This window comes from Citrus clementina, unplaced genomic scaffold (assembly GCF_000493195.1).
Source record: "Citrus clementina cultivar Clemenules unplaced genomic scaffold, Citrus_clementina_v1.0 scaffold_1, whole genome shotgun sequence".
NCBI lineage: Eukaryota > Viridiplantae > Streptophyta > Magnoliopsida > Sapindales > Rutaceae > Citrus > Citrus x clementina.
Genome location: NW_006263303.1, coordinates 10,481,453 through 10,553,096, shown reverse-complemented (window position 1 = coordinate 10,553,096; position 71,644 = coordinate 10,481,453). Strand labels below are relative to the sequence as shown.

Sequence of the window (71,644 nt, the reverse complement as noted above, 5' to 3'; positions counted from 1 at the left end):
TGAAAAAATTTCTAATTTTTGGAAAATACAATATGTTTATAGTATTTTTTTTACCTTAATTTAATACTTATTATGCTTTACTTTTATATTAGTTAGTTTTCTTACATTGATATAATTAGATTATCTTAGATATTTTAATTTTCTATATTAAGTATCACGTATGCAGCCCGTTTCGTGTTTATTGCAAAATGACAATGTAAATTGAAATTTCACATTACAAAAAGAACTAGAGATGAGATTAGATATCAAGAGTTGGACTATTGGCACCCCTATGATCTCCTTATAAAATCTCATTTTCAGTTATATTTATTTTATTTCCAAAAATGCCCCTTTTTTAGATACACTTTTCTAAATTCTCAATTTTCATTTGATTTGTTTTATTGTTAAAACTTAAAGTATTATTGTGCTATTTTTAATTATTTTCAATTTTATTATTACTCTACACACAAATTAAAAAGTTATATGGGTGATAAGTTTTTTTAGTTTTAATCATTGGGTGAAATAACACATATTTCAAATTATAATTTCAAAGCAATTTTAAGTATAAAAATATTTAATCAATAAGAAATCAAAAGAGAACAATAGATTATTCTAAATTTGTACAATTTATTTTAGTTAGATAGAAATAATATATAGAATTTTTTTTAAAAGGATTGATTATGAATTAAGTAATTTGCTGGAAAAAAATCTATATGTGTTTAATTTCAATTGTCCTTAATTGTAATTTTATTTAAAATGGGGTTTTATAAGAATAATGTAGGGATGCCAATAGCTCCACTCAGATATCAAATTAGTTTCAAGAAGTATCAAACAATATGAGAACATATTTTACAAAAACCACATGACATATCATGTTGATTTAGTTTTAGATTTGGTAGTTACTAATTTATATAGTAGGTAGGTCCAACAGGCAAATAGGATTTTTTTTAAAAAAATTATAATCGTATAAATCTATTGAATTATTAATTTACCACATTAACCGCAAGTTTGTGACCACCAAAAATCATTATTTAATTGAGGTTATCAACTATCAAATTTTTACTTATTAAGGTTCTATGGTATATTCAAAATATATTGAGAAATATTAGACCAACTAAACTAAGTTTTTTAGACTTGAAATTTATTTTATACGTGGCTAAGTTATAAACGATCTTTAAATAAATTGATTAATATTTTAGTAAAAGGCCAAATAAAAATAATGCACATTATAAGAGTAAATAATGATATAACGAGACTTGCCATTCATAATGTAAATCTAGACAAACATAAGGGGGCTTACACCAAAATCACGTCCCTTTCAATACTTCTATTAGTAAAAGTTAATTAACTACCAATCTAAATTGGTAGCAAAAAGTTTATATTTTTACACTTTCCATATTTAAATTAATTATGTCAAGAAGTTTTTGATAGATACATATATTAATTTAATAGTTCAATTCCATTGAAATAAAAAAATTTCCATCTATTGGACTAGATTACAAAAGGCTTAAAAACCCACAAAAAGCCTAAATCCATTATTTGTAAAGAACACCTAATTATTTAGAAAATATTATTTTTTCTAAATAAAATGTCCAAATTTATACGATTATAATTTTTTTTTAAACAATTTTGTTCATAAAAACAATCCTATGATAAATCATATGATAAAATTTTTTGAAGCCCATATATAAATTGTTTATTTTATCTAGATCTAGAACAAAAGTTTCCAAGGGTAATGACGATTATAATTTATAATTTTTGCAAGAGACGTGAGTAATGAGACACAAGTTGCAGCTGATTGGTGGTTTGCGGCTATGAACATATCAATAACAGCTGGGCATGATCGGGATGGGACAAGGAGGAGTGTAGCAGTGATTAGGCGGCATCACTAACGGTGGAAAACCTAATAGCGATGGAGATGAGTGGTTTTTTGGGCTGTTTAGTGCAGACTTGGCTGTTGTAGAGGTGGTTGCCAGTTAGATGGGAAGTCGCTGGTGCGGAGCTGAACTTTAGTTATGGCAAAGCAACACCACCGACCGTCAATGGAGCCATCGGGTTAGTCAAAGTTCGGTCAACAATGGGCAAGTTAATATACTTAACGGTTATTTTACTTCTTCCTAGTAGTAAACAAAAAGAATTGTAAAGTGGCTAAAATCTTCATCCAAATATGGTACTTAAAAAAGTTTTGCTTAATAATCTTTTAGGAATATTTAAAACACTATAGAAAAAGACAATAGATGACAGATTGTGACAGATTCTTCGAAAAATAACTTATATCATAAAATTATGACAAACTCATGATTAATAATGGTTTTGTGATATAATTATTGTCCATACAATAAACTCGTGATAGAAGTTTGTTCTATCAAAAAATAATGAAAGAACTATGATTTTGACCATGTTTAGCTGAAACATTAATATATTATTATTTTATTTAAAAACCAAAATAGTAGCATTTAGAATTTACTCAAACGGTATGTTTTAAAAATTAAAATAATACAAAAAATAAAGGATAATTTTTAAAAACCTCCCCTGAGATTTGGGCTTGTTGCAAGTAGATGGCGAGAATTTGTTTATTTGTAAAAAACCTCATACCGTCAGTTAACTTTAACATTGACCGTTAGTTGACTGTGCAAAGACAATATTACCCTTAACAACAGTTTGTAAACGAAAATAACTAAAAAAAAATTAAAATTGTTGGCTATTTTACACTCTTTAAATTATTGATATTTTCTTAAAGTTCCTACAAAAAAGATAAAATTAAAAACTTGAAAATGAAATAGTTATAATCTTTGCCTATGATATTGTAAATCTTTGGAATTGACAAAAATAAAATTGTCAAAAAATAGGGTTTGTGCTTTTTGCGCCAACAATTTTAATTTTTTTTTAGTTATTTCTGTCTATAAACTGTTGTTAAGGGTAATATTATCTTTGCACAGTCAACTAACGGTCAATGTTAAAGTTAACTGACGGTAGGAGATTTTTTACAAATAAATAAATTCTCGCCATCTACTTGCAACAAGCCCAAACCTCAGGGAAAGTTTTTAAAAATTATCCAAAAATAAAAATGTATTAAAAATTAAAAAAAAAAAACAAAACAAAACAAAACTCTACACTTTCTAAACATGGCTCCCCCTCATTCGCTTAGAAAATTTTCCGATTTGCCTCTCTTTTCTCTCCATGGCAAAAAACTTTCCCTTTGATTTACTTCAATCCTTAAGCCACAATAATAAAAAAAATACACCAATTAGATCAATTCTCTTCGTGTTCAATATGTTACAAAACCCAATTACTTCATTCTATTTGTTTTCAGTTTCTCTGATTAATCTTATCTTACTGCCTATTCATTAAAACCCTAAATTGCCAATTCCATTCACTGTTTGCTTTAGTTTGCTACAGTAAGTTCAATTCTCGCTTTCACTAGCTTTAATTTGTTATATGTTTCATTTGAGATTGTGGAATTTTTGTTTGGGTTTTTATCTATGATTTGGTTTGGGATTTTGGTTTTCCTAGTAGATAAGAGCTGAGAGGACCGATGTAAACAATTGCCATGATTTAATTTGATCGGTTAACCTCAAATCGCTACCTATCATTGAGACCCTAAATACCGTTTCAGTTCACCGTTAAAATTGAGTTCACAACTATAAGTTCAGTTGTCCCTCTCTCTCTCACTCACTCTTGTTCATGTGTTATATGAGTTGGTTTTTCTGATTTGGTTTTTCTTTTTCTATTAGTGTGGTATTTTTTGTGCTTACTCCATTTAGTCCAAATGTTTTCCTAACATAAATCCTCTTTCCACAAATAGTGTTCACGTTGAATAAACTCAATTTCTAGAATGAAACATTTGATAACTGATATCTCATACTTGATAATAATGTATATTTTTTGGGAATACATTGGGAAGTAAGTAAGGAAGTAAATATAGTAACACTTTTTTGTTTTGCTTATTTGATTTGCTGGATTTAATAGTGCCACTGGATTTTTTGTTGTAGCACTCTATGGACAATCAATTTGATGTCAACTACCCACGACATCTATTGCTATGCTTATCAATAAACCAATGGGAAATTATCATTCGTATACCCTATAGTTGCTCTATTATCAAAAATACTATAACACTTTGAGGGTGTATCAATCGTCAACTAAAATGTATTTGCCGTCCATCAAACTGTTACTTGTTGTTTAAATAGGATGACGCCAGAGGGGTAATTTGGTCTTTTCATATGATACAAGTGATAATTTAAGGGTATACAAGTGATAATTTTCCTTTACTTTAATTTAAGTTTCAAGGGTAAAATCTTCAATTCACTATAATTCTGTTAACTTTGAAACGGCAGCTAACTGTTTGGTGGTTGGCAAATAGCTTTTGTCAATTTAGAATGGATGATTGATATACCCTCAAAGTATTGTAGTATTTTTAATAATAGAACAATTATAGGGTATACGATTGATAATTTCCCTAAACCAATTAACTATACTTGGGAGTGGATGGTTCGGTTATCTTGTTAATTTACTTGTTCTCTCCTTCTATACATGACTAGCAACTTGTTTGTAAAATAAAATAAAAAATTAGATTTGATTGTTTGTATTTGCATCTGAGTGACTTGAAAGAAAAAGAAAATAGTAGATTACGAATGAGAGGAATTTGTGGAAGTGTTTGTGAAAATGTTAAATTTAAGTGATAAGTTCTTGCTTTAGCTTTATTAATAATTAACTTTTAGGCAATTATATATCGAAGAAAGAAAACTCATATGATGTTTAACATTTATTTGTTGGTGATTGTTGCAGCATTTTGCTTAGGAAAAACACAAATGTTGATTTGATGGCCAAGGAGCCTGGTAAGTTCATTACTCTGTTTAATTTTCTTTTATTTTTTAAATATTTTACATCTTTTTGTTCCTTGAAAGATTAATTAAATTTCGAAGCCTGTTAAGTTCATTGCTATGTATTAAATTTCTTTTCTTTTAAAAAAAATTTTTTTACATGTTTCCTTTCTTGAAAGCTTAATTATAGATCAGTGTTGAGAGTTTGATCTCCCTTGGATATGCTAAATCAGTGATTATGCCTTTGACATCAGATGAGAAGATGACACCTATATGCAGTTATCTGTAAAAATCTTGTTAGTACACTGAATTAGCTTGTCATTTGAATTATTACTTCTAATTGATAAATTTCTGGTTGAAGGAGCTAAGAGTTTTCTAATTGTTAGGTTCAATGTTAGAATATGTAGGTTGTTGAGTAATCATTAATCACGCACGCTTTGTGCCTTTTATTCCTTTTTACTATTATTATTTCAATATTTCAAGTTCCAATCACTTTTTGATGCTTAATGAAATATATTTATCCAAGAGCATGAAAACTTTTTCGCTTGGAATTTTTTATACTTGGCCACTAATATTTTACAATCCGTCACTCATGGACTGATAGCACAACATCAAATTCTCCGACGTTCTAATAGTTGCTACTTTTATTTTCCTTAATAATTACATTCTTAAAAAGTAGTAAATGTAATCAAAATAAATGAAAACAACTTGCTGCTTGTGCAAGCTTATTGGAATCTAATACTTATTGCTCTCATTATGTGCATCTATGGTTTTTCCCCCATTACTTTGTCCATAATTTGATTTCAAATTATAATGTATTCTCTTTTATAAATGACACATTAATTGAGCTTTTATTGTTTAAGTCCCTTTTAAGTAGCATAATGTTGGGTTTAGATAATTTGCTTTATCGTATTTCTAGGTTTCTTATTTAGTTTAGGATTAGAAGTTAAGTTGCATATGATAATTAATATTGGTGTTGGAATTAAAGTACAGCTTTGCAGGAAAATTAACTGCTGGATGGTTTTGCATGGATTCAAGTGTTATTGGAATTGGAGTGCATTTTTGTTGAAAAATTAGCTGCGGGATTGAAAGAAAGTGATTCTGCTTACTGTTAGGCCGGAATTTGAACACAGAATGCCTAGACTTGGATTGTTTATTGTATTGTGAATGGATGCATAATTTTTTTAATTGATATATTTTAAAGGTATAGTGACACTGGTGGTTCGTAACTTTTAATTTGTTAGATATTTGGTTGTACTTTGGATTTTATTTAATATTAAAAATTTTACTTCTAAAAATAAAATTGCAAAATTTGGGATTTTATAAAATAAATAATAAAAAAACTGCAGTTCAAATAATAATAATAAAATATTAATTCAATTCAAAATAATAATAATAAAATTTAAAATAATAGCAATAATATAATTTTAAAAAAATTATATCAATTTTCCTGTTAGAAAATTTAAAAAAATGTTAAAAATTTCGAATAATTTTCAATTTCTCACTAAAATATGGTGTGACATACATATGATTATTGAAAACTGTTATAAATTCATGACAGAAAAAAAATTATTATAAATGAGTAAAAGTGACATAGACAATGGATAAATTATCTATTATATAATCTCTTTTATGATAACTATTTCCTATTATTTATTGCTTGTTTTCTTATGCTGAAATGATTTTATAAATGCTTTCATCAAATTTTTTTCAAAATTTTTATATAATTAATTTCAAACAAGTAACAAGAATGATGATCGGGAATGGGACAACTAATTAATCATTATCAAAATCCTATTAATAATTCTTTGTCACGTGAAGGGCAAGTTAACAAGTGGCGACCCGAAGATTTTACGTTTGAAGGTTGGACTTTCATATTTCAACTTTCTAGCACACCTCAATAGTGTGGCCGTGTGATCAACGCAGCGGTAAGCTGGCATTGTGTTAATTAATTAACCTTTTGTTTGACAAGCAGACTAAATTACTAATTATAAATTTATAATTCATGCAAGTAGATAAGTCAAAGATCAAATAAAATAGTTTCTCAAAAGTCAAATCAAACGGATGAGGTTTCGACGTACGTTTAGTCGAGCTTAGGTAATCTAAGATTTAGGGCTTTTGGAATTCTTACGACTGTGAATAAATGAAAGAACACGTCAATCTAAATCCGTATGTAACTCAGCTATAGTTGTAAATGCGCATTATGCACACAATCACTTAATTTCAAGTAACAATAGGAGGACTAAGATTGGTTTTTACTTTTTAATTAGTGAAATTTCTCGTTATAGATATATATTTTCATCGCGAAAGACATCCCACTCGTATTTTGGAGTATAATCGTTGCTATATATAAGTAATACAATACTTTGTTTTTGTGAATGGATTATAAGCGTAGGATTGAACAATCCAATTTAACTTTCGTGACTTTAGCCCCGTTTGGAGAAAATTTCTCCTGTTTCATACGTGGATAAACGAGCTATTTATCTTTCATTTTAGAGTAATAATTAGTAACATTATTACAGTGATAGAAAATAAATAATATTTTAGAGAATGGACCTAGTAATATTGTTACACTTCATAAATAATATTTCTTTTTGAATAAAATAACCTCATGAATAATATTAAACTACTTACAAATTAGTATGTGTGAGTCTCTGATAGTATAATCTTACAGTTATACAAAATAAATAAATCATAAGATTATTGACAATTCCAAATTTGAGCGTGGCGGAGGGTTATACATATATTTGAATAATCTTGTAGTAATAGATAAGAAATAAATCATAAGACTATTGACAATTTCAAAATTTTACCTAACGTCATTACCCTTGGAAACTTTTGTTCTAGATCTAGATAAAATAAACAATTTATATATGGTCTTCAAAAAATTTCTTCTAACTCCTGATAAAAGAAATAACGTTCATATTGATTTTTAAAAACAATGTCTTATAACCTCTGATAACATCAACAATCTCTAGATGGACCTAAGGCTTTTTTATCAAGAGTTTCCCGTAGGCGTATTTGCAAAATTTCACCATAGGCATTTTCCTTAGAATGTTTGCCTGTAGGTGCTTTATTTGGCATGTGCCTACGAGTAAATTTTCGTGGAATATATGATAGCTTGTTGGCTCATTCCATGTAATATATATTTGCCAATAGGCATGTCACATAGAATACGGCTCATAGCCTTATTCCTTAGAATATGTATTTGTCAGTAGGATATTCTGTAAAGTATTTTCTGTGTACCTAGGTCATTTTTGTAGAGAATAGACCTAGATCATTTTTGTTGAATTATTCCCTTAGACATTTATCGGTTCTTTCTTTTAGGTAGTTTACTTAGAATTTCCTAAGTACCTAAGTCACTTTTGTAGAGAATGTGCATAAATCATTTGTGTAGAATTAGCCCTTGGATGTTTTGTTGATATTTACCCTCAAGTAATTTACTTTGAACTTTCTAATTACCTAGGTTACTCTTGTAGAGAATGGACCTAAATCATCTTTGTATAATTATGCCCTTGGACATTTTGTCAATACTTGCCTGTAGGCAAGTACCTAGGTCATTCTTGTAGAGAATAAATTTAGCTCATTTTTGTAGAACCACACCTTTGGATATTTTGTCACCCTTTGGACTTTTTTTTGAAAATATTTTCCAAGTACTTATCTTACTTTTTGTAAAAAATGGATTTAGGTCATTTCTAGTAAAATCATATCTTTGGTGTTTTGTCAAAATATCGTCCTTTAAGGTTAGAGATAGGACCTCGAGTTGGGCAAATAGATTGCTCTCCTTGGTAGGAAACTAGTGCTCATATGCCATGTGCTATCTCTATGCCTCTACATCTGTTTTATATTTCTTGACCGCCTGCAGCCATTGTTCAGCAATGAGAGTTACTTTCCACTATATTCTTATGGGGTGATTATGAGACTAAGAGGCGAATTCATTGGTGTAAATAGTCGTCGGTTTGTTATCCAGTTGAGGAGGGTGACCTAAGCATCCAATCTTTTGATAATTTGGCTGAGGTTCTTAAGCTTAACCTTTGGTGGCATTTTTGTGAGCAACGTTCCTTACGTGCTTCTTATATGAAGTCTAAGTACTACAAATTTACGTTCAATTTGGATATCCTGCCTCTCCTCTTTAGTGACGCATTTGCTCGATTGCATGTGTTGCTGGGCCTTATATGCATTGGTTATTTGGTTGTAAGGCTTATAGTTTTTGGTACGATTACTAGTTAAACTTTTGCCCTTTAGTCTTATATAACCCTAGAACGGCTTCTATGGTATTGATTTTTTTATTAACGGGGTACTGTCCGGGATAGGGGTAAGCTCCAATATACATTGCCCTCGTCAATTGTTAAGCAGATTCTATTGATTTCTGTCTCTAGTAGGGAACTAAATTTGATTCAATAGGACCTCATCCCTGATGGTCTTTTCATTTGTGGATAGCTTAGAAGCTTTTGTGTTGCTCTAGGCCAAGGGATGAGGTTTTCTCTATTATCAAGCAGCGACATATCCCTTTTCAAATTTCTTTTTTCTCCAATGGTTGTTACATGGGTTCCTATCCACAAATTTTGTATAGTTTCTTGGTGATTTTACATAGTTTCTTGGTGTTTCTGTGGTCAGGCTTTTGAGACTTCTCGACATATATTTCTTGATTGCCCGTGGGTTATATGAGTTTGGGATCACTTTTTGCATCTCTTGGTTTGAGGCATGTCAGTTTCGGTCCCCCATACTTTACTTCTTCATTGGCTGCGATGTGCCTCTTCTCGGAGCCATATTCGAATCTTTCTTCTTTGCTTCATCTTGTGGCAAGTTTTAAAAGCTTGTAACACTTTCAAGTTTGACTTGATGGCTTTTTATATTGATGTTGTCGGTGTCGGATCAGAAGCTTGCTAGTTATGTCTTTTGTTTTAAACCATCCCAAATGTAGGGAGTTCTGGGTTCTCATCTTGTTAAGGGCTTATGAGTTATAGTTCCACCCAAGAGGTTGATTTGATTAGTTTCTTGGTTGTGCCCGCTGCCTGGGGTAGTCAAACTAAAGGTGGACGATTGCTCTAAGGGCTATCTTGGGATGTCTACTTTAGATGGCATTCTCTAATATTATCAGGGTGTGGTCTAAGCTACTTTTGGTTCCTTAGACGTCATCTGATTCTTTATCCTAAGCTTATGGCTGTTTGTGAGGGGTTGAAGCTTATTATTTAGCTTGGTTACTCTATGCTTGAGGTAGAGTCTGACTCGCCTACTGTGGTTTCTTGTATACATTCCCAAGGCCTTGTTAGTTCGAATTATGCTTATTCCTTGTGTCAAATTTATGTTTTGTCATTTTCTTATACTATATTGTTTAGGTATGTGCTTCAAGAGGCTACTTCTGCTACTAATTTTTTAGCTAATTAGGCTTGCACTCATTGGGTTTGCTGGCATTTTTTGGGTTCTTGAGAAATTTCTATTGGCTTATTTAGTAATCTTTATTTGGATCCGCAAGCAGTTTCTCATATCAATCGTTAGGATTGTTCACTATTACTGCTTCTTATCAAATTTTTTGTTGTTCATCTATGCTTTATTATGTATTTCTTTAGGAGATTTTGATTCATGTACCCCTCTTTATGTCCTTCCTTCTTTTTCTCATCTATATTATAGGTAGGGTCCCACCTAATCCCCACCTTCTTGGTGGTTTCAAAAAGAAAAAAAATTTTTACTAAAAGAGCACTTTAAAACCGTTACTAAAAATTTATTTTGAAATTTTTTTCTCAAAAATAAGAAATTAAAGTTGTTGTGAATTTAAGGATAAATTTGTAATACAATTAAAATAAATAAGGAAGTCTACAAATAATATAAAGAGGAGGGCTTGATGATATTATATGAGAACTGGATTGAAGAATTTGATGGATCATTGTTGTGCATTGAACGATGGGTAGTGGTAGAATTAGGATTTTAGTTTGAAAGAGGTCGTAATGAAAAAAAAATTATAAATTAAAGTAAGCAACAACATAAAATTTGTAAAATTGAATAGCCAAAAATGGGATATATAATAGTAAAATTATAAACATTTATAAGCCATAACAAAATTATGTAAAAATACGAAGTGACCAAATGTAAAAATTCACATATACGGTTATTTTTTGAATTCAATTTTAATTGGGACTTTTTTGGGACTTGGCTACAGATTCAACTAGTTTTACCCCTGTTATGGCCCTATTAATTGAGGCCAATCAGATGTCAAGGATGTTTTGTTGAGATCAAGTGTGATTTGAAACATCACACACCTGAATTAATCATCTAAGCTAATTATGTTATCATATACATAGCCTCATCATTTAATCAGTCTTATCTTATTTTATTTTATTTTTGGTAATTAGATGTGCTTCAAAATCGGCTCGTTGAAAACTTTTATGAAAAAAATAACGGAAAAGCCTAGACAAAAGGAAAGGTTGGATAGTGCACGGTTGTCCAATTTGTTTAAACATTATGCTCTTATGCTGAAATTCAAAAAAGAGAATAGCGCGCACCAAAACAAATAATGTGCAACAACCTCCCTTCCCAACCACATTGCAATGTTGATGGAGAACAAATCTTGAACAATAACTAACTCAGAGTGATCAATGGAAGCTTTTTCACAGTAAAAAAAAATTGAAGGTATTTGCGCTATAAACAAAAATGATTTTTTTGCATATGAACATGTTAATTTCTTTTTTCTTTTTTCAAGCACAATACTCCAATAGTCTGATTTCTTTTTTTTTTTCTTTTCTTTTTTCTTGAGAATATTTGCACTAAAAAAGTGATAGGTTTTTTTATGCATATCTTAACTTTTGTTTGGGCCATTTTATTTTAATTTTTTAATTATTATTATTTTTAACTTAATTGTGTTGAATTATTTGGATTAAAATAAAATTTAATTTTCAATATGTTTAAAAGTATTGTTCAGATAGTATTCATTCCTGAGATTCGACAAAATCTTCTATTTACATTCGCTATGCTAAAGACTACTGGGCTCGTCAAAGTAATCTATCTGCTTCGTTAGTTAACATCGATACACCTTGCTACAACTATGGTACTTGAATCATACGCTCGACATTTTATTAAATCTATTTGAACATAATTTAAAATACTAGGTACCTTAATGATAATTTTCCTCTCTTAACATTAACTTGAGGGAAAAAGACAAATACACCCCCAAAGTTTAGGTAAAGGGATAAAAATTTTCCTAACGTTTCAAAAAAGACATTTACACCATAATTTATTATAATTTTATCATTATACCCTTCTAGCATATAAAAAAAAATTTAATTATCCAATTTGTCTATATATTGTTAATAAAATTATAAATAGATAAATTAGATATTATAAAAAAATTATAAATATACCCTCATTGCCCAATTCCTATATTTAAATTTTTATCAATAACCAATTTTCAAAAAATACATCTATACACCTAAAAAATTGTAAATAAATTATAATTTTAAAAATAAAATTAGTTATTAATAACCAATTTTATTTAAACTTTAAACTTGTATATTTAACAATTCTTCACATATCAATCATTTAAACTTGTACATTTATAACCAAATTTCTATGTTATTTATTATGGTATTAATAACAAATTTTATTTTTAAAATTATAATTTATTTACAATTTTTTTAAGTGTGTAGATATCTTTTTTTAAAATTAGTTATTGACAAAAATTTAAATAGAGGAATGAGGTAATGAGAGTATATTTATAATTTTATTAGCAATATATAAATAAATTGGATAATCTAATAATTTTTTTTATATGCTAAAAAAGTATAATGATAAAATTATAATAAATTGAGGCCTAAATTACTTTTTTAAAACGTTAGAGATTTTTATCTTTTGTCTAAATATTGGAGGTGTGTTTGTCCTTTTACCTTAACTTTATTGGGTAATTTTAAAAAAACTCCCCTGAGGTTTTGGCTTGTTGCAAGTAGATGGGGGAGAATCTATTTATTTGTAAAAAAACTCCCCACCGTCAGTTAAGTTTAACATTGACCGTTAGTTGACTGTGCAAAGATAATATTATCCTTAATAACAGTTTGTAGAAGGACATAAGTAAAAAAAAACTAAAATTGTTGGTTATTTTACCCTCTTTAAATTATTGATATTTTCTTAAAGTTCCTACAAGAAAGATAAAATTAAAAACTTGAAAATACTCTTTAAATTATTGATATTTTTTTAAAGTTCCTACAAGAAAGATAAAATTAAAAACTTGAAAATGAAATAGTCATAATCTTTACCTATGATATTGTAAATTTTTGGAATTGACAAGGATAAAATTATCAAAAAATAAGATTTGTGCTTTTCGCGCCAATAATTTTAGTTTTTTTTAATTATGTCAGTTTACAAACTATTGTTAAGGGCAATATTATCTTTGTACAATCAACTAACGGTCAATATTAAAATGGGTAATTTTTAAAAACCTCCCCTGAGGTTTGAGGCTGTTGCAAATAGATGGCAAAAATCATTTTATTTGTAAAAGACCCCCTACCATCAGTTAAAATTTTTCTTGACTAACTGTTGACTTTGAAAAGACAATATTACCCCTAATCCTCACTTTCTGCTTTTCTCTTCAAATTATTTATTACACTTACTTTCCCAGAATCAGAAAAGCTATAGTTTTTAAGTTGGCGTCTTGCATGAAGTCCCCGTACAATGACAAGTTTGTTAGTTTAAATACATCGCTAATCTCCCCGTCTTAATGTCTCGTTACTCATACACAAAGTAGGAAGCATATATACTTACATAGTCCTAACCTAAATATTAAGGGACGTTATAAATCGTTTCAAGGCTTCGTTACTCATACTACCCCACCAGTATTACCACCACAACAAGCACCGGTTGCGGATCAGCAAAACCTAGATTGGGAAATGATAATGATAGGCTTTTTTTTTTTTTTTAGCAACCCATGCATCAAATTTATTTCATCAAAAGAAAGAGAAAATATTGCTCAGAATTTTGACAATAGTTCTCAATCCATCAACAAAACCCACAAATCAAAACTACTGTAGTCTCAACTACATAGCAATTTCAATTATGTTTCACAACTTCAACAAGAGTTGTAGCTAATTCACAAGTACCTTAAGCTTCTGAAAAAATAGAGGCACATCAGCTTGCTTCAATACCTGTGTGCCAACTTCTCCTTCTCCTGGTAATTTTGGACATACGCGTAAGTGCCGACGAGAGGACCGAGCAAAAGGATAGTGCTGATCCAATTATCGGTGACCTTGTGATGGATCTTACCCGTCAAATCCTTCCAAAGCCCCGGCATAATCTTTTGTTGAAATGGCGACAGTGCGTACACCACCGCCTTCATTCTCACCGGCTGCTTTCCCATCCCTTTTACTTTCTCTCTCCCTCGTTTCTTAATTTCTCGCAATTTCTCCAAAAAATGTGGACCATTTCTCGATTTGTGCGTGTCATCCTTGCGCAGGGGCCATGCTAATCTTCTCTGTATCGTTCCAATTTTATCGGATGTTCCAATCTTCTCTGGACCATCTCTTTTGCTTACCATCGGCCATTGAAATCGCTCTTCAATCTTTGCAGGTTCAATCCCAGCTGCCTCTCATGTTCCATTTCCTTTCTCTTGCTGTCATATTTTCCTTCACTTTCCTTTTCCTCGGCAAACTCATGCGTACAAGATTTCCTGTAGCAGCCCAGCAGAAAAATTTATCAAAAAATTTGAGCCTGAAACAGCAGCAAATCAACCCAAATACTTCGTTGTCCGAAAAAGCCAAATCCCTCTCTTTAACAGAAGCTAATTATCGTCCTCCTCTTCTTCTTTTTTTTTCTTTTTTGCTTCACGGTTTCTGCCAAAAAATTAGGGATTTAGAATAACAGTAAGGGATACATGTTACCTTTACAAACGATTCCCTTCTTTTTCTGATTTTTACTTCATAATTTCTTTATTTTAATAATTATTAAACTCTAAACCGTTAGATTCATTTAAATTAATCCAACGGTTAGATTTAACCTTCTGCAGCACAAGTCATCTTAGGCAACAAAATTATAAAGTATTTGGTAATATTTTGAAATGTCAATAATACCCCCACCAACCCAAACGGTAAGTAAACGGAGCAAAAGTGTAAGGGGTTTTTTACAAATAAAATGATTTTCGCCATCTATTTGCAACAGCCTCAAATCTCAGGGGAGGTTTTTAAAAATTACCCATATTAAAATTAATTAACTATAAAAAATTTTTTACAAATAAATAAATTCTCCACATCAACAAGTTCAAAACTCATGGCAGGATTTTAAAAATTACCGTAACTTTATTTGATGGCAGCTGACAATTGACGACTCATACCGATTGGGACCGCAGAGGATACAACTGTCGAGCGTAGTACGCAGTTTTTTAGTGGGGCCCGAATTCGAACAAAACGTACCTCGACCAATCTGGCAGAGGACAGAGAGACACGCCATAACTTTGGGTGGTTCCACTTTCGTCTTCTGTTCCTCCGGCTTACAAAACTGCCAACGGAAACTGAACTCGCATGACCAATCACGTATAAAAATCTCAACACCCTTCTGCTTTTCTCATTATCTCTCAGCAGTCATCAATGGCGAAATCAGAACAATCTTTGCCCGGTACGTTTACAATTGTTTCGTTTTGTTTATTTCAATTTTCAGAACCCCCAAAATCTTTGCTTCGATGTCGGTGCCTGTTTTAAATGTTCACCACATTTTAAATATATATATATTTTTTATCTTGAATTCGCCAATTTAATTAAATTATTTTATATAACCGTGTAAGGAGTGAAACCGAGTGTTACTTTTGAAATCGTTATAATTTGGCAGATAAAGAAGAGAAATCACCAAATGCACTTGAAAGAGCAATGGGAAAGATCGAGGCAGCATTACACAGTGAAAAAGCACATCATCACCACAAAGAAACTCATGGTAATCGGAACGACATTGATGAAAGTACCCCATTAAGTGATGTTAAAGCCCCTAATCTTTTTGAGAGAGCGAAGGAGGAGATTGAGGCTCTGGTTGAAACTATCCATCACAAGAAAGAATCTCAAACAAACGAAGAAAGGTTTGATTACCCTTTTTTTCATTTTGGGTTTTGATTGTATGATAAGAATTGAAATTAGATTTTCAAGGGACTTTAATTTTGTAGATTACTTACTGATATGTGACATTGTTGTGTTCAGGGATGAATCTGCCGAGGCAGGGCGAAAACCAGAAAAAGCAGGTTCTTGAGTCACATCTAAATCTAATCCTTATTCTTGATTTATTCATTCATGCTTTCAAAAACATTTTTAAAATGTTTTGATTCGCGTTGATTCTGATTGTACTTGTTATGGCTAAGAGTGTGCTTGTGCAGTTTCATTAAACTTTCTTGTGGGATATAAATTTCAGTTTTTGAGACGGATCAGTAATTTATTTATTTATTTTTTTCAACTTTCTAATCGCCGAGCAAATGTTTTAGAGGTACTGACTATATATATTTTCTTATGTTGAGTTATGGCAGTTGCAAATTCATCTATCATTTGTTATTAATTTCGTGGTTATTTGTATTTTCATTATTTAATTTTAGCTCTTTGCTTCAAGAATTTATAGCTAAATTTTAAGTCCTGCAGGTGTTTTATCTTAATCTTAATTAACAGGAAAAGAAGTCATCGTACACAATCTAATTGAAAAAGCTAAGGAAAAGATTGAAGCCATGACTCACCATGAAAAGTTGCCAAACCACCATCAGAACGAAACTCATGGAAGGAGAGATGATATCGATGAGAACACCCCTGTTCATGAAGTTAAAGGACCTAGTGTATTTGAACGAGCGAAGGAAGAACTCGAGGCGCTTGTTGATACAATACACCACAAGAAAGAATCAAGCGAGTTTGTCCCGCCACCTAAGGAGGAAAAAGGATTCTGGTCTGCTATTGGAAGGTGGTTGCAAAAAGTTTGCTCTCCTTTGCAAACCAAGAGAGATTAATTAACATCAAGCTTATATGGTATGCAAAGAAGTCTGATCGTTCCTGCCCGTTTGTTTTGTTAAAAGTTGACCTATACAGGCAGGCTAGAAATGAAACATGTGTGAGAGTTAATCTTTTTGTTGTTTTGATTTCATTGATATAAATGTGGGTAAATCAAGTGTCCAGAATTGAGATTGTGGAATTTCTTTTAAAAAGTATCAAGAAAGTTTTTTCATGTGTTTCAAGCAAGCTGCGATTCCTGATTTTGTACTCCTAGGCAATTGGTAAGGTGATCTCATTCATGCATACTACTTGCCTTGCCTCGGCGTCCTTTTAGGCATGAGAATTGCTTGTTTTTATCTTCATTATAGAGTATTGGGAAACAATATTTAGACCTCATATGTAGCAATATAATCTGGCCATCAAATTGTTGTCATTTAGAAAAAACAATGTTTCAACGTCCAATGACTGTTATTTGAAAACACGTGCAGGTTTCATCTTCTTGATACTTTTATAGATCACTTCCCCTGAATGGAACAAAGTCGTATTTTGCTGCAAATTTATGCACATGCTTGATATTTTGTTATATTGATCTACTAAGCCTTTTCATTGGAACCAAGAAGCAGGACGGCACCAGAAGCACCTCTCATCAGTGAAAAGGTTCTACTATGCTTTTATTTCCTCAGCTAGAAACATAAAAGGCCAGTGCCTTTTTCTGTCGAATTCCATACCCAGTAGTCATTTTCTAGATACGTACATGTCTTGCCTTGAACCAAATTTATTGGATATTTAAATAATTTTATAATGTTTTCTTATTACATGTTTAACTGTGGAGCCGACGTAGCTGTAGGATGGGTAATTTTTAAAAACCTCCCTTGAGGTTTGAGGCTGTTGCAAGTAGATGGTGAAAATTATTTTATTTGTAAAAGACCCTCTACTGTTAGTTAAAATTTTCATTGACTAACTGTTGACTTTAAAAAGACAATATTACCCCCAATAATAGTTTACCCCCAATAATAGTTTGTCATTTAAAATTTCCTTAAAATCTTAAAAAAAATAAAATTACAAACTTAAAAAAATTATATTTTTATATCAAATAATTAAGATTTGTAATTTTATTACAAACTTTAAAAAATTATATTTTTATATCAAATAATTAAGATTTGTAATTTTATTACAAACTTAAAAAAAATTATTTTAAGATTTGTAATTTTATTTTTTTAAGATTTTAAGGAAATATCAATAACTTGATCATGGTAAAAATAATTATTTTAATTACTTATGAAATTATAAATATTTAGAATTGTAAATATTGGGGGTAATATTATCTTTTTAAAGTCAACAGTTAATCAATAAAAATTTTAACTAATGATAAGGGGTCTTTTATAAATAAAATAATTTTCACCACCTATTTACAACAGCCTCAAACTTCGGGAGAAGTTTCTAAAAATTACCCCGGTAGGGTTGATGACTGTTTGGTGGTGGTCCTTTTCAAAGCAAATATAAGCGACTTTACGCTTTAGTCATTGATGATAAGTTGTGACACCAGCGAAATAAAATAAAAATTCGTGGGAAAAGTTAAATGACGAAATCCGATGACGGCTGCAGCCCAACTGTTGCTCCATTTACAATGATCCTGTAGAGCAAGTACTATCGTAGTATCTTAATTCCAAACCCTATTATCATCCCATTCCTCCCATATATATTCTATTATCCTATATTTATCTATTAAGAATTTTGATATAGCGTGCTAATGAAGAGGGGTTTGAGGATATATCATATATATTATAATTAATTAATTTATATATGATATATGTAATTAAATTTAATATAATTATTATTTTTATAATAATTTTTAAAATAAATATACATATATTATAATATTATTCAGTTATTATATATGAGTGATATGTTATTTCTAATACATTTTAAAATTATACCTGAGCGACGTCGTGACAAATTATGGCGGGCAGATAGCGTAAGGTTGCCTTTATTAGCGGGCAGGTTGCGGGGCTCTGCTTGGCCCGACTGGTGGCCTCCATTTATTAGTGGCAGATAGCAGACATTTTCATTTGTCTTTCAAAGAATCAAAAGTCAAAACTCTTTTGAGTAAAAGCCTCAGCTTAACCGTCCGATCCGATCAAATCAGCTGACAGAAAACGACAAAAAATGAAATCAGTTGTTTGTGCCCGTGTCTGATTGAACTATTGTAGAAGAGTTGGGGAGAGTGAACAACAGAAACAAAATTGGAGTTTGGGAATCCTAATGTACGGACGAAATTGGGGAACTCAACAGGTAAATAACGACAATGATAAACACTGACAACGCTAAATGAATAAAAGAACAGCTATTTACAAGCTCTTATTTGCGCCTTAATGACAAGCTTTGTTTTTATTCTTCGTCACCCATGTTACTGCTCCATAATCCATATCCATGGCAGTTCATGAACACAAGCATCTCTCTGCAATTTGATCAACATTGTTTTCAGTCTTTTCTGGTCATAGACACAACACTCTTGGTCTTGGATGGATAATAGAAATGGGTTCTCGGATTCAAACGAGATCAGTAACAACAGCCGCACCAGCTGTGTAGCTGCAGCAGCAAATACTGAGTCTTTCTATTCATCAGAACCTGTAAACTCTGACATCACAGCTCTTCGAATTCTCTCAAAGACCCTCGAAACAATCTTTGAATCTCAGGATTTTGACTACTTTACAGATGCCAAGATCGTGCTTTCAACCGGCCGCGAAGTCCCGGTCCACCGCTGCATACTTTCTTCCAGAAGTGGTTTTTTCAAGAATGTATTTGCTGGGACTGGAAAACAGAGAGGACCCAAGTTTGAGCTCAAGGAGTTAGTGAGGGATTATGAAGTTGGGTTTGATCCGCTTGTTGCGGTTTTGGCTTACTTGTATTGTGGGAAAGTGAGGCCTTTCCCTATAGGCGTTTGTGTTTGTGTGGATGATGATGCCTGCTCGCATGTTGCTTGTAGGCCGGCTGTTGATTTTATGGTGGAGGTTCTTTATGTGTCTTTTGCTTTTCAGGTTCCAGAGTTGGTGGCTCTTTATCAGGTAAGTGTAAAAGGCCTTCTCCCCAAATGGGGATTTTACATTAGCGTTGGGAAGTAATTCTGAAGAATTTCAATACCCTCAACTAGCCTAACAGTCATCAATGATGATAGAGGACTCATACTATGTTTCACTTTTTATCCTTTATGGACGTTCCTTATCAATTATAAAATTATCTTGAACCAGGTATCAAACTGGAAAATTAGTCTATTAGCTGTGTATGAGCTTGATTTATTGTGAAAAATTCTGGTTAATTAAGTGCTCTGTGGTTGGCTAAGTTGTAAAAACTTTATGTATAACCACATAGAGCAAATGGAGATGATGATAGTTGCTGAGGGTGACTGGAAAAGAGTCAGTCTGATTAATTTCAGGAGAATACATTTTATATGTTTTTGTTACTGTATGTTCTTACTTGGCGTGGCTAAGTCCTTGTCCACTAATTCTGTTTCTCAATGTTCTATTGGCTGTTTGTTTAATTACAGAGGCACCTCCTAGACATTCTGGACAAGGTTGTGGCAGATGACATTTTGGTAGTTTTATCTGTCGCACATATGTGCGGTAAAGCTTGTGAGAAGTTGTTAGAAAGGTGCATAGAGATTACTGTCAAATCAGATATTGATATTGTAACTCTTGATAAGACCTTGCCACAACACATTGTGAAACAAATCATAGACTTGCGTGTGGAACTCAGCTTACATAGATCTGAATCCTGCGGTTTTCCAGATAAACATACAAAGAGAATACATCGAGCACTAGACTCAGATGATGTTGAATTAGTCAGAATGCTATTGAAAGAGGCTCATACTAATCTAGATGACGCACATGCACTTCACTATGCCGTGGCATATTGTGATGCAAAGACCACAACTGAGCTTCTTGATCTTGGACTTGCTGATGTCAACCATAGAAATTCAAGGGGCTATACTGTGCTGCATGTTGCTGCAATGAGGAAGGAGCCTAAGATAATAGTGTCTCTTTTAACAAAGGGAGCTCGGCCATCAGATCTTACATTGGATGGTAGAAAAGCACTTCAGATCTCAAAGCGGCTCACTAAGGCTGCAGATTACTATATTCCCACTGAGGAAGGAAAAACAACCCCAAAAGATCGGTTATGCATAGAGATATTGGAACAAGCTGAAAGAAGAGATCCCTTGCTCAGAGAAGCTTCTCATTCTTTTGCTATGGCTGGTGATGATCTTCGGATGAAACTGCTGTACCTTGAAAACAGAGGTAACGTTGCTTGAGGTTCAAAGTCTTTTTCTTTTTAACCAACACATGTTATACACTTTCAGTTTTAGCCGGGGGTTATAGGATATAATTCTACACAGTGTTATTTTAATTCTTACATCTTCAATTCTTTTCACCTTTACAAGTGCTTTTATATATTTCTCAAATCAGAATTTTCATGGTTTTATTCCCTACTCTTACTTTAGATTTGCAACATAATTTGTTTGCAATATAAATGACACTGGTGAACTCTAATTTGTGTGTATCTCGTGTGTTCAAAACATCGTCATATCGTGGCCCTCTTTATAATTAACTTATAGGAGTTTGTCCTTGAAAATAGAATCTAAATTTTATTGATTTCTGGTAATGATGCTACATCATGCTACTCATTTGAATTTGATGTTTATTATGCTTGCAAGAGATACACCTCTGAATCACTAGTTAACTGCAGCGTTTACTGGTCTTATGTAGTGGATAAAATGGACACTTCTTACTTACTGACGTGAAATACAAAATATAATATTTATCTTTTATTCCCTTCAAGTCCAATTTTTCATCTCTAGGAAACTCCTCTCTCCCACACCTGGGGTCTCTTATTTTCTGTATGTTTAAGTCCCATTGGCTTTCACACTAATCTCTTGACATCTTAAAAGTGTTAATTTTCTCAACATATATCTCCATTGTTCACAAGTATGTAGACATAGATGTATCTATTGTGAGAGTCCATAAATTAATATCCTTGATTACTTATTTTGAGAATGTGAAAATTTGTTTTCTGTGAACTTCTCTGATTTTTTAGGAAAAAATTAGGCATCTGGTAAGAGATATTCTATTTTTGTGCTCCTGCGAGCTTGCACATGAAATGTATCCATTGAAGTATGAGTACTGGCTCATATCTTTACTCAGAAATCTTGTTCCTTCCTTTTCCTCCATCAGCTCATATTAGCTTGGCAGCATTGATTAGAGACATTAGTTCCTAAACAATTTTATGATCTGGGTGTTTCTGTAAGGCAATAAATTGCTTCTGTTCCCATATTGTTCCTCTTCATGTGTTTTTTTATTTTTTCCCATTATTCCTTGAGATAGAAAAAGGAGTAGATGTTCTAATTACAAATTTTGAGGATATTATTGGGTGGGATGGCCAATTATAGGTTATTCTCCTTAAGATGTCACAGAATGGAAAGACTGAAATTTTGAAATCATATGATCTCTGCAGTTTCATTTCATTTTCCTTGTGAATGGAGTCAATTAGTTAATAACCAGCTTCAAATGTTTCTGCTAACTTTGACCAGTTGGACTGGCTAAACTTCTGTTTCCTATGGAAGCAAAAGTCATAATGGATATTGTCCATCTTGATGGCACTTTGGAGTTTGCATTAGATGGCATCAAAACTAAGAAAATGGCCGGTGCCCAGAGGACAACTGTGGACTTGAATGAAGCACCTTTCAAAATGCAAGAGGAGCATCTAAACAGAATGAAAGCACTCTGTAGAACTGGTAATGATGCTTTACATCTGCATGCTTTTGCACTATATGAGTTTATATATATATATATATATATGCTTGAATAAGCCTGATTGGTGTTCCTTTACATGAACAGTGGAGCTGGGGAAACGTTTTTTCCCTCGTTGTTCAGAAGTACTTAACAAGATAATGGATGCCGATGACTTAAATCAGCTAGCATGTCCGGGGAACGATACTCCAGAAGAGCGACTCCTGAAACGAATAAGGTACATGGAACTTCAAGAAGTTGTAAGTAAGGCGTTTAATGAGGATAAAGAAGAGTTTGATAGGTCTGCTATATCATCTTCTTCATCATCAAAATCAGTTGTGAGGCCTCGTGGGGGTAAAAGAACTCACTGAGCCGGATGGTTAGGCCTAAAGTATTATTTTCTTGTACCATAATTTTGTGTATTCATGATTTTTGTCCTTCTAGGTTCTTCAAATGACTTCTTTCTGAATCACGCTCTGATAGATATGGTCTCCTCCTTCTGGTTTTTTGACTTTCTGATAGGGTCTTTTTCTACATCTGGAATGCCTAAGTCTTGCTTGATTTCGTGTGAAAAAGAGATCACTTCCATAACCCATATCGATTCATCCAATTCTAGTTTCTTGAACCTGAGACAAGTTTTGGTGGCATTTGCCTTAGGGGTTTGGGATTGAGTAGTCGTAACTTTTAAGTCGTAACTTTTAAGTTATAATTGTTGTGAAAAAAAAATTGTAAGTATAAAATAAAAATTAGTAATATATAATAAATGTAAATTTTAAATAATAATTTTAATAAAATTATTAATGATATAATAATTTTTTTATTATACACATAAAAAATTGTATCAACATAATTTTTAAATTATAACAATTAATATTTACTAAATAATTTAGTGCTGTATCTTTTAAATTACATATGTTTAATTTTAATTTCAAACACACCCTTAATTATCCACCCACCAATCAATTAGCGTATACAAGGTTCATGTGTCAGTGAACACGTGGTCAATCTCTAAGCACAGATTATAGGTTTGTTACAACTTTCTAGTGAAAATGATAGGCAGACGCATATCGTTGCCCACTTTGTCAGAATTTGGGGAGCATGTCAACCACCATTTACCATCATATTTTGGAAAAAAAAAAGGAAATATTTCTTATTTTTTTAAAATGAAATATTCATATCTTTACAGATAAATTGAAGATTATAGGTGAATTGAAGTTTACCCTTTTATAAAATTAAAATCATCTTGTAAAATGTGATTTTCTTTTAACCTTTTTATCTAGCAACTATTAATTATCCACTTGAATTTTTAATTCCACCGGACCTGTCGTCAAGAGAGATTTTATTATTATTATTATTATTACTCTTTTTTGCATATAAAACAGAAATTCAACCCAACGAGAAATGTCATGCATGCAGCATCAAATTCCCATGGCGATGGAAGATCAAGCTTATAATATGTACCATGTGCTAGGAACAGCAAATATACAATTCTAAGAAAACAGGGAATGGTTACACATGGAGAAGTAAATGACAAAGATTGAAGAAAAGAAAAGAGGTTAGATGTGTACAATTTGATACACATATATGAACAAAACACTGGTTTTTCAAAATGGTTTGGTTTCACAGGAATTCATGGGCCCGCATATTTTAACTGATCTGTGAAGTCTACAAAACCACCACATCATCTTCAGCTCGGCAGCTCCCCTGCAATAATTGCGAAAGCAATTAATATTCACTATTCCTACACCATAAATTAAATCACATTCTAACAAATCTTAGAACATAGATACAACTTGATAAAATGAGGGGATTAATGTAACATACCACCGAGAAAAAAGGAGTCAAAGGATGGATCCATCACAATCAACTTGTTCCGCGAGCTCATTTACATAACCACCCCAACTATGGGACTTTCCAATCAAATCCTCCAGCTCATGAAAAAGCTGACTGTCGCTCACAGCGACTTGATCATCATCGGTCCCATTCTCTGTAATTGAACTGTCCCCAAGTACGTTTCCCAAGAAGGTGTTATAAACAGAAGATGAGTCCTGAGCAGTAATTGTTGTTCCATTTCCACATGTACACATCACATTCCCCTTAAGATCCTGAATAGGACTTCTACACAAGCCATCGTCATCCATAAGAGCTTGGAACGCCGGCGGAGTATCCGTTGTGTCAATATTTGTACTGTCTGCCGGCAACATATCAGTCAGCTCAGATTGCATTGTTGCCAATTGCTCCCGAGCTTGGTTTCTACAATTGACATTTTCGCTGCTGTCCACAGACTCAGGCACGCTTTGAGACTCTAATTGGGTTGCTGTCAATCTTGGTTTCTTACTCAATTTGAATTCATCCCCGTGAAGCTCTCTCTGTTGCTTTCTCTTGTGAACTAATTGTTGAACAAAGTTAGGGTATTTAGCAATTTTGGCAAAGAAATTCAACATCTGTTGCTGCTTACACTCTGCGCACCGAATGCGTTCTGCAACTGCACTCATTTGACACAGTGACTCATCTTGTTGCTGTCTAAGTTTCAACATTTCCAATCTCAATGTCTTCTGATCATTCCTTAGGGTCTCAAGCTCCATCTCCACTCCGAATTTGGCAGAATCAACACAAGCTAAAGTTACTGTTCCATCTTGTGCCTTGTTAAATCTACTTCTTCTCTTAATGTTTTTAAGCAAATGTTTCTTCCCTCCTCGAAACTTTTCGTTTGCAAATTCCCATCTATTCGAGTGAATCTTCTTAAACCCCTAAATAATAACACAACTTTGCACTGTCAAAACCCAAACCCAAATCACAAATACTACCTCCTCCATTCCAAAATAAAAATAAAAATAATAATAATTAAAGTTGGTTGGTGGTTACTCACATAAGTATTGAGCTGGCGAATGAAGCTGGAGAAATTCTTGTGCTTGAAATACTTGGGAAGAAGATTTTCGGAGAAGTCGTGAGATTCCCAAACGATAAAGCTGTTACGATTGAGGCTCCAAGAAACAACCGGGTCGGTTTCCGGATCCTCCACCATCTCGTATATTTTCCTCAAAAAGGGCGGCGGACCGACCTCGTTTAATCCTTCCATTGGCTTTGGCAACGATCCGCCGCCGACAAGTTCATCATCAAAGGCGCCTTCCTCTTCTTCTTCTTCTTCTTCTTCTTCTTCTTCTTCTTTGATTCTGGGTAAAGTCGGCATGGAAGAAGAAGACGAGGATGGCCCACCGCCGTTGCTGTTCTCATATGTTGAAGCTTCTTTCTCTTCCTCTTCGTCTTCTTTGACCGTAATCAAGGGTATCTTATTCTCTGTTTCAACTGTTTCTTCTATTGTTTCCATTGCCACGTCTTGGCAGGATTTAGGTTTTGGAAAAAGATTTGAAGAACAAACTGAACAAAAAGTCCCGCCGGCGCCGCCGGCCACAGCTGTAGGTATCACCATTTTGTTGGTCACTGTGTTTACTTAGTCTGATTTCAATGGGTGACAAAAGAACTGAGATTTTCATAGCTTTTATATGCAAACAGAGAGACACTGACTCGTCACGTAACTGCGCTTTTTGTCATTTGTATTTTGTAGTAGGAAGCTGTATCTTGTGTGGCCCGCTCGTCAGATTTTAAAATTGCTTTTATTCACTATACGACAGTAAGGACACTAACAAACACAACCTCCAGCCACGTGTCTTTAAGTCGTTGTGAAGTCACCGCAAATTTCTTCGTATTCCATGCGGAACACTTGCCGTAATTCGTTGTATCATCATCTCTCCACCAGACCACCAGACCTGCATGCAGATGCAGTGTATAATTTGTCAGTTTTTGATGCTAAATATAGCAGCCCCTCTGTCAAGGGTAAAATTGAATTTTCTACAATAACACCAAGCGGCGACCATTACAGACGTTGGATCCTTCCCGCGCGAAATTTGAACGGTAAAGATCAAGCGGTCTATGAGAATATCATTCTTCGTTGTGACCCTTTCAGCATGAATGCCACGTTTCGCTGAAGTAATGCATGTTGTCTTCATTTGGTAAGTGAGACGGTTTGAATTTCAACATCTCATTTACCGTCTCCCTGTTACAGCTACGTAAAATTTGGCCACCGGATTTCACTATTTTATTACGATTTTTGTATTAAAAAAAATCAATTATAAGTTACAATAAATGCAAGATAGGAAAATCCTTCGACTAGAAGTTCTTTAAACTGTTTCTTTTCTTTTCAATAAATATACAATTCTACTTGTGTATTAATCAACTCCGAAATAAGCTACTCCCTTTAAAAAAAATATATTCGTATTTTGTCAGTAGTGGGGGATTGAACCATTCAAGATGGGTTCTCAATTGTCTTAAAGCATCACCATAACACTCTTCAAATAAGATTTTATTACTTATTTGAAGAGCCACATTAGTATTTAAAATTTTAAAAAACACTCTAATTAAGATTCTTCAAAAAAGAAATGATCATCTCTCTTTAAATTAAGAGAGTTACTTTCTCCCTCTTCAATTTATATTTTATTACTTTTTGTTAGAGAAAGAGAGAGAGGTACTTTAATAACTATTGACTTTTTCTTTAAAAAAATAGTTATTTAATTAAAATAATATTAACTCATTTATATTTGAAGAGTCTTTTGGAGAATAATGTATTTTTTTTTACTTTTCTATTTTCCACATAGGTAAGTAAATAAATATTTGAAGAGTAAAATTTATAGTCTTTTGGAGATACTCTTAGTTGATTTTTTTCTCTTTTTATTTATGTATTGAAAAAAAATCACACGTCTACGCCCAAAAGGTGGCTTAAATAGTTTTAAAATTTGTTCGTCTACTTAAAAATTATCTGTTTAAATATACTAGTATATGATATTTGTAATATTGAATATTTAACAAATTTGAATTTTGAAAGAAATTAAAGGCTAAAAACTAAATATAGGATTTATCCACTCAAAAATTATTTCTCTAATTATTTTCACAAGTGCCAAAAAATATAACCACTTACGTTACACCACGTATTTTTTAAAACTTGTTAATTTAAACGTCAAATGCATTTCATATTGATCCCAAATTAAAGGTCGATACAACCGGATTCACATTAATCCTAAATTACAAGTCAATATTGGATGAAACTTACAGACAAACTCAGATTTAAGATTAGTGGTTGATGGATGATTTACACAGATAGCCCAGAGAAAGCAAATGACAATAATCCCTGAAAAGTTTATAAAGTGAAAGCACATGGTTACTAATAGAATCACTTGTTGAGATTTCAAATACAGACAAAAATGGTTATTATATCTAACATCCTAAATCAAATTAAGAGAAGAACAACGAGGATTCATATCTAAAAAATATTTTCTAACCAACCAGTCATCTCTCAGTCTATAAATAATAGCCAAATGATCGAGAAAGAATCTTTTGACTAATTTCAGAATTTAGTCAAGAGAGAATTAAGATCTAAATTTACTTTTAAAATCTTCAAATATTAACTTGACCTTTGGAGTTTCTTTTGCAGACACATCTCGAGTCTAATCAATCTAATTACACAAGAATTGAGAGCTTATCCAGAGTATTCCAGAAGAGTTAGGTATCATCCTTAGTCACTATACTTCGAATTACCTTGCATCAAGGACCCTCAATATTAGTAAGTGAAATCTCTAATAGTAAAATGATGAGTAAATTCGAATCTTGGGAGAGTTAAAGGGCTAAAAAATAAATTTAGGCTTTCTCAACCCCGAAAATCACCTGTCTATTAATATTTGTAGGTAGTATCTATGATATTAAAATGTTTGGTAAAGTGTTTCGTAAACAACAAAGGTAAAAATGGCAAGATAATACTAGTAGGTAATAACTCTAGTACTGAAATGTTTGATGAACATTTACTGCTCGAATTAAAAGTTGAATGACTTGGTCTCACAATTATATAATGATAAACGTATAATATGTTTACTTATTATTAATTTTATTTTTTGATCTCTCTTTTTTTCTTATTTTTTGATTTCTCTTTTCTTCCCAAAGTAATAGAAAGTCACAGCATCCTAATATCAAAATCGAGCCCAAAACTAGTTAGCTAGCACGCCTACGGCTCCTTATAATTGGGTAAGGTTCAATGTCGCCTACCATAATTGTGCACAAATATAATATTAGTGCAGTAGGTAATATCTTTATATAATAGGAGGTCGAGCTCGAGAAGTTCTTTTCCCTTCTTTAAACTAAACGACAAGCCATGCATGCCCACCTTTTCATTCTGAGGAAGAAAGCTATTTAAAGATTGAACGGGTGAAGAGCTAGTCCTATTTCATTACACCAATATTCAGTTATACATTTTGGCATGCCAAAGTTACAATTTCCAAATGCGTTGAAAGATAACAAACATTTGTTTTTAGTATAAAGAAACACGAGTTGCCTGGTAACATTTAGCATGGTAGCGTAGCTAATATGCTTATTGAGTTAATGGTCATGTTCGGTCCAATTGAATAAAGTAGTAGTAAAGTTGAATAAGTCCAAGTTAGTTGAGATATTATCAACTTAGTATCCAGTTCCTAATTTGTTGGGATTATTTTGTTCAAGTAATCAAGTTTCTGTTTTGTTTAGCTTGTATAAATAAGCCATGGTTGATTAATAAAAGCATGAATCATGTAATCAAAGAAATACTTGTGTTTTACCTGGGAGGGATTGGCTTCCTCGAACTAGCCAACTTACAACGTTTCCAAGTGCAAGGGCAAGATAGGAAGAGACAAGCAGAATAAAAATAGCTTGCTTGTACCAAAGTGGTATCAGAGCCTGGCTATGGATCAAAGAGTGGAGAATATTGAAAAGAGTATTGAGTCACTAACCACTAGCCAAAATGAAATCCTCAGCCAAATTAGCTTAATGTTTGAAAGGCTGAATGCACGGATAGATCAAATATCAAGTCAAGCAGCTAATGATAAGGCAGAAGATTCTTCGACTCCTCAGCGAGTCCAAAGAGGACATAGCAACGGCAACGATAACACACCTCAAGCTAGTTCCAGCCATTGCTATGCACTAAAACTAGTAAAATTAGACTTTCCAAGATTTGATGGTAGGGCGGATCCAACAAGCTAGTTATGCAGAGCTGAACAGTTCTTTAAAATCTATGAAACTCCTACTGCCGATCAAGTTTCTTTAGCTTCATTTCACTTGGAGAGCGATGCACAACTATGGTACCAACTACTGAAACAAGAAGCGGTTTACATATCTTGGAATGAATTTAAAGAATGGCTTCACTCAAGGTATGGTCCTAACAAATTTCTTGATTTCTTTGGAGAGCTAACCAAGTTACAACAATCTGGAAGTGTAGAGGAATATCAAAGTAAGTTTGAGAAATTGTTAGCTAAAGTCGAACATCTATCTCAAGCACGCCAAGTGAGCTGTTTTATTAGTGGTTTGTGTGAATCAATTCGTATTGATGTACAAACCAATCGACCAGACAGCTTGACTTCGGCTATCGGGTTGGCTCGGTTATATGAAGCAAGAGAATTCTCTAGACGCAAATCCTCTGTTGATGTAAAAAGGGTTCTCAATCTCATAGTGTGGCACCCACAAGCTTGCCTCGTGTGCCAATGAAAAAGATGACAATTGAAGAGTTAAACGAGCCGAAAAAGAAAGGCTTAGCTTCAAATGCAATAAAAAATTCAGCCCTGGCCATCGTTGCAAAATGTTGTTCCTAATTCAAGCAAGCTTTGAAGATAGTAATGAAAATGTCGAGATGGAGATTGAGGGAGATGAGGCTGTTGAACAAACTGAGACAGCAACTGAAATTTCTTTCCATGCCATGGTTGGAACTCAAACTCCCGAAATGATGGGAGTTATGGGAAGGCTGGTGCAAAAGGTGGTGACAATACTTATTGACTCTGGAAGCACCCACAATTTTGTCCGACAAGAGCCAGCCGAAAGGGTGGGGCTACAACCAATACCAATCAAGCAGCTCAATGTGATGGTGGCATCCGGTGAAAGATTGAGTAGCCTAGGTACATGTCCGCAAACTCCAATTAAATTACAAGGAGTTCCATTAATTGTGGATTTTTATTTGTTACCCCTTGAAGGCTATGATGTTGTTTTAGGCACTCAGTGGCTAAGTACATTGGGTCCTATTGAATGGGATTTTTCTAAGCTGGTAAGTTTAAGGTAAGTGGGAAGGACATGGTGTTGCAGGGTCTATCTACTCCACAAAATAAATTGGTGGGTCACCTTCAATGTCAACAAGCGATGAGGAAAAAGAAAGAAGGTTTTTTACTACAGCTAAATGTTTCCAACACTTAAAATGAAACCCTTCCAGTGCCGAAACAAGTGCAATAAATTTTAAGCACTTACAGATATGTATTTTCGGAACCTAAAGACCTTCCTCCAAGGCAGTGCCCATGATCACAGGATACCACTGCAACCTAACTAAGGACCAGTATCGGTAAAGCCATATCGTTACCCCTATTTTCAGAAAGCAGAAATAGAGAAAATGGTAGCTGAGATGTTGAGATCAGGTGTCATTCGATCAAGTGCCAGTCCTTACTTGATAGGCCAAGAAGATCTCAGCTAACTCCTAAGAAGAATCCCAAGTTTTTAGCTTGTGTTAGACCAAGTCTAAGTCTATACCAGTAAATAGCAGCAGCAAAAGCTTTTTATTTTATTTTCTGATGTTTAGTATTTCTACTCATTCAAAGTTGTTACAACTTATTTCCTTGAATTTTGGCTAGTTAGTTTCCTGAGTTGAAGCTGATCTGTTAAGCTTAACTCTATTTATTGGAACGTTAGCAATGAATAAAGGTACGAGAATTATCCTGCAAATAATTGTGTGGTTTATCTTTCACCTAAAGAAAGTGAGTATTTATTATATTTTCTGCTGCTGTGATTGGGACCTATCATTGGTATCAGAGCAGGTTATAATGGCATCCAACAAAGAGAGGATTGAGGCTTTGGAGGCTGGACTCGATGGAGTTCAAGATGGAATGCATCAATTGGAGTTAGGCGTAACTGATAAGCTGCACCATTTGGAGGAAACCATCAACAAACTTTCAGAAGCTTTTCTTTCAACCAGAGAAGCCTCTAGCAACAACAACCATGGGCGAGAATGATCTTTCCGTTCACATCGAGAGGAGAATAACGGCGGCAGACAGATTTTCTCTTCCAAGATGGCAAGGTTGGAGTTTCCAAAATACTCTGGAGAAGATCCCACTGAATGGCTTAGTAGAGTAGCTCAATTCTTTGAATTTCAAGGCATAGCAGATAATCAGAAGGTAACTCTAGCATCTTTCCACCTTGAAGGAGAAGCTAATCAATGGTGGCAATGGATGCGTCGGACTTACCAGGAGGAAGGCCGCTCAGTGACCTGGGAGTTCTTTGAAGAGGAATTATGGGCTCGTTTTGGACCAACAGAGTGTGAAGATTTTGATGAAGCTCTGTCTAGAGTTCGACAGGTTGGATCCCTTCGTGATTACCAAAAAGAGTTTGAGAGGCTTGTCAATAGAGTTCACGGATGGACACAGAAGGCTCTCGTTGGCACTTTCATGGGAGGATTGAAACCCGAAATTGCCGATGGAATTCGAATGTTCAAGCCCAAAACATTGAAGGAAGCCATCAGCCTATCAAGAATGAGGGATGAGCAGATTGCCAGAACAAAGAGGTTCACGCGACCTCCACTTCTGAACCGTGTACCTACCACCAGCACCACAATGAATCGTTCTAACCCAACAGCCACACCCAAGAGGTTGAGTTGGGACGAAATGCAGAAACGGAGAACACAAGGTCTTTGTTTCAACTGCAACGAGAAATTCACCCCCGGACACAAGTGTCAAGGACCTCAACTACTCCTTCTTGAGTGCCCAAGCAGCAACCAAACCAAAGAATATGAGATGGAAGACAGAGAGTTGCAGAGGGCAGAAACTCCAGAAGATCAAGTCGAACCAGAAATCTCATTACATGCACTTACAGGCTGGACATCCCCTCAAACCATGCGAGTAACAGCTACTATTGGGTCTCAACACGTGATGGTGTTGATTGACAGTGGATCTACTCACAATTTCTTGAGTGAGAGAGTAGCTAGATTGATTCGACTTCCAGTGATACCAACGAAATCGTTTGCAGTCCGCGTAGCAAATGGGGAACGATTAACCTGCCAAGGTCGCTTTGAAGAGGTACAAGTGAATTTACAAGGCATTACTTTTTCACTCACCCTCTATTCTCTACCCCTAGCAGGACTTGATATAGTGTTAGGCATCCAATGGCTAGAGATGCTAGGTTCTGTGGTCTGCAATTGGAAACAATTAACCATGGACTTCCACTGGGATAATCAAGCACGGATGTTACAAGGAATTAACCAAACCATTCAAGCTACATCATTGACGTCGGTTGCGAAAGAGATGCGCCAAGGCCAAATGATGTTTGCTATCTACCTGCACAATGCCGAGAGGTCCACCTGGGCAGACATCAGTCCTAATATGCAGCAGACATTGAAGGACTATGTAGATGTGTTCAAGGAACCAACCACGCTACCACCCTTAAGAGATATCGACCATCACATTCCCCTCAAAGAAGGTACTCAACCCATCAATGTTCGGCCCTATAGATATGCATATTTTCAAAAAGCAGAGATCGAAAAACAGGTCCACGAGATGCTCAACATGGGAATCATTCGACCCAGCACCAGTCCATTCTCATCGCCCGTTTTGTTGGTGAAGAAAAAAGATGGTACTTGGCGATTTTGCACAGATTATCGGGTACTAAATGCAGCCACCATCAAAGACCGGTTTCCTATCCCCACGGTAGATGATATGCTAGATGAGTTGTATGGGGCAGCCTATTTCACCAAACTAGACTTGAGAGCTGGATATCATCAGGTACGAGTACATGCTTCCGATATTCCAAAAACTGCATTTAGAACCTATAATGGCCATTTTGAGTATCTAGTTATGCCTTTTGGTCTATGCAATGCCCCTTCTACCTTCCAAGCCATTATGAATTCGATATTCCATCCTCATCTTCGCAAGTTCATACTAGTCTTTTTTGATGATATTCTTGTTTATAGTCCTACCTGGGAATTACATATAGAACATGTCAGAACCACATTAGACATCCTGAGACAACATCAGTTTTTCATCAAAGGAAGCAAGTGTGACTTTGGCAAACAAGAACTGGAGTATTTGGGCCATATTGTGACGCATCAAGGGGTAAAGGTAGACAACAACAAAATTGAGGCCATGGTAGCTTGGCCCCAACCTGCTAATATTACTGAATTGCGTGGTTTTTTAGGCTTGACAGGTTATTACCGGAAATTTGTTCAGAACTATGGACTTTTGGCTCGCCCCCTTACCAATCTCCTTAAAAAGGGAAGCTTTCAGTAGACTGAAGAAGCAGCGAGTGCATTCAAGCTGCTCAAGCAAGCCATGACAACTACCCCAACTTTAGCCATGCCAAATTTCAATGACTCTTTTATTGTTGAAACTGATGCTTCAGGTGATGGAATCGGTGCTGTCCTTACTCAGCAGGGTCAACCAATTGCATTTATGAGTCGCGCCTTGGGAATTAGTAAACGAGCATGGTCCATCTACGCTAAGGAAATGCTCGCAATTGTAGAAGCAATTCAGACTTGGCGGCCATATCTTTTGGGCAGGAAATTCTTCATTCGGACCGATCATCGGAGTCTCAAATATTTTTTGGATCAACGTGTGGCCACTCCTGAGCAACAAAAATGGGTAGCAAAGCTTTTAGGCTATGACTACGAAATTCTTTACCGGCCAGGACGTGAAAATTCAGCAGCTGATGCCCTCTCTCGCCGCCCTGACAGCCCTCTCCTTAATCCTTTGTTTGTTTCACAGGTTACCCTTTGGGATGACATGAGAACGGCAGCATAAGATGATCCTTATATGCAGCAAGTGAGCCGCCAATCCACTATAGATCCCACTGGTCCATACTCAATGCGTAATGGTCTCTGCTTCTACAAAACACGAGTAATTGTTCCGCAAGTTATCCGCAACCAGCTGCTACAAGAATTTCATGACAACAAAATGGCAGGGCATTCTGGTGTATTGAGGACATTCAAAAGGTTAGCTCAACAATTTTATTGGCCGTCCATGTACCGGTCCGTCCAAGACTACATTACGCAATGTGAAGTTTGCCAAAAAACAAAAACTGAAACTCTGGCCCCAGCGGGATTACTTCAGCCACTTCCCATTCCCTGTCAAGTGTGGGATGATATTAGTCTAGATTTTATTGAAGGTCTTCCCTCCTCCCACGGCAAGGATAGTATTTTGGTGGTCGTAGATCGACTAAGTAAGTATGCTCATTTTGTTGCCTTATCTCATCCATTTTCTGCAAAGATTGTAGCTGAACAATTTGTAGAGCACATCATCAAACTCCATGGCATGCCGAACTCAATCATTAGTGACCGCGACCCCATCTTTATCAGCAAGTTCTGGCAAGAGTTCTTTACTATGTCAGGAACCAAGTTGAAATTGAGCTCCGCTTACCACCCGCAGACCGACGGACAAACCGAAGTTGTGAACCGTTGTGTTGAACAATACCTCCGCTGTTTCGTCCATCAATGGCCACGAAAATGGTATAGTTATTTACCTTGGGCAGAATTCTGGTATAATACCACATACCACAGTTCAACGGGGATGACACTTTTCCAAGCCTTGTATGGTCGGCTTCCTCCCTCCATTCTACTTTATTTTGATGGGTTATCTCGGGTTAATGAAGTTGATCAAAACTTCTTACAGCGGGATGAATTGCTCCAGCACTTGAAGAAGAATTTGGACATGGCAGCCAATAGGATGAAACAAACAGCAGACAAGAAGAGGCAAAATGTGGAGTTTCAAGTAGGTGAGATGGTCCTTCTCAGGCTTCATCCTTATCGCCAACAAACTGCCTTCAAACGTGTTCATCAAAAACTTGCTAGCAAGTTCTATGGCCCTTATCAAATCGAGAAGAAGATCGGTAATGTTGCTTACCAATTACACCTACCAGCAGGCACCAAAATTCACCCTGTTTTTCATGTCTCTCTCTTGAAGAAATATGTTGGGGGTCCTCCACAAGTTACTTTAGAGCTTTCACCTATTACTGATGAAGGTGTGGCTTCCGTAGAACCAGAGACTATCCTCGATACACGCTGGATTAAGCAAGGCAATAAATTCATCGAGGAGAGCTTGGTGAAGTGGAAGCAGTTGCCCAAAGAAGATGCTACATGGGAAGACTCATCACTGCTGCGTAATCAGTTTCCTTATCTGGACCTTGAGGACAAGGATCCAATTGGCGGGGGAAGTATTGATAGGCCAAGAAGATCTCAGCGAACTCCTAAGAAGAATCCCAAGTTTTTAGCTTGTGTTAGACCAAGTCTAAGTCTATACCAGTAAATAGCAGCAGTAAAAGCTTTTTATTTTATTTTCTGATGTTTAGTATTTCTACTCATTCAAAGTTGTTACAACTTATTTCCTTGAATTTTGGCTAGTTAGTTTCCTGAGTTGAAGCTGATCTGTTAAGCTTAACTCTATTTATTGGAACGTTAGCAATGAATAAAGGTACGAGAATTATCCTGCAAATAATTGTGTGGTTTATCTTTCACCCAAAGAAAGTGAGTATTTATTATATTTTCTGCTGCTGTGATTGGGACCTATCATTACTCTTCACAGGTTATCTTAGTGAAGAAACAAGATGGGTCTTGGCGTTTTTGTGTTGATTATAGGGCCTTGAATCGAGTTACTATCAAAGATAAATTTCTGATTCCAGTTATTGAAGAACTCTGGATGAATCATAGTGCAAAAGTTTTCTCAAATCTAGATCTTCGATCCAGATATCATCAAATCAGAGTTCATCCTGATGACGTCGAAAAGACCGCATTTAAAACTCACGAGGGCCACTACAAGTTCTTGGTAATGCCGTTCAGTCTCACAAATGCTCCATCAACATTTCAGTCCCTCATGAATGAGGTATTTAAAGCTCACTCAAGAAAATTTATTTTAGTTTTCTTTGATGATATCTTATTATACAGCAATTCATAGGTTGATCATGTTGAGCATTTAAAGATTGTATTTTCTATTTTACGACCTCACTGTTTATATGTAAAGATGGAAAAGTGTAGCTTTGGCCAAGAACAAGTCAAGTACCTAGGCCATGTAATATCAAATGCAGGTGTGACTGTTGATTCTGAGAAGATAGAAGCAATGTTCAGTTGGCCAAAACCTTAAACACTTAAAGCTCTTCGTGGATTTCTAGGATTAACTGGCTATTACCGTAAGTTTATATAAAATTACGAAAAGATAGCTGGACCACTAACAAGGATGTTGAAGAAAAATTCATTCCAATGGGATCTGCCAGCTGAAGAAGCATTTGAGAGGCTAAAGAAAGGTATGACACAAGCACCAATATTGGTGCTACCAGATTTCACAAAGAAATTCATTATTGAATGCGATGCTTTCGGGTCCGGAATAGGAGCTGTGTTGCTGCAAGAAAGACCCATAGCCTTTTATAGTTTGGCACTCTAAGGGAACAATTTGTTGTTGTCCACTTATGAAAAAGAAATACTAGCACTTGTCTTGGCGGTACAAAAATGGTGGCCTTATTTGCTTGGTAGGCAGTTTATAGTTCGTACTGACCATCGGAGCCTTAAGCATCTCTACTCTCAACAGATTACCACCAGAGCACAGCAAACATGACTTTATAAATTAATGGGATTTGATTTTATAGTTGAGTACAAACGCAGAAAGGACAATATAGTAGCTGACGCACTTTCAAGAACAGACAAGAAGGAGGAAGTTTCAAGGGAAAATCATGATATCTCTAAACTGCTACCTAATTGGGTTGAAGCTGTCAAAGAAGAAATACAATCTAAAATTTCTCTCCGAGAACTATTGCAGAGGGTCAAGAATGGTGAGGTCATAGGTCTATGGAAGTTGCAGGATGGGGTCTTATTTTTTAAGGAAAAAATGTATTTAGAAGAAGATTCAACTCTCATTCTTGACATCATTGAGCAATTTCACAACAACACACATGAAGGTTTTTTGAAGACTTTCCACCGAGTTCGTGCAAATTTCTATTGGAAGGGAATGCGAAATAGAATCAAATCCTTCATCAGAAATTGCGATGTTTGTCAGCAAAATAAGGTTGAGCAATTGATGCCTGCGGGACTTTACAGCCACTTCCAGTACCAGCTCAAATATGAGAGGATATAGCCATGGACTTCATTGAGGGGCTGCCACATTCTCATGGTAAATCTACTATACTAGTTGTTGTAGACTGGTTGTCAAAATATGCACATTTTATTGCCATTCCTCATCATTATACTGCTGAGAGTATTGCCCGTGTTTTCTTCGATTAAGTATTCCAGTTTCATGGTATGCCTCATTCTATTGTGTGTGATACATTCTAGCGGGAACTATTTCAGCTTCAAGGTACCTCTTTCAACTATAGTTCCGCCTATCATCCTCAAACAGATAAGCAGAGTGAAGTGGTTAACCGTACGCTCGAGATGTATTTAAGATGCTTTTCGAGTTCATGTCCAATTGGGTAAAATGGCTGACATGGGCAAAATTTTGTTACGATACTAGCTATCATTCATCAATTCGGAAAACACCGTTTGAATCGAAGCACAAGGAGAGAGAGCTTTCTGTTGGAGATATGGTGTATCTGAAGCTATAGCCTTATTGACAACTCTCAGTATCTATGAGGAAAAATTCTAAATTAGCTTCCAAGTATTATGGCTTCTATAAAGTATTACAACGAATTGGAGCAGTAGCCTACAAGCTAGAATTGCCTTGGTTTCTTGCATTCACCCCGTTTTTCATGTTTCACTCCTTAAGAAGAAGATTGGAGAGCATATAAAGGTGCAACACCCATTGCCAAAAACGATACTTAGTGAAGAGAAAATTATGCCTATGCCGCAAGCAATACTTGATTGTTGAATCCACAAGAAGAAGCAAGAGTTTCTTGTCCACTGGTAAGGGATGTCTCCAGCTGATGCAACTTGGGAAGATTGAAATTTTATCACGGAACAATTTCCAGACATCACCTTTGAGGACAAAGGAGAATTTTAAGGGGGAGAGAGTTGATATGCTTATTGAGTTAATGATCATGTTCGGTCCAATTGAATAAAGTAGTAGTAAAGTTGAATAAATCCAAGTTAGTTGAGATATTATCAACTTAGTGTCTGTTTGTTATGGCTTATTTAAGAGCCATAAGTGCTTATTTAATCGTATAAGCACTTTTTAAAATTTTTTATGGTGTTTGGTTATTTTTTTAGTAGAATTTTTTTAGCTTAAATAAGCTAATTTATCTCTACTAGCAAAAGCCCAAATTTCGAGCTTTTGGGAGTAGAGGTTAGAGAGCTTTTCTAAAAATATATAATATAAAAAATATCACACAGTTTAATGGTTCAAAAGTACTTTTTTTATTGACAACCAAACACCTAATGACTTTTTGTTCAAAAGCTCTATTGGTATAAGCTCTACTGCTATAAGCTCTACTGTTATAAGCTCTATTTAATAAGATGTACCAAACGGAGCCTTAGTCTCCAGTTCCTGATTTGTTGGGATTATTTTGTTCATGTTTCTATTTTGTTTAGCTTGCATAAATAAGCCATGGTTGATTAATAAAAGCATGAATCATTTAATCAAATAAATACTTGTGTTTTACTTGGAAGGGATTGGCTTCCTCGAACTAGCCAACTTACAACGTTTCCAAGTTCAAGGGCAAGATAGGAAGAGACAAGCAGAATAAAAATAGCTTGCCTGCACTAAATTAACATGGGCATAAAACCTGTACATTACAGAAATCAATGGCAAGAAATGCCAAGTATCCGGTTTCATAGTGGTTACATAAGTCTGCCTAAACAGCAACCTGATTAATGTTTGCTCGCAAGAAAGGAAACATTACTCTTCCCCTACCAATTGTAATTGCCTTCCAGTTTGAAACTAATGTTTGAATCTCTGACTACAATGTTGAAGATAATGAGACAGGAGTAATAGCAACCTGTCAAGCAAGAAGACTAAAATAAGAACCAGACAGTTGGTAGAGGAGGTTGATGAAGAAATTGTAATTGACGAATATATCAACTCACAAATCCATCTTCGAGGGCTTTATAATCTACATCTTCCTCAGCATTTTCCAATTTCCTGCTCCTTCTCAAGGATCTGCAATATGAATACTATCACTCATCATCGACTATGCTCCTTATGGTAATCAAATTTAATGCACAAAGGAATTTAGGGCACAAGAGATAAATATGACAATAAAGTAATCTAATAAGCAAATTAAATCCCTTTAGGGTTATATTTCCTTTCCTTATATTCTTTTAATTATTTATTTTTAATTGAATAATAAATGTTAGAATGTTGGTACTGAAACTCAGCAAAGTGTGTCATTCTTTTATACCTCTAAACGGAAGTATTTTTTAACTTTTTGCAGATCATTAAACTTTCCTGTAACCCCCATCAATTCAATCTCCACATTTTTTCAATGCAAGTTTAAGTGGCGCGCTGCGCCTTGAGAAGTTCAGAAAGATTTAAGTTATTTGAGGAGCAAGGACAAGCTCTGGAATGCTGTAATTTTCGCTTCAAATGTTTAGCATTTTATATCATATAGGGGGAACTTAGAGCTGCAGAGGCATCTCTGCTGAGCCGTGCAAGCTTAATACCAAGGCTCTGCTTTTTTTTTTTTGAAAAGGAATCATAACCTTCATTCATTAGACGACTGGAACAAATACCAGATATTTTCTGGAAATGGGTTCTCCCATATGACAGACTCCTCACAACCTAGAGCTAATCTAGCTAAAGAGTGTGCAATGGAATTACAATGTCTTGGAGTATATTGGACTTTAACATTACAAAAATCTTTGACTAGCTCTTGAATTTCCGATATCACCCAGAAGACTTCAAATCTATTACTCTTCTTGTTGTTGAGCAGATCCGAAACGCCTTGAGAATCAATTTCCACTATGATCGAAGCCATAGTAATAGATCTTGCAACCTGCAGACCCCATTCTACAGCCTCCGCCTCAGCAAAGATTATATCTCCATAAAACTTAGATGGCTTTACTGCAACAGCAACCACACTCCCATTAATGTCTCTTAGGACAATTCCCAATCCTGCAACTTGTTTCTCAATCTTTGTGGTTGCATCTACATTAATTTTAATCCATCCTTGTGGGGGTGGTTTCCACCGCTACTGCTTAACTGTTATCTTGCTCTCCAAGTGTGATGAGCTGGGAATTTTGACTCGTTTATATGAGTCCAACACTGCCTCAGCTTTTGCCATGGAAACCAGAGGGTCCACCTTCTTTCCTTCAAATAGAAAAAGGTTCCTTGCATGCCAAATTGACCAAAAACAAGCCACCAACAATTCAAAATCTGTTCGATTTAGCATTTCTGTCATACCTTCCAGCACATACGACATACTTTGCTCTGCAAATGTGTAGACCTTATCCGCACAAGAGACCATTTTCCATACCTTCCTGGCCATTTTGCAATCCACCAAGGTATGAGAAATGCTTTCCATAGTCTTTTTACACAGTTGATAAGTAGGATCTGAGATCACTTTTTTGCTCCAAAGATTCTCAGCTGATGGTAACAAATTCCGGACAGCTCTCCACATGAAGATTTTAATTTTTTCAGGCAGCAAACAAGTCCAGATAGCCTTCCATATACTTGGATCCGTAACTGAGCAACTAGGGGAGTCCTGGAATTTTATTTGCTGAGCAATCCGATATCCACTTTTGACAGTATAATTGCCTTGCTTATCATAATGCCACATAATCTGATCTGGCTTTGGTCTTTGCGGAAGAGGAATGCTAGTAATTAATTCTGCATCTTCCTTTATAAAATGTTGGAACACTTTAATCACATTCCAGTTTTGGTTAGAATCAATCAACTTAGATACCACAGCCTCATTTGGGATGGTTGGAGAGGAGATTGGTCTGAATGTTTCTGGTCTTGGGATCCAGTTGCTGTTGTGAACTTGCACGTTGTTCCCTGAACCAATCCTCCATCTGTTGCCCTTTTGGATTACAATTCTCCCCTACAAAATACTTTTCCAGATATACGAAGGATTTGACCCCAGTTTTGCTTGCAAGAAGTCAGATTGCTTGAAGTATCTTGCTTGCAAAACTCGGGCTGCTAAAGAATCTGGAAACTACAAAATCCTCCATCCTTGTTTGGCTACTAGAGCATGATTGAAGCACGAGAACTCCTTGAATCCCATTCCACCTCTGCATTTTGCTTTACTTATCCTCTCCCACTTAGCCTAATGGATGCCTCTCTTATCATCCTTAGATCCCCACCAAAATCTAGCAATAATTTTCTGCACATCTTCACACAACCCCAAGGGAATTTTGAACACGCTCATGGCATAAGTTGGAATAGCTTGGGCTATTGCTTTGATGAGGACCTCTTTACCACCACTAGAGAAGTGTTTGTGTTGCCAATTTGAAATCTTACTCTTCACTCTGAGCTTTAAATCATCAAAAAAATTCCTTTTGTTTCTTCCAACCATGGATGGCAGCCCTAGATATTTTTCGTGCCTGGAAACGACCTTCAACTGAAAGATTTCTTTAATGGCAGCCACTTGATCAGCTTTGTTCTTGCCACTGAAAAACATTGAGGGTTTGTCTAGGTTGAAAAGTTGTCCCGAAGCCATGCTGTAACAGTCAAAGAGTGCCTTGAGGTGCTTACAATCATCTATTGTGGCCCTCATGAAAATTAAGCTATCATCTGCAAACAACAAGTGGGATACCGTGATGGTGTTCCCAAACCTCATTCCATGTATAAGATTCTGGTTTTCTGCCTGCATTAGTAAGCTGGAGAACACCTCAGCACACAAAATAAAAAGATATGGAGACAACGGACAACCTTGCCTAAGTCCTCTTTGAGGTCGTATCAACCCTTTTGCAACCCCATTAATAAGGACTGAAAAGGATGCGGTGGTAATACATCTCATAATTAGATCAACCCAACCAAAGGAAAATCCTAGCCTAAGCATTGTAGCTTTTACAAAAGACCATTCCACTCGATCATAGGCTTTGCTAATGTCTAATTTTAGAGCCAGAAAACCATTTTTCTTTCCTTTGCTATGACGAATTTTATGAAGACATTCATACCCAATGATAACATTGTCAGTGATGAGTCTATTGGGAATAAAAGCACTTTGAGTGGGGGATCTAATCGTATTGAGTAAGTGTTTAAGTCTATTTGCAATGGTTTTTGCCACTAACCTATAGATTACATTACAAGGACTTATGGGTCTATATTCAGTCACTTTCCTTGGTTTCTCAACTTTAGGAATGAGTGCAATATATGTGTGATTGAGTGGAGCAAGAGTACCTTTCTCATTGAGCACATGGAGGCATGCAGTGATCACCCTTTCACGGACAATTTTCCAATGCTTTTGAAAAAACACCGCTGGCAGTCCATCAGGTCTAGGGGCTTTGGTGGGGCACATCTGCGCCAAGGCTGTTGTTATCTCATCTTCGGTAAAGGGCTATTGAGGCTCTTCATTCATTTTATCCGAAACGTTTGGAACTAGACTTGCCAGGGCAGCTTTTAGTTGGTCATGAGAAGGATTCGAAGACTTAAAAAGCCCTTCAAAATAGTCACAAAACTCCTTCTCTACTTCTCTTTCATCTTTGATCCAGTTGCCTTGATCAGTTTCAATTCCTCTCATCTTATTCTTTCTTTTTCTGGAGGAGGCTTTTGAATGGAAAAACTTTGTGTTCTTGTCTCCCTCTTTCAGCCAATCCGCTCTTGATCTCTGTTTCCAGTATATCTCCTCATCAATCAGAATGTTATCAATTTGCTTCTCAATCTTTTTTATCTTAGCTCCACACTCATAAGGCTTCTCGCTTTGTCTGATCAGCTGCAACTCATTCACTAATAATTCTAGCTTCTTTTTTCTCTCCCCAAACTCTTCTTTGCTCCAGATTCTCAGGTGAGCCATTGATGTCGTGGCTGATTTTTTGAAAAGTTGCACTGGGTTTGCATTTGTCCCCCCTCCATGGCTAGTCCACTCATTCTTAACTATCTCTTTACAAGCATCGTAAGAGCTCCACATATCCTCATAGTGGATTCTACGCCAACTCTGCCTTTTACAAATTTGCTCTACACCCTTCTTAACCACTTCCATCATAATGGGGCTATGATCTGACGTCCATGACTCTAAGTTTGTAGCTGCCAATTCTTGAAAATAATTACCCCACTCCTTGTTGCATAAAAATCTGTCTATTCTCTCTTCTATAAAGTTTGGCCCATATCTTTGGTTTGACCATGTGAAAAATCTTCCTGTGCAACCCAAATCAGCTAAGCTACACTCTCTAATAGCATCTTTAAACCCAGAAATCATATTAACATCCCTAGCACTACCTCTTTTCTTCTCACTTAAGTGTAAAATTTCATTGAAATCACCAAAGCATAACCATGGTAAGGAAGATAAGCTTGCTAACCTTTTCATTAAAGTCCATGTGTGCCTCTTCTGAGCTATTTCTGGGTGTCCGTAAACCCCCGTACATCTCCAATTCGATCCTCCTTCTTCACATATCTCAGCATCTATATGGTGTTGACTGTAAGAGACTATTTTTACATCTATGTCAGAGCTCCATAACATTGCTAGACCCCCTCCTAAACCATTCATGCTTACGGTAAAACAATTCTCAAAATTTAATTCGACTCGAACATTGTTCATCTACATAGGTAGCATTTTTGTTTCGCATAAGAAAACAATTTGCGGCCTATGTGTTTGGAGATTTTTCTTGAGTGACGTTCGGGAATTCCCCAAGCCCCGGACGTTCCAGCTGAGGATTTTCATGACTCTCGGCGAGGCTGACCCTCAGCCTCCGCCGATATTTCTTCGATAGTGGACCCTATCACCTCCATTTCTTCCATATCTGATGCTTCTGAGTTTGTACTTGCATTAAGTGTTGCTAAGAAAAACACTCCATCCTGTGCTACTGCCCTCTCCACCGAACTACTCATCTTTAACTTCTTTGCTTATGGGTACCATTTTCCCACTTCTCCTCTAGGCCGTTTCTTTACAAGTAAACTCATTTTGTTTTCATCCTTAGAACACATGTCCCTGGCCAGATGCTTCCATTTTTTTTATTTGGGCTTTTTCTTGGCTGTTACTTCTCCCTCGATTGAAATTGTTTGGGCTTTATTTTTTAAGCCCATTAACCCCAAACTTTGGCTTTCCTTTGTATTCGCCAATTCCCTCCACTTTCCTCCCGCTTCATTTTCCACATTCCCCAACATCTGATTCTTGCCAGCTATTGTGGTCAGATTATCACAGCCAACTTGTTGTTCCATCGATTTTGCTCCCTCTAGCATTAATGTTTCTGCATCCATCTCAGCCACGTGGCTTTTACTCGTTGGTGTTGTAGCTCCACCCACTTCAATCCGGGTTGTTTCTAACCCGTTTCCTGAGTCTGAGTTGGGATGTTTCTGGTTTTGCTGTTGATTTTCATGGCCTTCTTGGTTTGCCGATTCCTCCTCCCTTGAATTGTTGCCTCCATTCCACTTATTTTTGGCTTTATGAGAATTAGCCTGCTCAGTCATTGTAACTGCTCTCATCCATGGGCCGAATGCAAGATCTTCTTGTTTCTGATCTTTATATTTGATACATTCTCTAAATTGATGGCCAAGGGTTCCACAGCAAAAACAAAAGTCTGGTAATCTCTCATACCTAATCGGCATTGGTATTTTCTCCTCACCCTCTGGTTCCAAGAAAATGATTTTCTTTAAAGGCTTTGAGATATCCACTCTGATTCTGACTCGTGCATGCTCTCCAATGCATTCCCCATTTTCGCCTGTCTCCACCTCCTCGACTGTACCAATAATGGCTCCCAATCTTGAGATAGCGTCCGTATTCATAGCCATGATGGGCACATTTAGGATTTGAACCCAAAAAGAAACATGAGTAAAGGCTTGCTTCGCAATATTTCCTATTCCAGTTGGCTTAATCAGTACTAACAAAGCTCTATTGAAGTGCCAAGGCCCCCCTATTAACACTCTTCTTTTATCAGCTTCCAATGCAAACTTGAACAAGAAGACGTTCTCCCCTAGGTTTTCAATTCTCACTCCACGTATTGTTCTCCAGGCTTGGTGCATTGCCGTTCTAAGCCCTTCGATACTCACTCCCCTTGTGGTCAGGATCTTCCCGACTAGACATCCTGCAGCAATTTCAGCCTCTTTTGTTTCATGTTTCCAACAAAAGAAACCTTATCATCTTCTTCCCCTTCTAAAGAAATGGCCCTACACTTCTTAATGAGTTCTTCTGTCTCCATAGTAGCTCAAACAAAAGTAACGAATAACTTTTTAATTCACCAACCACACTTTATGATTTTTAACTCGCTGAAACCCCTGACGATTAATGGGGAAACAATTTATCTATTGCAGCTCACACTTTTAGACTGCTCAAAATACACACAAAACGGAACTGACCTACTCACTCAATTGGGAGTGACGAAGCTGAGCCAATAGGACCCCATTTTCCTTCCATTCGTGATTCTCTTTTCAGAGAAAAGAGATTTTCGAAGAAAGACCGAGTTAATATCAAGGCTCTACTGATTGGACAAGAAATGGCCAACAGAGAGATGTCTACTTGCCGACACACCTTGCTAGCTTAAAGAAGACCTCCTCATACTCTGTCTGGTCACTTTCAGTCCCTGCCACACAAATAACCAAATGAAGCACACTTGCGATTAGAAAGCATTTATTTCATATATTTAAAAAAAAAAATTCTACGTAGAAAGTGGATGAATTAGAGTAAATACTTATCAGCAGAAACGACGTCGTGGAATTCAAAGGAAAGAGTTGTTCAATTAATGTTGAGGAACCAAATGAAAAGTCATAGAAGATATTCAGAAGGGAAATTGTTTTTTTTTTATTTATTTAAATGGCCGATCCAGAGAAGTTTTTCTGGACTGGACCGGTCCGGTTTTCAATTACTACAAGATAATCACACACTAACAACTTCACTTATTGTTAGAGTAGGACCAATAACAGTATGCCATGAAAGATAGGATTCATGAAGAAAGCAAGGAAAATGATGTTCTCACAACACTTTGCACAAAACGGTGCGTTTTGTGCAAAGTATAAAAGCCTCTCTTTGCTGCAAAGTTTTAACACCAAACACACACAAGTGAGGGGAGCAACAAAACTCAGCATCTCTCTCTCCCATCTCCTTTCTCCCTCACGAAACCTCACAAAACCTCACGAAACAACTCATATTTTTCTCTCTCATCCCCACGCCACTAACAGTCTCTGCTCCGTTCTCTATTATCGCGTAAATTATGAAAATAAATGTGCTATAAATGAGGGAGATGCTTAAATTATAGCATAAGCTCAATGTTTCGGGGCTGTAATTTTTTTTTTAAATTCTTTTCAAATAATGGCAAATACAATTTATTCAACAGAGTAAAATAATTTGAGGGAGCAAACTACATTTTCCAGGTGCTTCATCAAATAATCAAATCACAACATAGAAGCTTGAAATAAACATGATTCCCAAAGGCATCAGGTTTTGCATAATTTGATTCTAATTTACAACACTCAAGCATAAGACCACCACCATCCATAGGTAATTCAGCACAATGTCCTAAACGAGTTAAAGATTTCAATTAGAACAATGAATTGAAACGGGTGAGAGAGAGATCTTATGGTTGCTGCGTGGCTAGAGAGGATGGAACTGTGACTATTAGCGGCGTGGAGACAGGAGAGAGAGACTTGAGCTGTCTTGTGAGGGAGAAAGGAGGCCGAAGAGAGAGACCCGAGCTCTCTCGTAAGGAAGAAAGGAGGACGGAGAGAGAGATCGGATCAATCTCATGAGGAAAAATGGAGGAAGAAAGGAGACTTGCTGCACGTGAGTTTTGTTGCTCCCCTCTCACGCGTGTGTGTTTGGTGTTAAAACTTTGCAGCAAAAAGTGGCTTTTATGCTTTGCACAAAACGCACCGTTTTGTGCAAAGTGTTGTGAGAATATCGGCACCGAGAAAGCAAACCATGAAATGGAAAATCATGGCTGTCTTCAAGACTCGTCATTTTCACCGCTACTTCTAGTGGAACCCACATAGCTTAGCTTGCATATTTTTTTATCGATTACATTTTCTCTCATAACCCTCTTAAATTTTTAAGGATCATAATTTCATTGACATGTGTCATTAATGAAATTAAATGGTTAAAATTTTTTAATTAATTTTTATCTAAATAAACATCTAAACTCACTTGACTACTGACTATTGTCAAATTCTTTCCCTCTAAACTCTTTCTTCTTTGACGACAATCTCTAGGAAATTGTTAAAAAAAACACAAATTAAGAAAAAAGAGATTGAAAATAAGATTTGCACCTTAATTTCAATTTTTTTCCTTTATTTTTTTTTTGTTGATGTTTTGTCTTCTTTATTTATCTTTTATATTTTCAGTCTTATTGTTATGCCTTTAGAATGCTTGATTGATTTGGAAGCTAAATTTGAAATGGAATTTCAATCTGAGCAATTAGCATATAATTTCTACGAGAAATACGTACCGAAAATGGGATTTAGTATTAGAACAGTTGAGAATTTGGTATAATGGAGATATACTTCTTGTAACTGCTTGTAGATAGATTAATTAAAGATTGGTTGATTGAGGAGGCTAAAGAATTGGTGGAGCTTGCGAATTGATATGGATGTCAACAGGAGCAATTTATCTATTTATTTATTTATTTTTTGTAATTGACTATTAGTAATTTGTAATAAAAATTTATTTAGTGCTGGATAATTATGAGTTATTGTGAGATTGTAGTAATTTGCTTACAGTTTATGAATTTCCTCTAGAATATCAATGTGGTTTTACGAGAATTTGACAAGTGTGGTGTGATCTTGAAACATGTTCCTGATCCTAGAGATGTAACTAGATGCATATTCTTTATCAAAATTGTTCTGATGCTCAAAAGGCTCTTAGTAAGAATGAGATGCAAATCAATGGAGTCCTATTCGTTGGTGTGAAATCATTTACAATGCCAAGTTTTGAATGAAAGAATTAATAATAAAGTATTAATGATTCTGTCCACTCTATTCAGAAAAAATAATCAAATGAAAAATTGAAATTAGGACGCAAACCTCATTATTGATTGCTTTTTGTAATTTGTGCTTTTTTTTTTTACATTTTGGTCAAGGTCAATGTCAAAGTAGAAAGAGATGAGAGGGAAATAATTTGACAATAGTCAATAATCACATTTGAGTTAGGATGTCTATTTAAATAAAAGTAATTAAAATAAAATCTTAACCATTTAATTTTATTAATGACACATGTTAATGGGTTCTTAAAAGTGTAAGAGGACTAGGAAGAAAATGCCTAGGAGAGGATCCAGATATTGTTTTTTTGGGTGGGCTGAACCCATCAATTTTTTAGGGTTAATTTCATATTATTCTTCGTGAATTGATTTGCCCTATTTTTAAAAATCTTGATTTATTCTCAATTTTTTTTAACAAGACAAAAGAATTCGGATCTGAATCCTCTCCTAGACATTTTCTCTCCCTATTCCTCAATTTCTCATACTTTAGTTACTTCAACTTTTTCTTTCTCAACTTTTCAAAATTGATTTAACAAAAGCTGTTACAAATTGGGAGAGACAAAACCTACCGTTAAAGGATGAATGTCAATCAATTTTTGCTAAGAATGAAACTAATACAGTTAAAGGGTGTTTGTTTTTAACTTAGAGGTGTTTGTTTTTATAACTTAATGATTTTATAACTTAACGAGACTTTTCAGATAATTTTAACTTAATTAAATAAATCAATTTTTTTTAGGCTTGTACTAAATAGAAAATTTTGAATTAGCCAATTAATTTCTAATGTAAAAAATATCCATACTTTATTATTTATTTTTCATGTCTATCCCAAAACCTACTCATACACGTTTACCCACTAATAATCTCAATCTTTAATTTTTTTTAGTAATCATGGAATTCCTCCTAACTTTGCTTCTCTCATCAAGTTCTTGTTGGTAATCAAAAATATTATTCTTAAGCTTTTTTATGTAGTTATATAATCATTTTTTTATTCTACTTTTTTTCTTAATTTGTTTTCATGCTTTAAGGTGTGATATTAGGGTTAGACCTTTATGGTTAGGAAGTACTCAGTAATGTTTTATCAATAGTCCACAATTTGGTTCTATTGATTGTGTTTGGTAGAATTTTCTAATAGATGTCATCATAAGGGGAAAGAGCGAATTGGGCTGATCCTACTTATTGGAAATATTTTATTGGTCTCTACACCGCGTGAAGCAAACAACGAAAATAGATCTGAGGCAACCTTGACGCCTATTGCTTGGAATACGAATTCTCAGGAATATAAAACATTGACGAGAAAATCTATTACCCCAAAACAACTTAAAAATGGATGGGATTATATGAAAAGACAATACATCACATGGCTGAAAATTAGCAATGGCAACAAGACATGGTTACAATTCTACTACTCGTTTTTTGATTGGCCACTTGAAAGATGGGAAGAATACACGAAGATAACATCTTTTTTTTTTCTTTTTAGAACTTTTACAATGTAAGTATAATCAATTACTATATTTTGATTGAACGGAATGTCTAAAAACTAAGCAATTTTGCAATAAACCTTTAAGAAATGCTGAAGAGTTAGAGGCATTGTTCTCAGATGCAGTAGTAGCTGGAGCTTATAACTGGAGTTCTGGAATGGAAGGGAAACTAGAAAGATATATTTTCAATATTATCTAAAACTCCAATCGATTTAGATGATGATGATTGTGAGGTAAAAACACCTAATTCATACACCAACGTGGATGAACCACTTCCCGGTGACATATAAAGGTGTAAAAAGAAACAAAAGAAAAGCAAATTGGATGAAACTGGCAAATATATCAACAAATTGGTGGGTGTATTGGAGAAGGCGAATGATAAAGGACTTTAATTACTCAGTGCATGCCAATTTCGTGAAAGCCACTAACTCATGACAATCCCATGTATTATGTGGGGGTAAATGTTCTTTTATTCCCTATAAGTTGATTCAATTATCCATTTAATCCCTATCTAAAAAAAATCTCAAAACACACGTATAGTTAAATATGTTATATTCTTACTCTTACTTATTCTTTGCTTTTAATATAATATCCTTACAACAATATTCCTGATGTTAATTAATTTATCTATGAAAAATTCAATTAGCAATTTAACCCTTAATTATTTATTAGTAAGTTAACCAATAAATATCAATATGAAAGAACTAGTATATTTTGCACATATACAACAATATTAGTAATAATTAATTTTACATAAATTAATATCAACTAACTTTAAGTAATTTTTAATATTCTTGCAACAGTTTTAGTAATAATTACTTTTATAAAAAAAATAATTTGTAAAATTAATCCTAAAAGTAAAATAATAGTATTAAATTTTGTGTAAATTTTTATGCTGCTTTTAAAATTAATTTGATAAACTATCATTTTTTTAATTAATATCCCCAAGAATATTGTCGCCAAGAGATTATTGTAAAAAGAAAGAAAAAGTAAGGTTAAAAGTATAACAACATGGGTGTCATGAAGTATTTTTTAAATATATTGATTAAATAAATACTTAAATTAAAATATAAGGATTAAATGAGTATTTACCCTATTACATATTAAATCACTTTGCAATAAGAGAATATCGAGAACTATAGATGGACATGGAGTGTGACGAAGAATGCATTGGATGGAATTTTTGTTTATCAAGAGGGCCTTAATATCTTTTTCCTAGTTTATTTGTCAATGTTTTGTTTGTTGTCATTATGGAACTTTCGGATTTTATAGCTTTTAGTTCATGTAATGAGTCAACGTTTTGAGTGGGGTCATTGTTGAACTTTGGTTTGTGTAAAGAATTGTGTGTTTTGGTTATTTGAATATTTGACGATTATCCTGCTGCCAAAGTGTGCTTTATGTGGTTTATGTTTACTTTATTTTTGAAGTTGCAATTTCTTATAAATTTATTTATATGGTCAGGTTGTTATATCCCCTCACAAATAGATTGTGCCTAAGCGATACTTTGGATTTTAATAGTAGGTATGTCCAATATTCAATTGATAATAAATGTTCTTCTTTAGGTGTTACATGTGTAATACATATTTGTTTATTTATTTTTGTATATTGATAGATATGTCTATGAGTGATGAGTTGGCATAAGGAATGAGGTTAAAAGAATATTACGGAAACGATTGATCATAATAGTGAAAATTTTATCGAAAGTGTCGGCTAAAGGGATTTACCTCTATGTCAATTGTTCAAAGAAAAAGGATCTCTTAATTTACATAATCTCTAGCAGGATTTACATCATATTGTGCAGGATCTCTTTACATTCAATAACTTTAAATGGATTGCCAACAATATGCTATGATCTTGTGCGGATGGATATATCTATGTGTCACTTGTTCAAAGAAAAATGATGGCTTCTTAATGGTAAACATTCAATTGTTGAAAAGAAAATGGCTATGTTCTTATTTACAATCAGCCAAAATCTTCGACATCGGTGTTGGATTTTTTAATCTAGTATTGTTGGATCCTTAATCTAACATTGGACTTATATATAAATAATTATGTGTTGCGGAATGTCATATAGGGTAAAGCCCAATTAAAAGTGATCTATTAAGGTTTTGAGTAATATGAGCTTTAATGTATCTAATAGGGTATGAGTCTTTAATATGTAAAGACTTAAAGAGGTAATTTCTATTTCTATGATGAGTTTAAATATAATTATCTAAAGACAATAAAAGAAGTTATCTATATAAGTGGTCATGATCCCCAAGTCACATGTATCTTTTTATTTTTTCTGACATTCTATCATCAGAGAGAGAGCACAGAGAAAATTAAAGGATTCTTTATGAGAACGTGTTGATCTGAAATATCAACCACACAACTCTAGAGAGCAATTAAGTATTATGAATTCAGGTACACTTTTGCATAATTTTGTTATTGATTCTTGGTGATACAACATGAATGTTCTTGAATTATAGGTGATGGTTTTCACCAAAGGATTTCTTATTCTAAAAATTGGTTCATTAGAATTAGATTCCAGCACTCAAGTCATACAGTGCATAGATATTTTCATTAAGGACTAGTGGCAATGATGAAGTTTTCGAAAGAAATGATCACTCCTTCATCATTTACTGATAATTCCAAAGGCATTCATATTACTTAATTAAGGCAAACTTTTGAGATATAAAACTTTGTGTAAACTAATGCTCTGAAGGATAACACTTCTTATTTTGGTTTTTGAGATAATTTAATTATTAATATGCAGGATATTATTGGCGCAATTGATAGAATGCATGCATTCCAACTGATGAACAGGTACCATATAGAGGTTGCGGAAGAGGAGAATGCTTTCAAAATGTAATGGCACTTTGTGATTTTGACGTGATATTAACTGTTGTATTTTGGTGACAAGAATAACCAAAAGAACCTTTAAGATCGAAGCAAAACAAAGAATCAATTAACAAGATCAAAAAACAGATCAAAGTACACAGTTGCCAAGCAACACAATTTGAAAAGAAAACATTTGCACTCTTTTATTGCTCAAATTAATTACAAATTGATCGGACCTTGTAAAGGAATTTACAAGATTTACAGAGAAACCAGAATTAATGAATTTGGATGAAAAATGAACAAGAAACGCCCACACACCAGAAGCTATGTAACAGCTGTTCTTTTATTGCTGATTCTGGAAATTTTCCAGAATTAGCTTAACAAACATAACGATTTTAGCCATGTCAGCAATGTAATTACATATTGACCCACAAACTGAAGTCAATCTGCATAAAGACCACAAAAGTCTTAATTGTTTACTATTAAGCCCCCAAAAAACAGAATCTAGTTCTCCACATTTATGTAGGTTGTTGTTGAATGGAAAAGAATTGTACATGATTTAAGGTTTTTAACTGAAACCATTGGTAATTCAAGAAACAATTTTCCTATTCCACCACTTGGTATGTCAATATTCATTGTTTTATCAGTTTGATCATTATTATTTATGTTATTATATTTTCTTAGTCAATCATGTTCAACATTTTTTTTTCTAAATAAATATTATTTAGTAGATGCAGCATATTCATATACTAGAGGTTTTATGGCACCATAGCATCATGTCCGTTATTGGTTGGGTGACTTTTGCAATGGTGGTCCAGTTAGAGGAAGGGAAGAAATATTCAATTGTGCCCATGCTAAATTGAGAAATGTTACTGAATGTGCTTTTGGTGTGCTAAAGGATGGTACCATACTCATTTGATACACAGAGAAGAATAGTGGTGGCATGCATGGCAATACATAATTTTGTTTGAGAAATATCAATGGATGATGCATTATTTGCTCAATATGAAAATGATAAATTTGAGCTAGAAAATGTCATGGCAATCAAAATCAAACAAATAATGCTAGCAACTCTCAAGTATTTAAGATTAAAATTTCATGCAATAACTTCAAGATTATATGGCAAATCAACTATTTCAAGCATATTATTAGTTTTTCTCTTATGTTATGTACTATAGTAGAGAATTTGTGATAAATTTTGAAACTTATGGTATTTTATATATTATAATTTCAAGGAAAATTATCATTACACCACCTCTATTTTGCCTTATATTCATTCAACCACCACAAAGTTCTAACATGTTCTCTGCGCCACCTTTCTTTTTAAATTTGTATCAATTAGCCATTTTTATACTAACATCGTTAAATAATTTAAACGAAATGACAATTTTACCCCTAAATAAATTAAAATACCATTTTATCTCATAAAAACTTTGAAAAATAAAAGATCATTTTATCTTATAAAAATGCCCTTAATTTTAATAAAAAAATAAATCCCAAATAGAGGTGCTCAGTTGATTTTTATTAAATTTAGATTTTGTAAAATTTTAATAATTATTTTTATTAAAAAATTATAATTTTACAAAATTTTAATAAAAAATAATTGAATTTATTTATTAAAAAATCTAATTTCACAAAATTTTATTAAAATAACTGATTTTTTTTAGTAAAAAAATAAATCCCAAAATTTTAATAATTTAGGGGATTTTTTTATATCCAAAAATTTTGCAATTATTTTTATAATTATATTTTTTTATTAAAATATTTTTTATTTTTTATTTTTAGATTTATTTTTTTATTAAATTTAAGAGTATTTTTATAATTATAATTTTTTTTAATTTTTTAAAGTTTTTATAAGATAAAATGGTCTTTTAATTTATTTAGGGGTAAAATTATAATTTTGTTTAAATTATTTAATGATGTTAGTGCAAAAGTGGATAATTGATACAACTTAAAAAAAAAAGGTGATGTAGAGAACATGTTAGAATTTTATGGTGGTTGGATGAACATAAGGGAAAACAGAGGTGGTGCAATGATAATTTTATAATTTCAAAATCATTATATAGTCACTTGAACATGATTTTGCTTATATATGATAAAATATTATAAATATATATATTATTTGATTTTCAAATTTAATTAAGATACAAATGTAAAAGTACATGTTTTTACTTTTTAAAGCTGAAAAAAATAATTTAATACTTATTTTTAGAGATTCAGATAAAAAATAAACATATTATTCAGATTACACTTTCAGGTCTATCCAAATTACAGACCAATTCAGATATATTTAGATTTCAAATAAAAAACAAATGCCACCTTCACTCTCGGTTTAATTTTGAAATTTTGAAGACTTAATTTACAATAATTAATATGCTCTTTTAGATGAGAGTAGAGAGGACTTTGGTAAGTTCAAATAGCCCTACTCTTTCTAATTTTCTATTAATTTCACCTAATTTTTTATTTTTAATTAATTATTATCTATGAATATTATAATGTGGTGTTTCCTAATACTCATGAACTTATACAAATTTAAAGTCTAATGACAATAACTAAAATTTGTGCCTCCCTCCACTCCGTACTTGAAAGAAATCTAAATGTTTCTACCCTACCCATAAGAGAGATTATTCTTCTTTATTTATTTATTTATTTTTTGTTTGCCATGAGAAAATCCATTCATATGAGCTTTTATCATCCACGATCGTGCGGGTGTAGATTTATTAATATTGAGACACATTGTAACTAAAAGAGAACTATAGAAGGAAAAACCAAAGGGTATGAATACAATTCCATTTTTATGAAGTCACACGTTACATTAAGGGTGTAACGTGCGTTTCCTAAGCTCACCGCGTGCCCTCATTGGCAAGGCCAAGCTTCTAATTGTTCTTCTATTTTGAGTGAACGAGTTCTAATTGTCCTGAAAATTCAGTGTACGGCCCAAATCTCATATCAATTGGATACAAAAGTTTATTAACAATTCGAAAATATCAACGCAACTCATCTCTAAATGACAAGTAAAAGTAAACAAAACAAAAGGGAAAATATTCAAAAAGCGACGGCAATAACATCATTAAATTTGAAAATGTAAAACAGCGAAAGAATATTCAGCTCATTCTGAACTCAAAAGTCTACAATTCAAACAAATTTGAATATGAAAAAACAAAAAAGAAAAGAAGACCATGTGCGCTTTTACTTTAGCTTTCTTCTTTGAATAACAATCCTAGTCTTTTCGTGATGACTCCAAAGCAATTATGATGAACAAGATTAGCCCTACAGTAACATACACAGAGAGAGAGAGAAGAAAGAAGCTTGAGTGGAGTAGAAGCACCTACCCAAATTGTTGAGGTGCTACAACCATTAACTTTCTATTTGGCAGAAATGATGGGTCAACTTATAAATTTTTTTATTTTAAATAATATGACGTATCATTTAATTTTTGAGTCCCACTAACATTAGACCAGCCAAATTATTATAGGCCCTCAAAAATGGTGGGCACATGCTGGCCTTTTGGGAAATTTATACTAATAACCATAAAAATTTTAGTTTTTTTCATCTTAACCCCTCAAACAAATTTCTATCAACATTAGCCATAAAAGAACCGTTGAGACCAAATTACCCCTCTCTCTCATCTCCCTTTCCTCTTCCTCTTGCATTCTTCTCTCCAGTTCTCTACTAATTTCAGCATCCACCTCTTTCTTCTTCTTCTCTCTCCTATAATCATCGTAGTTCGGTCTAGCGGGGTCGTGCTCCTTAATTACGGTCGAAGTGGCGTCGACCAATGCCGGTTGCGGTAGCGCTACCACGTCGTCGGGAGAAGGTGTGATTGCAGGTGAGGAATGGGGTCTAGTCGGGAGAGAATTTTGAGTGGTTTTGGGTTTGGATTGGGGCTTGAGGCTGGTTTGTGGTGGCGCGAAAATTGACCAGACAGTGGTGGTCGTGTTGGTGGGTTTGTCCTCATCGGAGGGTGGAGGTAGGTCTCCGTACAGCTCGCCTAGCATTTCGCAACATGGCTTTTAATGGAAAATCCCGGGGAATTTGAATTCCGAAATTGGATTTTGGAGAATTAAAAAGCTGATTTTGTTTTGTTGTTTGGGTTGTCGGATGAGATTCGATCTGAGGTAGAAGAAGATATTACATACAAATAAGAAGAGACGAACAAAGACGAAAGAACTGGCAAAAACAAACAAATACTGAGATAGAAGAAGGCAACCTGTCGCACGAAGCTTGGTGCGACAGGTGCTTGTCGCACCAAAGCATGGTGCGACAGGTGCCTGTCGCGCCAAGCTTCTTTTCGTTTGTAAAGAAGGATAATTTGGGGAGAAAAGCGTGTGTTTGGCTAATGTTGATAGAAAAAAATTGAGAAGGTTAATTGTGAAAATAACAAAAATTTTATGGTTATTTTCGTAAATTTCCCTGGCTTTTTCTAGGCACCGCACCCAGTCAGCCACACCAACATATTACATTGTCTACACCCCAAATGACTTGAAAACAACTGGAGGTCAGCGGATGTTTAAGAGGAGGTGTTACCATTAATGACGTTCTTGGAGCAACATTACTCTCCGATGCTATTGACGAAGTTTAATGAGCATTAGGCTCCACCTTTCCCGTACAAAATATATCATGTAACTATATAATAAATACCAGCTGACATGGAGAGCAAACATGGAAAAAGCCTAAATATGATGGTACTACATAAATGGTACAAATAAGATTTAATTTTCTGATCCTATATTGGGGACAACATTCACAGGGAAATTTTTTCTATAGTCTTCATCAGATCCAAGACCACTACAAACTATTAGCACGCAGGAAGCAACCATGAAAAGTTAATGCTTAGATATTTGTTGTTAGAAGCTCTCCAACAAGAAAAATGTTTTGGTCACCTTTGTTGTTCCAATATACAGGATGCAACAAACCTTCACATTCTCACAATTTACAAAGAGAGAGGTGACCATTTCCATGAAAAACAAAATCCTAAATAAAAGATTACTTAAAGATTTAATCTCACAAAAATTCACCATGTAATATGACATTTTAAGTAATCATGGAATTATACAGGTCATTGCACAAGTGTAATCATACTTACAATTCAAATATAACTTGTTCATTGATCGCTAATAACTTGTTCATTGAACTTAAAAATATTATATCAAAACCTGCCATTGAATCTCCAGAAGGAAAAAAATATTACACATGCTTCGAAGAAATTGACTTGACAAAATGAAAATATAACTGTGATTAATAGGTTTGCTTTTCTAGAGATTGACAGTATTCTGCATGATTCCTTTACAAAGATCAGCAGGAAGAATATTATGTTCAGCATGATGACTCGGATATGGAGGAGGTACATTTTGAGCAAGGAAATAATGGTACTAGGAAGATTATTGCATAAAGTAAGAATATAATTAAAAAGACTTGCAAGAGTTCAATCTTAACAATTAGGCATAACAATGGGTCACGTTTGTGCGGTTTGGTGTATGTGCTCTTATCACGTCATTTTAAATTATACATACCCAAACCCATTCATTAGCTTATTTAGGTAAAAAAATATAAACTTGAACCTATTTGTTATCATGAGAATGCCACCCAAACCGATCCATTTAACCTGCTTGTTTGGGTAAATTTAAAATAATTATCTATTTTTAATTTAAAACACAACAATTTACAAAATAGGCTTGCTAAAAATGTATATAATACAAAATGAAACAAAATCTTAATATTCTTCATGTTTAATATGATCTAATAATATAATCAGCAAATTATCAATAATTTAGTGCTAGACACCAATATTAGTTATTAAAGTCTTAAGAGGGGGAAAAAAAACATAGAAAGAAATTTGCATTACCTGAAAAGTCATTTAATGAGTCAATAACAACTCCAAGTTTTACACCAATAGAGAAACCTTGCACTTACAATGTTAAGTGCAAGGGTTCGAGTCTCCATAAGAACTTTATGGAGGTTAGTTTCAGTACTCTCTCAATTATCAACTAATTGAGTGGAGACAGTCTCCCCTTAATGAAATGTGATGGAGTAGGCACCCCTCGAATATTAGAGAAAATTTAAAGTATCTGAGCAAGTGCTTCAGTGTGTCAATATATAACAATGGTCACAGTTGTATAATATGATTATAAATATTAATTGTAATGTCTGATGTAATATCAGTAACAATCTGTGTATAACAGAATTAAAAAAAAAAAACTCCAAGTTTTACAACAAATACCTAGGGATTTTAGGGCTTTTGATAATTTTATATAATTAGTCAATTTACATTCAATTTATTTTTTGCATATAATATTAAAAAAAATCAATTCACTTCTTTCAAAGTTTATAATTTCAGTTATTAAACTATTAATTTTAAGTGTTATTCGACTGAGTGAAATGGATTTAAATCTAAGTCCTGCCCCTTATGGGACAAGTTTTAATGAGTTGACTCATTAATGACCCAACCCAATAAAGGTTGACCCGACAACTGTTTTTGTTGTATTGATTCGTAACGTATGAGTGGGTCATATCAAATTTTACCAAGCCTACTTAAGATGGTAACAGCAATATACACTATTATCAATTGTCACCGAGCAAAAATCAACTATCAGTACTAGGAATAGTTGGCCAACCTTAAGTTAATCAAAACTGAATAGTCTCCAGTCATAAGCGCCCATAATACAGCTGCTAAACGGACAACAGATCCACAGCCTACCAAAGCCTGCTGTCAAGTGCCAACCTCAATTTTGGATACATGAACCATTCCGGAGAAATTTTGCTTCATCTTCATTGACTTGCAAACTGCAGTTATGAAACTCCACCCATACCATAAACTACTTCCATTAGCTTCGGTTCTCTAAATCAATAGCAGATAGCTAATGTGAAGCATTGAGAGCGATAATCACATAGATAGAAGTAAAAACTCACCTGCTTATTTTCTTAACATTTTCCAATGAAAGATATACAGATGCCGAGACTCCAAAAGAATCAGCCACATGTATATCAAAGCCAAACTCTCAACTAAACCGCTGGCTATCGAGTGTCTACTGCTTTGTTCTATTACTAACACCAGGCAAGAAGTCCAGAGTTTTTGAGGCTTTCGCTGAGTCATTATATGAACATACGGTACTGCCACCACTATCTAATACCCCTTGCTGCATTATTTGACTGCAGTTCCAACCGTAGACTGATTAGTCTTCACTTTGGGTTCAATCTTTGTTGCAAATTCTAGTGCCCTCTGAGCTGAGTTTGATGTACTTCTATAGTACCCTTGTGCTGAGTGATCTAAAGAGTGACCTAAAGTAAATGAAGAACCTGGCAGACTCCATGGATTTGCACTTGAATTTTGCGACATATTGGGAGTATTTGGACTCTCTTCAAGAGATCTATTGATAACATCACCAGCACTGGAACGTAATCTAGCTTGATTATTACTAATAGTGTTATTGGCCAAGGCTTTTCCAGTAGAAAGAAAGTTCAATCCCCGTGGTGTAATTGCAGGTTGGGTTTTCTTCGGCATATCATTTGACTTTTGAACACTATTTGAGAATATTTGGGTCGTTGCATTTCCAACTTCGGCATCATTCTCTCCACAGGAAGAGGAGCTAGATGTTTCATGCAACCCAAAATTGTTTGATAGTGATGTTTTGGCACCATTTTCCCGATTCAAAAACAAGTTAGCTAATTTCTTACCACTGGAATCCTCCAATGAACGATTGCCAAAAGAAAGAAAATTTACACCCTTTGTTGCCACTGGAATTCTCCTTGGAGTTTCATCCCTACTTTGCACAGAATCAGATGCAATTTGTGCAGTCTGATTTGCGAATTTGCTACTGTCGCTCTTCTTTGGAGATGAGATGCCTTGGCCAAGATTGCTGGCTTCAAGAAATGATGACTTCCCCAGAAAGAGATAACTAATACCTTTAGGTGCAAGTGCAGGTGGCTTCAGTATACTCTTTGCCACACTTTGTTCTATATTTTTGAAAGAAGAAACTTTCCCATGGTTGGATAGTGCATCAACATTCTGATGGGAGACTTTGTTATTGTTTAGTGGCTTCAACAAATTTGAAGCATACAACGGAGGTGAAGGTTTCAGTTCAGGTGTGCAAGTACTTGGAGTAGGCGGGTCCTGTTCCTTGGGTGGTAGCTGAAGCAAAGAAAAATTACGTACTCAACTCACTTAATCCAAACAAGCCTTAAACTGAACAGCTTAAGAAATTATACTACACAGAAAATTAAAGCAATGATAGTGGCACAAATGAAGAAGCATCTTGCAATAGCAAGAAGAAGGTACCTTGTGTGAAAACAAACAATTATCACCTCTGTTGCAAAAGCCTTTGGCCACAAAATTCTCACAGGGATATTTAGAGAGGTCATGATCAAATGGACAGTTATCTCCTTTCATGCATGAATTTCGTGCAAAATGACAGCATGCCTGCATCATTAAAATGCAAGAGAAACTGAGAATTGAGCTTTACAGAACCAGCAACTTTTCCATGGAAAATAAATAAATTCTAATTAAAGAGAATTATATGATTAATTTTCTTTCTTTCTTCTTTTAACTTTATAGTCCGATGGTCGTCTGGGTAAGTTAATGCAGTACCGGGAATCAGAACTAAGATCTTTTAATTATATGCTACTAAACATTCCTCATAATACAAATTCAGTTTACAGAATACATATTGAATAAAATGTGAGCATAGAAGTTAAGCCAACGTTTTTTAGCCATGGCAACAAACTACAGGTTGGTTAATTGTAATAAAATCAAGATATTCAGCCTCCAGTAGTTACAAAAGTATAGCTACAACAATGTATCAGATTAGATTGCATTACTAGCAAAAGATTAAAATTTGTAATCAAGAAGTTGAATTACCTTCGTGGACTTTGTCAAAGGTACGGTATCATGTGAAAATTTACACTTGTCACCCTGTAAAACCAAAAAATAGTAATAATAATAATGGTAGTAATAATTAGCAACAGCAAAGCGAAAACAACTAAAAGAGACTAGATCATTTGATAATGATTAGAAAACAGCTAAGTGAAATTCCTCGTACTATGCAAAAAATGAGTACACATCTACTCCAGAGCAATTCAAAATCAATATAAAAATATAAAATCCTAAAAAAATGGAAAATTGTACGACCTCTTGACATCTTCCCTTGAGATAATGGTGGCAATATTTAACAGTTTTTGGTTTCAAATTTTGGGGCAATTTCAACCTTCGAACGCCAAGCTGTCGGTTCTTTTCTGCACGTTTTTTGCGTTCTTTTTGCTGAAAAAGAAAATTCCAATGTTAAACTAATTATACACTTCGAAAACACATAGAAAATGTAATGAATGTACATGGTGGCACTTTGGTTTAGGAAGCACATAAATCAATCTTAAAATGATTTTAGAGAAATGAATAATTAATTTCATCAGAATTAATCAGGAATTAATGACCTAGATAGATGAAAGAAATCCTTCAAACAACCGAAGAACAAAAATAAAAAGGTGTAAACCTTTTTCTTTGCTTTCTTTTTCTTAGACAGAGCACTCCGCTTTCTCTTATTGCAAGCACCAGAATCCAACTGCAAAAAACAACAAAATACCATAATGTTTTCAGTGGACCAAAATTGCAATACAAAAATAAAAACATGGTAAAATGCATTTAAACATCATATTCAGCAGCCTCTCTCTGATATTTATAACCAGACATTACAGAGAAAGTCTGTCGCTATTGTATACAAGTATGTTCGTGTCCGTTGCATGTACATCTAAGAGAAAAAAAAAGTGCCAGTGGATTACATATTAATTGCACCCTCAAAATGACTGGTTTCAGAATAAATTCTGCTTCGGAAAGTGAAAGGAAGAATGAAACAAACGTATTATTTCAACAAGTCACACAATCTGCAATGCATATGGTTGACACTCTCCATTTCACAGCAATGATCATGAAGGTACAATTAACTTGTCCAAATCTGATGACAGTTGCGGCCATGCTTGTAGCTAGAGATTGCCAAAAGTTGTAATCCACAATTTCCCCCAGAACCATATTTTGAAAGTTAAGCCAGATCCACAAACTAAAAGTTGTGGATTGTATATAAACAACAGAGAGGCGTACATGATGACCAATCAAAAAGCCTCCTTGGCAATAAAGGCCGTGCATTATAAATTATCAAATAATGGAGAAAGAAAAGGAAAAAAGAAAAGAAGAAAATCAAACATATACTACACAGTGGAGCACATTAACAGATGTAATGAAACAAATTTATCACTATATTGCTGTAGCGAACACATATATAAAATAGTAAATTAAGTACTATAAGAAATAAGAATTGCACCTTGTCTTTGGTCGTAATTCCTTGCTCTTGAGTCACCCTTTGCTTTACAACTTCTTTCTGCACTGTTGAATCATCAAGAGATGCTGAAAAACTGCTGATACCCTCCTCATCTCTACTAGCTTTCCTCTTATTTCTTCCAACACCAGGCATGCTATTATACCTGTCTGGATCTATGGCCATTGGGGCAGTTCCATCAGCAAAGATTTTGGTCTTGCATTGTGTTTCATTTCTAACAGTTTCTTGGAGTTCCACTGTTCCACCACTAGCGTTATGGTCGACAGCATTCAAACAAACAGAAGTGGAGTCAGAAAATTTCTCAGTGCCTCCACATTTTTCATTACAAGGGAAGTCTGTCTTATCAGTTACATCTTTGGAAACTTGCTCCTCGTCTTCTTTCTTTTCATTTGACACTACAGCATTGTCAATTATCATATCAATGGATACTTCGTCAACCTCAAAGTGGCCAGAAATTTCTCCCTCTTCAACCTCTACATCTTCAGCCCTATGATCATGGGCACCAATTATGCCATTTGTATGAACTAATTTCTCCTCTTCCATCTCCTTCTGCTGCATTTCATTCTCAAATTCCAATGAATTTGTCCTCAATTTAGAATTTCTCTCTTCACTATCCTCAGCCGGTTTTGAGGCGTGAGAATCCATATTTCTGTCTACAGAAGAATCAAATGACTTAGGAACATCTAAATTACTGTCTCCTTTATCTACTTGTAGCTCAGCCTCACTCCTAGATTCCACATTAACAATTTGTTGAATATCAACATGTTCCTGTCGATCATTCACCAATGCATCCTCTTCGTGGACAAAGATTACATCTCCCTTCATAATATGCTCTAACTCATCCATTAACATTCGTTGCTGCCCTAACCCTTCATCAAAGTTACCAGTCTCATAGTCACCATCACAAACTGCCAGCTCTTGCTTCAGCAAATTGCCATTTTCTTCTACTTGCAATATATCCTGTATCTCATCCAGCACAATTTGAGCGTCACCAAACCATCTATCTTCGTCACCAGCTTTGTCTTTCTCAGCCAAGGAGTTATCAACCACCGCAGCATTGGGACCCACCAATTCGCCACTCCCACACATTCCTTTAAAAGAGAAAAAAAATAAAAATGTAAAAGAAAAAAAAAAAAACACACACACACACAGAAAAAAGAATAACATAATTGAAAGTAATAGTAGCAGAAGCATATAGAAACAGAGGGATTGTAATATTCAAGCAAATTTTAGGTAATCAAATCTGTTAATATAAGAGTTCCTAAAATAAAACGTGAATTCAGCTTCTTAAACTAAAATTTAAAATTCTAATGGACGGTGTAAATCAAGTACCCGGTCTTGAGTCTTGCGCAGCAGAGATTTGAGAGTGGTCATAGCAATGCGATAGAATCTGAACTAGAGCACGGTAAGTTTCGCTCTTGAGATGGCGATGAGGAGAGAAACAGAATGACGTCGTTTCAACTTGAGACCTCTCCATTTGGGCCATAAAATTTTGGAAAATCGTAAACCCTTAGATAGTGCTGGTAAAGGTTAACTGGTTTTTAGCGAGGGATTTGCCGATTTGCCCCAGATAAATGACTCAATAATGCCTTTAACCGTCAAGAATATGACAGACTCTGAAGTGAAATTACCTAAATATCCTTTTATTTAATACCACTGAATATTTTTAAATCATGTTTTGGACTTCTGGACACAGTGCGTGTTTGTTAAGCGTTTTTAGTCCGTTTGGGAGTGAGGTAATAGCCTAACTACTAAAGTATATGATAATATTTGTAACTGACCTTTGATAATTTAGTAATTTTTTTTTTAACTTCTATTCTATAGCTGTAGTTTTTACTCTACAGAAGTTGCAGCTTAAAAACTACAGCATCTCACTCCCAAACACACTCTTCATATGTTTGTTTTCAAATTTGTTTGTTTGTTTTTTCAACTTATATATGATTTTTAGATATTTACGGCTGAATAGAAAAAATAAAATTATGTGATTTTATCTAATGAAAAAAGTATGAATAGGAAATAAATACTATATTCCAATAATATCCCTATTAAATATACATATTTCTCATATTGTAAAATCTAATACTTCTTTATCTCTTTCTAATTAACGTTCAAATATTCTTTCTATTTGTTCTCTTTTTCGTTAGCATTGAAATTCTTCAAATACATCCCATTGAATCTCTAGTATTAACGTATACTTTTTTTTTATTTTTTTACAATTTTTCTAAATATTATGTTTTTACATTAGTGCTAATTTATATGTTATTTCTTAAATTTTTATTGATGAAATTATTGTCTCAGTTACTTACACCCATGGGTGGACCCAACTAAGGCTCAGGAGGGACTTCAGCTCCTTCTGTGCCATTAATTTTTTTTTTTAAATGCACTCCAAGCCCCTTCTAAAAGAGTTAAATAAAAAGAATTGGGACACACTTTTACATAACAAAAATTTAGTAATTTAATGGTAAGTATGTTATTTGATGGTTTTAGAATCTTGGTTCAAATCCCAATAACCATATTATTTTGTCTTTTTAAATATTTTGTGAAAACTATTTAGAAAAAGGATACTTTCACACATTTAAAATAAATAATTTATTACTATTATTATTTAAAATTTAAAAGAAAGCAATGGAATTTGAGTTTATGAAATTTAAAATGAATTCAAGTGAACATTTAAAAAAATACTCCAAATTAAATAAAATTTCTTAAACTAAGCCCCCCTCCCCCGATTTAAGTGTCTTGGTCCGCCACTACTTACACCATTGATGTTGATTGGTTTTTTGAGTTGATTTTCTAAAATCTTTTGGATTAATTGATTGTTCTCACTCTCACTCATACTAGTAGAGTTACATATACATAATATATACAATAACTTCAATTTATTTATCAACCTTTCTAACTACAGTAGGAAAAAAACGTTTAAAAATGTGCATTTCTTGCCTTTCAATCTCTTGTTTTGTTTCGATACCTTTTCTGAATAGCCTAGGCCACCACCAGGCACCATGTGAGAGGGTTGAGCTAGGGCTTTACAGAAATAGCCCAAGCCCGACGCAAGACTATTTTAAAATCATATTATCTTTTAGATTATCAATTGGCTTTTCTTATATTAATACGACTTTCTGATGCGGTCCCAGTCAAAGCTAATTAAAATAGATTTCTCTTAGGGTGAGAATAACCACAAGTAATTGAATTTAGTTGATACTCTCCTCCTTTATTCTTGCTGTTGGAGCTCATTTATACTTAGAACAATATGAAGCCATCACAATCTCAACTGATCGTGATTGTTGGCTGATTCTAGGTTGACTTATTCTCTTAAACTAACAGCTAAATAACAATAATTCAAATAATAAGAAATCAAATAACATAAAATCAGCAAGTGAAGATTCTTTGGAGACCAAGTCCATCCGCAAAACTAGTGGAGTGCACATGTGTCCCTTCAACTACCAAGTTCTCATGCAGCAGCTCATGTGTATCCTTGATACAGGGTATTAGGCTTAGGTACCCTTGATGAGCGTCGAGGCCTATCATCCTCCCGCCCTGGAAGTGGTCCCTTGTCCACAAGGGACAAATGAGGAAACTTCTGCGTAAGCTCTACAGCATCTTCCCATGTTGCTTCTTCCTTTGGCAGACGTTTCCATTGCACCAAACATTGTTCCACAAATTTGCCACCTCTTTTAATCCAACGAACATCAATAATTTCAGCAGGTTCTAAAATGATTAGCCCATCATCATCAACAGATGGCAACTCAAGACCAGGGCTAGGGTTATCACCAATAAATTTTTTCAGCAATGAAACATGAAAGATTGGGTGCACACGAGACTGAGTTGGCAATCGTAGTTTATAAGCAACACTACCAATCCGTTCAAGAACTAGATATGGACCAAAGTATTTGCTTGCTAATTTCTGATGAGCACGCCGAAAAACCGTAGCTTGACGATATGGCTGGAGTTTTAAATAGACCATATCGCCAGGCTGAAATTGAACATCACGACGCCTTTTGTCGGCTGATTGTTTCATGCGATTAATGGCAACAGCAAGATTGCTCTTCAGCAATTGAAGCAACTCATCTCGAGTTAGCAGGGCCTGGTCTACCTCATGAACCGGAGAAGAGCCTTCATGATACATGGGCAAAGTGGGAGGTTTGCGGCCATAAAGAGCAAGGAAATGGGTCATACCAGTAGACTCATGATACGTCGTATTGTACCAATACTCTGCCCAAGGAAGGTATGAAGGTATGAATTCCATTTGCGAGGCCATTGGTGAACAAAGCTCCGGAGGTATTGTTCCAAGCACCTATTTGTGACCTCCGTTTGTCCGTCGGTCTGCGGATGGTACGCCGAGCTCAATTTCAATTTGGTTCCTGACATTTGGAAGAACTTCTGCCAAAACTTACTAATAAAAATGGGGTCTCTGTCGCTGATGATTGACTTTGGCATGCCATGATGTTTAACCACACCGTCAATAAATCGTTCCGCCACTGTTTTTGCTGTGAACGGATGCGTCAAAGCCATGAAGTGTGCATATTTACTGAGCCTGTCAACAACAACTAGGATGGTATCCTTCCCTTGCGAGTTTGGTAATCCCTCAATAAAATCGAGTGTGATATCATCCCACACTTTGTAAGGAATTGGAAGAGGTTGTAGGAGACCCGCTGGCTTCAGTGTGGAAGCTTTTGTTTTTTGACAAATAACACACCTGCTAACATAATCATGTATTATTTTGTACATAGAAGGCCAGTAGAATTGAGTTGCCAAGCGTTTGAACGTGCGAAGTACTCCAGAATGGCCGCCCATCTTTGTGTCGTGTGCTTCAAAGATTAACGTTTCTCGTAATTTGAGCGGCGCCACAACTTTGCCTTTGAAGAAGACTAATCCTTGACGAATTACATATGGGCTAGTATCTTGTGTGTGGGCCAATGATGTTATTCTTTTAACATAGTCATCATCTGCAGCAGCGTGTTTAATTTGTTCCCAAATTGAAACCTGCGACACAAATAGATGGTTAAGTATTGCACTGTCAGGACGTCGGGAGAGAGCGTCCGCTGCCATATTCTCCTTGCCCAGCCGATATTGGATTTCATATTCAAACCCCATTAGTTTTGCTATCCATTCCTGTTGTTCTGGTGTGGCTATGCGTTGCTCCAAGAGATATTTTAGGCTGCGTTGGTCTGTCCGGATAATGAATTTTCTTCCCAATAGATACGGTCTCCATGTACGAATTGCCTCCACTATCGCCAACATTTCTTTAGCATAGGCAGACCATGTTTTCTTGGAAACTCCAAGTGCTTTACTCATGAATGCGATTGGCTGACCATTTTGTTGTAGGACTGCTCCTATCCCGTCTCCCGAGGCATCTGTTTCAATGATGAAAGTGTTGTTGAAATTTGGCATAGCCAAGGTAGGGGTGCTGGTCATTGCTTTCTTTAGTTTGTTGAATGCTTCCTCAGCTTCCATGCTCCACTCAAATTGCCCTTTTTTTAACAAATTGGTGAGAGGTTTTGCTAGCAGCCCATATCCCTGCACAAACTTTCTGTAATATCCCGTTAGTCCTAGGAAGCCTTGCAATTCGCTGATATTTTTTGGTAGTGGCCAAGAGACCATAGCGGCAATTTTTGAGTCATCCACCTTCACACCATGACAGGTGACGATGTGCCCCAAATATTCTAACTCCTGCTGTCCAAAGTGACATTTGCTTGATTTAACAAAAAATTGGTGCTGCTTTAATACCTCTAATGCCTGTCTGACATGATCAAGATGATAACTCCAAGAGGAGCTGTATATTAGTATGTCGTCAAAGAAAACTAAAATAAATTTTCTTAAGTACGGCCGAAAAATAGAGTTCATGATTGCCTGGAATGTTGATGGAGCATTACAAAGGCCGAATGGCATTACCAGATACTCGTAATGGCCGTTGTGTGTTCTGAAGGCTGTCTTGTGAACATCTGTGGGTTTGACTCGAACTTGGTGGTACCCGGCCCGTAAGTCTAGTTTGGTAAAGAAAGCGGCTCCATGCAACTCATCCAACATGTCATCAACGGTTGGTATAGGAAATCGGTCCTTGACAGTAACCGCATTGAGCGCACGGTAATCAGTGCAAAATCTCCAACTTCCATCTTTCTTTTTCACCAAGAGCACGGGTGAAGAAAATGGGCTGGTACTTGGTCGTATTAACCCTGAATTGAGCATCTCATTGACTTGTCGTTCAATTTCATCTTTTTGGAAGTGAGCATATCTGTATGGCCTTACATTAACAGGTTCGGTTCCCTCCTTTAATGTAATGTTGTGCTCTATCTCACGGCTTGGGGGAAGATGTGTTGGTTCTTGGAATAAAGTTGAATACTCCTCCAGCAAACTTTGCATATCTGATGCCGTCTTGCTTAGTGCGGGTTCAAGCCTCATATTGAAGCAAATTGTGAAACCTTGCTGCCCTTGCTTAGCATCATGGGAAATTTCAGTGAGAGAGGCCAATTGTGGAGCCTGAGGGCCAATACCTTGCAGCTGCCGCTTTTGGTTCTCCCAATCAAATTCCATTGTGAGTTGCTTCCAATTACACACTACCGAGCCCAATTGCTCTAGCCATTGTATCCCAAGTACCAAATCTAACCTTGTAATGGGCAATGCATACAAGGTAAGAGTAAATGGAATATCTTGCAAGAATAGTTGTACCTTTTCGAACTTGCCCCTGCATAATAACGTTTCACCATTAGCTACTTTTACTGAGAATCCAGAGGTAGGAAGAACCGGGAGCTGTAACAAATTTGCCAAACGCCTGCTGATAAAGTTGTGCGTCGAACCACTGTCAATCAGTACCACAATTTTGTAAGGCCCAATTTTGGCAGAGACCCTCATGGTCTGAGGAGCGGTCCAGCCCATGAGAGCGTAGTATGTGATTTCGGGTTCAGTTTGAATTTCTTTTGTTTGTTCATTGTTTGCGTTTTCATTATCAGCGGCTCCAACTTCAAGTAATAGCAACTGTGGTCCTTGGCACTTGTGACCTGCAGTGAGACGTTCGTTACAGTTGAAACACAAACCAAGTGCTCTTCTACGCTGCATCTCTTCCCATGGTAGCCTCTTGATGCTGCTTGTTGTTGGGGAGCGATTGGTTGTGGTTGGGTTCGTTACAGTTGTTTTCCTTTGACGAGTCAGCTGTTCATCTCTCATTCGTGCGAGTTTAAACGCATCCTTCAACGTTTTTGGCATGAACATCCTAATTTCATCCGCAATCTCCGGTTTCAGGCCCCCCATGAAGGTTCCCACAAGCGCCCCTTGTGTCCAGCCACTAACTCGGTTTCCCAACCTCTCAAACTCTCTTTGGTAGTCACGGAGAGTCCCTGTTTGTTTTACTCTTGATAAGGCTTCATTGTAATCTTCGCATTCCGTAGGTCCGAAGCGAGCCCAAAGCTCCTCCACAAAATTGTTCCATGTTACCAATTTGTTTTCCTCACGATACGCACGCCGCAGCCATTGCCACCATTGGTTGGCCTCTCCTTCGAGGTGAAAGGAAGCAAGAGACACCTTCTGTTCGTCGGTGGACTCTTGGTACTCGAAGAATTGAAGTATTCGGTTGTGCCATTCTGTTGGGTCGCCACCTGCAAACTTTGGGCACTCAAGCTTAGTAGATCGTGAAATAAATTGTGGTCGGTTACCTTCTTCACTTCTGCTAAGTTGTGCAGATCCTGAAGATTCATAATTGTTGAAACTCGGGGTCCCTTTGGATGCTGATATAGACCCTGCTAGTTTGCTGAGAGCAGCTTCAATTTGATGCAGTTTATCACTCATCCCTAGCTGCCCTTCTTCCATCCGTTTTATCCCTTCTTGCAAATGAGTTATGTCAGCTTCCACACGGTCGAGTCGATCTCTGTTGGTAGTCATAGTAACCTGCTCTGATACCACTGATGCGGTCCCAGTCAAAGCTAATTAAAATAGATTTCTCTTAAGGTGAGAATAACCACAAGTAATTGAATTTAGTTGATACTCTCCTCCTTTATTCTTGCTGTTGGAGCTCATTTATACTTAGAACAATATGAAGCCATCACAATCTCAACTGATCGTGATTGTTGGCTGATTCTAGGCTGACTTATTCTCTTAAACTAACAGCTAAATAACAATAATTCAAATAATAAGAAATCAAATAACATAAAATCAGCAAGTGAAGATTCTTTGGAGACCAAGTCCATCTGCAAAACTAGTGGAGTGCACATGTGTCCCTTCAACTACCAAGTTCTCATGCAGCAGCTCATGTGTATCCTTGATACAGGGTATTAGGCTTAGGTACCCTTGATGAGCGTCGAGGCCTATCACTTTCAGATCCCTAGAGGTATTGTTATGCTCTGTGTGTTTTTTTTTTTAAGGCTCTGTGATATTATTGCGTTTGTGATTTGTTTAATTTTGGCAACTACATCTCATATGTCATCATTACTCTAATTGTTGTTTTGTACTATGTATTTCTCTCTTTATATTTCAATCATCATACTCTTGCTACTATTTAGCTTCCATATGAATCAAGTAAATTTCAT

The 71,644-nt window shown here is 35.0% G+C and overlaps 5 protein-coding genes, 1 long non-coding RNA gene and 1 pseudogene across 9 annotated transcripts; 3 read left to right on the top strand and 4 right to left on the bottom strand.

Moving 5' to 3' along the window:
* Positions 1 to 13,717: 13,717 nt before the first annotated feature.
* LOC18054495 (cytochrome b-c1 complex subunit 8) lies at positions 13,718 to 14,402 on the bottom strand. The gene has a single exon (XM_006451439.2). It carries the CDS (start codon positions 14,317 to 14,319, stop codon positions 13,924 to 13,926), a length of 396 nt encoding a protein of 131 aa, XP_006451502.2. The 5' UTR covers positions 14,320 to 14,402; the 3' UTR covers positions 13,718 to 13,923.
* Positions 14,193 to 14,301, bottom strand: LOC112096025 (annotated as a pseudogene).
* Positions 14,403 to 15,185: 783 nt separating the features above from the next.
* LOC18054494 lies at positions 15,186 to 17,485 on the top strand. 2 transcript variants are annotated; one of them, XM_024177573.1, is made up of 5 exons: positions 15,186 to 15,392; positions 15,603 to 15,843; positions 15,962 to 16,002; positions 16,418 to 16,765; positions 17,218 to 17,485. In XM_024177573.1, the coding sequence occupies exons 1-4, from the start codon at positions 15,365 to 15,367 to the stop codon at positions 16,744 to 16,746; spliced, it is 639 nt and encodes a 212-aa protein (XP_024033341.1). In that variant the 5' UTR covers positions 15,186 to 15,364; the 3' UTR covers positions 16,747 to 16,765; positions 17,218 to 17,485. The 2 variants fall into 2 exon arrangements, with proteins under 2 accessions (XP_024033341.1, XP_006451501.1); XM_006451438.2 differs by lacking the exon at positions 17,218 to 17,485 and having other exon boundaries at positions 16,418 to 17,184.
* Positions 17,486 to 18,791: 1,306 nt separating this feature from the next.
* LOC18054493 (BTB/POZ domain and ankyrin repeat-containing protein NPR1) lies at positions 18,792 to 23,060 on the top strand. The gene is made up of 4 exons (XM_006451437.2): positions 18,792 to 19,794; positions 20,274 to 21,021; positions 22,311 to 22,514; positions 22,618 to 23,060. Exons 1-4 carry the CDS (start codon positions 19,252 to 19,254, stop codon positions 22,878 to 22,880), a joined length of 1,758 nt encoding a protein of 585 aa, XP_006451500.1. The 5' UTR covers positions 18,792 to 19,251; the 3' UTR covers positions 22,881 to 23,060.
* An 891-nt stretch (positions 23,061 to 23,951) lies between these two features.
* LOC18054492 (heat shock factor protein HSF30) lies at positions 23,952 to 25,973 on the bottom strand. Its single transcript, XM_024177572.1, has 3 exons — positions 25,379 to 25,973; positions 24,334 to 25,259; positions 23,952 to 24,213 (listed from the first exon to the last, which is right to left on the bottom strand). The coding sequence occupies exons 1-2, from the start codon at positions 25,937 to 25,939 to the stop codon at positions 24,351 to 24,353; spliced, it is 1,470 nt and encodes a 489-aa protein (XP_024033340.1). The 5' UTR covers positions 25,940 to 25,973; the 3' UTR covers positions 23,952 to 24,213; positions 24,334 to 24,350.
* A 9,868-nt stretch (positions 25,974 to 35,841) lies between these two features.
* Positions 35,842 to 41,780, top strand: LOC112095893. The gene is made up of 3 exons (XR_002904035.1): positions 35,842 to 36,008; positions 37,925 to 37,928; positions 41,769 to 41,780. It is a non-coding gene; the product is annotated as an uncharacterized LOC112095893 (long non-coding RNA).
* A 17,563-nt stretch (positions 41,781 to 59,343) lies between these two features.
* LOC18054491 lies at positions 59,344 to 64,697 on the bottom strand. Of its 3 annotated transcripts, none has more exons than XR_002903989.1 (8): positions 64,464 to 64,697; positions 63,117 to 64,222; positions 62,295 to 62,363; positions 61,937 to 62,065; positions 61,667 to 61,720; positions 61,088 to 61,228; positions 59,722 to 60,940; positions 59,344 to 59,627 (listed from the first exon to the last, which is right to left on the bottom strand). XR_002903989.1 is itself a non-coding variant. In XM_006451434.2 (7 exons), exons 1-7 carry the CDS (start codon positions 64,615 to 64,617, stop codon positions 59,954 to 59,956), a joined length of 2,640 nt encoding a protein of 879 aa, XP_006451497.1. In that variant the 5' UTR covers positions 64,618 to 64,697; the 3' UTR covers positions 59,344 to 59,953. The 3 variants fall into 3 exon arrangements, 1 of the variants encoding a protein (XP_006451497.1); XR_002903990.1 differs by having other exon boundaries at positions 59,344 to 59,595; XM_006451434.2 differs by having other exon boundaries at positions 59,344 to 60,940.
* Between the last annotated feature and the right edge of the window lie 6,947 nt (positions 64,698 to 71,644).

Excerpts from the sequence above, each read along its gene's own strand:
- LOC18054493 (XM_006451437.2), top strand. The coding sequence starts at position 19,252 with ATGGATAATAGAAATGGGTTCTCGGATTCAAACGAGATCAGTAACAAC. Across the intron at positions 19,795-20,273 it reads AGTTGGTGGCTCTTTATCAG|AGGCACCTCCTAGACATTCT; the intron begins GTAAGTGTAAAA and ends GTTTAATTACAG. Across the intron at positions 21,022-22,310 it reads GCTGTACCTTGAAAACAGAG|TTGGACTGGCTAAACTTCTG; the intron begins GTAACGTTGCTT and ends AACTTTGACCAG.
- LOC18054495 (XM_006451439.2), bottom strand. The coding sequence starts at position 14,319 with ATGGTAAGCAAAAGAGATGGTCCAGAGAAGATTGGAACATCCGATAAA.
- LOC18054494 (XM_024177573.1), top strand. The coding sequence starts at position 15,365 with ATGGCGAAATCAGAACAATCTTTGCCCG. Across the intron at positions 15,393-15,602 it reads ATCAGAACAATCTTTGCCCG|ATAAAGAAGAGAAATCACCA; the intron begins GTACGTTTACAA and ends ATAATTTGGCAG. Across the intron at positions 15,844-15,961 it reads TCTCAAACAAACGAAGAAAG|GGATGAATCTGCCGAGGCAG; the intron begins GTTTGATTACCC and ends TGTTGTGTTCAG.
- LOC18054492 (XM_024177572.1), bottom strand. The coding sequence starts at position 25,939 with ATGGTGATACCTACAGCTGTGGCCGGCGGCGCCGGCGGGACTTTTTGT. Across the intron at positions 25,260-25,378 it reads TTCGCCAGCTCAATACTTAT|GGGTTTAAGAAGATTCACTC; the intron begins GTGAGTAACCAC and ends GTTATTATTTAG.
- LOC18054491 (XM_006451434.2), bottom strand. The coding sequence starts at position 64,617 with ATGGCCCAAATGGAGAGGTCTCAAGTTGAAACGACGTCATTCTGTTTC. Across the intron at positions 61,229-61,666 it reads CTTTGACAAAGTCCACGAAG|GCATGCTGTCATTTTGCACG; the intron begins GTAATTCAACTT and ends TTAATGATGCAG. Across the intron at positions 60,941-61,087 it reads ATTGTTTGTTTTCACACAAG|CTACCACCCAAGGAACAGGA; the intron begins GTACCTTCTTCT and ends TCTTTGCTTCAG.